Consider the following 70030-nt stretch of genomic DNA (forward strand, 5'->3'; position numbering starts at 1 on the left):
AGATGTGAAGTCCAGGGTCATTGTTTCAAATAGAAGATCTGAAAACATCCGTGGTTTCTGAAGTGGGATTTTCAGGTTAGGGCTCATTGTTCTTCAAATGTTTTGTGTTCTGTAAGACAAAGCATCTCAGAAATGCAGAAAATCTCAAAGGTCCACGTAGTGTCCAATGTTATTCTAAATCTAAGACCAACAAGTGGATTACTCTAGCAAACTGCTCTGCTTGTGGTTTCTCTCTGCCTCCAACTGAAAAAAAGCCATCTTTAGAGAACAAGGCCAAGATGTGGCCCAAGTGAGTCTGCCTGCCATGTGCTGGTCTTTCACTGGCGCAACAAGAAATTGCAGTCCAGCAGATGGAGCCATATCTGCAGATACTTTGACAACCTCGACCACATGGGCACCTGTCACACCCCTCATCTCGCCAGAACTTGTGCATTTACATGTGTTTGCTACGTCTGAGATATTTTTGGGATTGTCTCATGAAGTTAGAAGCATCATGAATTCATAAAGACCTGGGTTGGGGTTGCTTCACCCCCCTGTGAAATAAAAGCTATTTACTTTTGTAGCCAAGGTTTTGAACAAGCTGTGCATTTACATTGTATGAATTGCTTGTATGTTGGTTGCTCCTGCTGTGTCACTCTAGGGAATGTATTAGGGGAACAAGCTGAAAAGCTAAGGAAAAGGTGACGTTCAGGGAATTGTTTGTGCCACTGCTTCTGCCATGTTGGTCATCTGTTAATAAAGAGATTGAAGAGATGCCCACTTATAACCCAGTTGTGTACCCTGCCCGACAGACTAGGAAATATAAACAGGCACCACTAACACTGAAGTTTCCACTGCTGTTTTTGCTCAAAGTGTGACAAAGTGTGAATACTGTCAGAGTTAGTTTTGTGGTTAACAATGCTTCAACGTTACTTCTGCCAGTCACACCAGTCACACCAGGTCTGTTCATACACTGCTGGTGTCTGTTTCTGTAACATGGGACTGCTCCCCTCCTACACAGGTCCTCTGGGCTCAGTCTTCCTCTTCCTCTGTGAGTAATAATTACCAGATGTACAATATGTGTGTTTATGTACAATGTGGACAGTACTACAAATGTGTAGGGGATTGTTCATCTAACTGTCATATTATCTAGGTGCTGTTTGCTGTCAAAGAGCCCAAGGTTAGTATCAATTAAAATCTTAGTTTAAGTATATACAACTATAGACTTACACTACTTTACAATTACATACAAGATTTGGCCATATAACTACATAGCAATGCATATAATAAAAACATTGTAGGTACATTTTGAAATGCTGGGGAATTCAATTGTATTAAATGTTAGAGTGGGTTATTACAAGAGTGTAAGAAGAAAGATTATGGGTAGGGGTTTAAGAGGTAAGTGGATACGGTTCAGTGCCCAAATCTTCAGACATTGTAGTCGTTTTAATAGCCTGCCAACATATTTGTAAATGTTTATGCTTCTAAAAGGTTTATTGTCACATGCACATTAACAGAATTATTGGGAAGGAAATGTTATACTTTAAAGAATACAAGACACAAAAGAAAATGGTTTCCAACTTAGAACACTATAAAAAGTAACAATACTTTATAAAAATAGAACAATAAGTTACGAAATTAATAACAGTCCTGGTGCTGTACATCAAGTAGAATATTTTTTTTACATTTGTTTTAACCAGTAGTTGACCTCAAGAGGCAATGAATTTGTGATAAACAAAGAATATTCCTCTCCTGATCCCACAGAATCTCTTAAGCCCAGACTGACAATGAGTCCTGCAGTCATCGGAGAGACAGACTCTGTTTTGCTAAGCTGTGAGACGCCTCCATTTCTCCCTGTGTCTCAGTGTTACATTGACATAGGGCAACAGAATCCTCTCCGTGCCTGTCATGAAACACTGACAGGGACTACCATCCTCACAATGACAGGTCAAAGGTCACCCGCTGAGGTCACAGTGACATGTTACTACTATGCTACATGGAGCTCTACCCAATCCCCTCTCAGTGATCCTGTTACAGTAACTATTCAGGGTAAGGAAGGGGTTATTTACCATAAGTGTTTATGTTTTTTACAACAATGATCACAATAATACACAATAATCTCTCCTCACCAACAGAGACTCACAGGGACAGAACGTCTGTTGTGGATGGGTGGCTGAAGTTGACCTAATGAGGCCATAGTGATGTGCAACTTACATAATTACGCAGTTTGGAAATGCGTCCATGTTTTCTCCTCAGATCATTTGAAGAGACCTGAGACTGGTGTAAATGATGAGTCAGTGAACGTGCCAGTGCTGACTGTCCATCGTGCTGAGAACATCATCATCATCACCTGTTCATTTCCTGGATCTGCCACTACTGACACCAAGTGTGACCTCTACATTGGAGAGGAGAAAAAGACTTTCATAACAACAAAAACATCAAATCAGCAGTGGTTCTGCCAGTTCTTTGTCTCTGAAAATGATCTGCTCAGACGTCTTCAGCATGTGTTGCTTAAGGAGGTGAGCTGTGACTACAGGGTAGGTCCAAAACTAAACTTACTGTCTCCACGCAGTGATGGATACAGCTTAAGAGGTAAGTCATTATGGATATAATCTTCTGACTCATGCTCCATATTCCCATTGTGTCACATTGTGGGCTGAAATACTCTCAATGTAACACTCCTAATCCATTCTGGTTTCAGGTATGATTATCGCTGACTCTGGTGATGCAGCTACAATTCAGACCCCCACAGAAACCTCAGGTAGGACTCATTTTTTAGCACAACTTTGAATGTCAATATTAGATGAAGCACTTTCTTATGTACAATATAATGAATCTTATGATTATGCTCAATTCTTCTAAGGCTCAACTACTACCTTTACTCAGCCCTCAGAGCGTCACACTTTTAGTAAGAATGAGAACAACCAACACAAACCATGTTCATGAACACACACGGCCTGTTAACCTGTCGACTCTGAGTTTTCAGTTCTGATTATCCTACCTCTGGTGTTCAGGTTTGACTGATGGTACTACTACACCCTCTGATACTACTAAGAGTTCTGCTGTTGGTGAGTAGGTTCTCCATCCTATGGACCGCCAGGAACACAATTTGCGGTGGAGGTTTTACAAATTGAACTTGGTTTTAAAATTGTTTTGGACTGATATATTAAAGTCAAAGTCACATATTCAAGTCATCTGTACAACAAAGAGAAGTATTGTCATTACACACAGAACCCATCAATATTTTGACTTTAAAGAGATTTATAGCATGGTTACTTTTCAGTTACTAGTTCAACTCCTAATCCATTCTGGTTTTAGATATGATGGTAGCTGACTCTGGTGATTCAGCAACAGTTACAACCCCCACAGCATTCTCAGGTAGGACTCATTTTTTAGCACAACTTTGAATGTCAATATTAGCTGAAGCACTTGCTTATGTACAATATAATTAATTTTATGATTATGCTCAATTCTTCTAAGGCTCAACTACTACCTTTACTCAGCCCTCAGACCGTCACATTTTTAGTAAGAATGATAACAACCAACACAAACCATGTTCATGAACACACACGGCCTGTTCACCTGTCGACTCTGAGTTTTCAGTTCTGATTATCCTACCTCTGGTGTTCAGGTTTGACTGATGGTACTACTACACCCTCTGATACTACTAAGAGTTCTGCTGTTGGTGAGTAGGTTCTCCATCCTATGGACCGCCAGGAACACAATTTGCGGTGGAGGTTTTACAAATTGAACTTGGTTTTAAAATTGTTTTGGACTGATATATTAAAGTCAAAGTCACATATTCAAGTCATCTGTACAACAAAGAGAAGTATTGTCATTACACACAGAACCCATCAATATTTTGACTTTAAAGAGATTTATAGCATGGTTACTTTTCAGTTACTAGTTCAACTCCTAATCCATTCTGGTTTTAGATATGATGGTAGCTGACTCTGGTGATTCAGCAACAGTTAAAACCCCCACAGCATTCTCAGGTAGGACTCATTTTTTAGCACAACTTTGAATGTCAATATTAGCTGAAGCACTTGCTTATGTACAATATAATTAATTTTATGATTATGCTCAATTCTTCTAAGGCTCAACTACTACCTTTACTCAGCCCTCAGAGCGTCACACTTTTAGTAAGAATGAGAACAACCAACACAAACCATGTTCATGAACACACACGGCCTGTTAACCTGTCGACTCTGAGTTTTCAGTTCTGATTATCCTACCTCTGGTGTTCAGGTTTGACTGATGGTACTACTACACCCTCTGATACTACTAAGAGTTCTGCTGTTGGTGAGTAGGTTCTCCATCCTATGGACCGCCAGGAACACAATTTGCGGTGGAGGTTTTACAAATTGAACTTGGTTTTAAAATTGTTTTGGACTGATATATTAAAGTCAAAGTCACATATTCAAGTCATCTGTACAACAAAGAGAAGTATTGTCATTACACACAGAACCCATCAATATTTTGACTTTAAAGAGATTTATAGCATGGTTACTTTTCAGTTACTAGTTCAACTCCTAATCCATTCTGGTTTTAGATATGATGGTAGCTGACTCTGGTGATTCAGCAACAGTTAAAACCCCCACAGCATTCTCAGGTAGGACTCATTTTTTAGCACAACTTTGAATGTCAATATTAGCTGAAGCACTTGCTTATGTACAATATAATTAATTTTATGATTATGCTCAATTCTTCTAAGGCTCAACTACTACCTTTACTCAGCCCTCAGACCGTCACATTTTTAGTAAGAATGAGAACAACCAACACAAACCATGTTCATGAACACACACGGCCTGTTAACCTGTCGCATCTGAGTTTTCAGTTCTGATTATCCTACCTCTGATCCTCTGTACAACAAAGAGAAGTATTGTCATTACACACATCACCCATTAAAATTATAACCTTAATGAGATTTATACCATGGTTACTTTTCAGTTACTAGTTCAACTGCAAGTGAGTTGGTCAAATGAATATAAATATGTCTATGATTTATTGGGTGTTTTACTGCTCTACATTCTATAATGCAAAAGCCATTTAAAAAAGCAGTTTTAAGCATAGTCATTCTTCCATGTTGTTCATGTACTTGGCTGCCAACAGTTTTTGGTCTAATCTCACATCCAGAATCACAGCAGTCTATAAGCGTACAAAAAAACACTTTATGACAAATGGCCTATCCTCATGTCAACATACAGGATCACAGATGTGGTTGGTGGTGGTGGTGGTGTGTGTGGCTGGTGCTGCTGTTGGTTTGACCCTGGGGGGACTGACGGCTGTCTGCGTCCGCTGGGGAAGCAGTGAGTACATCTGACAGTCTACTTTCTGTTGGAGGAAGATTGTCCAGCTGCTGCTGCCCTCTCTAAACGACAAAGCAATTCACAAAACTGACCTTTGATGAAAAGAAGCCTTTTGCACAACTCTATACACAGTGTGTTCTGTATGTTCAGGGATTCATTCATTTGGTTGTATTTTACAGGGGGAAATCACATCAAAAGGTATGAAAGGTCCTTGGTATCTTGAGAGATCTCTGTTTTCTGTTTATGATCAAATGTTCACAGTACAGATTTATATGTTGTCTTTTTTACTTTCTCCTATATGTGCGGCCACCCCTGTCTACAGCAGTCAAGGTATGGTCCAAAGAAAGAAACTATTCATGCTGCTAAAAGTACAGTTCTACTTCCTCTTCAAGCACCTCAGATCCACTTTTGCTTAAGGGAAAAGTATGAGTGCTATTGGTTTATGTGGTTTATGGCCTTAAACACTGTTCATTGTGTGAGTGTACAAAGTGTGACGATGTTGTCTCTGTTGTAGATAAAATGTCTATGGGCCCTGTGAGCAGTCACGACCATGTGAGTGTGTTACTATGGCTACTTTAATATACTGTACATTTGTGTTGTCAGTTGTTTAATCGTGCAGTTGTTAAACTGAATACTGAATTAATTTACCTCAAAATTATTGTTTAAATTGCTGTTATAAAATGTAGGTTATTTATTGCAAGTCTCTCATTATGTTAGTGTCAAATACAGATGAAATCTTTCCCCAGGTGGATGCAGGGAATACTGTGCCCGACAGTCTGTACAGGAATGGGAAGACCTCAGACAATGATGAAGTATATGTATAATCATGTCTCAATTCTTCATGTGCCTTTTAATCAATCAGTTTATATGTACAGCTCTGTCATATCGTGTCTAATATTATAAATCTGTTTTTTCCTCTAGTCTGACACGTACCATGTGTACTGCTCCATCCCTGACAGCCCCACCGCTGCAGCCCAGGCAGACACGCTCTACAGTTTTCTGCAGCCACATCATTGAAATCACAGGGTATAGAAGGACCTGTCAGACCATTAGAAACTCATTTTTCGATTTCCAATTTGAGAATGACCTCACCAAACCTTTGTTCGATTGCAGAGTAGGCTGTTAGCCTTGCCTTTCTACAAACTGTACAGAACTATGATGAACAAGCCATGTCACCTGATGGAATAGTATTTGTGTGGAGGTATTTGTAATGTTTTAAGTATTAAGATTTAATTGCCTGTGTGGTTTGCGGGTGGGTGTTGTACAGACTGCCTCTGATAATAAAGTTCCTGACAATTTCAACAATAGGGAGTGGTCACCACCTCTGGGGGTAAAGGTGGTGACCAGAACCCATCTATATCCCCTTACTTATAGCAACAAGGAGGGGTCCCACACACAGACTGTGGTCCAACACACAGACTGTGGTCCCACACAAATCTAGTATGTCAAGGTTCTCAGCTGTCTCTCAGGAAAATGATTGGTCTAGTATGATGGGTGCTGATGACATCACAGACCTGTAAGCTGTAGAAGCTTCAAACAAAACCATCTCTTTTCAATGTTTATTTGTCTTTTCACCATTTATTTGTCTGCAGTCATGGCTTAAACCTCTACCACTCCATTACAGGGTTGACTAAGGCACAGCACCACTTATCAATATATAGAGATTGTATTTGAATAAAGTCATGCATGTTATTTGTGCTATATCAATTTGAAAAATATGATCTGGTGCTTAGTTTTTTCAGCTTAGCTTCAAGTGTGCACAGATCTGTTTACTTGTAATGTATGATCATATTTACAAAGTACAGAAAGTAACTAGCAAGAAACACAAGATGTATGACGTAGGCCAATGGAATCTTACAGATAACTCCTCAATTACTACTGACTGTTTCATTAAAATATGCATGCTTAAACCTCTTTCTTTTGGCTACTGTCTTTGAGTTATTCTTTTACTTTTTTTGCTAAGCACTGATGATTCTATATTTTGAATAAACTTTAGAAAAATCTTATGAATGCCTATGCCTACATATTTGTCTATTTTATTTTTCGACAAAAGCACTAGCAATTTCATCCCATTCATCGAGTTGGTAACTAATACATAATTTTCACATGCCGACGTAAAAGCACATGTAGGCTTCATACCAAAGTTCATTGAACTATCCACTAGCTAGTAGTCTACATGTCAAACAACAGCCTGCTTTACTGGGTTATCCGTCGCAATATCCACAGTTTATACACGTGAATGCATTACTTACTATATTCACGAAACGTCTTACTGTGATTCAACTGCACTTCAGGTGCATTTGAATGATTACTCTCACTAACTCAATTTCGATTGGTTGTCCGATTTAAGCGAGTAGTTTAAAGATGTGTAAAACCTATGCCCGCTTGTGGTATGTTGCAAATCGAAAGAGTCTTCCAACATGGTGTCAGGGATCAATCCCTTTTTGTGCTCCTTGGTACTGGTGACTTTAACGTCTTTTGTAGCAGTTTCTTATGGGAGTATAAGTGATATGAGCACATTAAGGCTTAACAATGAAGATACCGATTCGACCAAAATTGGGACAAAGTTTAGACGAGACGGTCGTAATTATGCAAATGAGCCTGGAACCTCAACTGGCGTAATAACTCGAAATGGATCTCTTGCCTTTGATTCCGATTATGAGACTAACTCAGCGGATGTGGATTGTGAGTTGACAAATGTCTCAATTTAACGTGTGCTTCGTGGTCCCTCAATTATTTATTTGGGCTTTACCTTTTGTTTTCAGCTCGGCACCTGTTGATGAATGCCAAACTCAAACGCATCGGGCCTTCGGTGCATTGCTCTGATGACGCAATGACCTTGCGAGTGAATGGAGAGAGGATTCCCCGTTTTCTGGTTGACAATGGTGAGGTCTGATGTATTACTGTGGCTTTCCAGTGAAATTGGCTGGTAGCATGATCTGAGCTTCTGCTTTCTGCAGGTGAAGGGTCTCTCATTCCGTTGAATCGGATGCCTTCTCATTGTGGGTTCTCTGTGAGGCGGTCCCGCAGAGACGTGCTTTTTGTAGCTCCATACAAAGGCTGCCATGTAACTGAACAGGTAGATTTTTATGATTTTATAAGGGATGCCGCTGTCATGACTGCTATTCAAACATATCCTCCAATCATTGAATGAGAAGTGAATTCAAGTACTCTTTCAACAGGGTGGTGATCATGTACTGCATCTAAGACTATGGGGGGAATCCATGACAATGTCTTGTCCCGTTTTGCCCTCTCCACTTTCTGTAACCTGCTTCACTTACGGAATGTTGTTAAATATGGGTAATATTGGAGCAGATGCACTCAAGGTGAAAGGTAAATTGTACTTCATTTGAAAAGTCCATCTAATCTACTGCATTTAGTTCGCACAACCATTCTTGTTAGAGTCCTTGAACAATTCAATTTTTTCAAATGAGAATTTACTTTTAGTCTATGATGTATGGAAACCTGTGCTGTCATCTGGAGAACTTTGTGGATTTGCTATGGTGTCACACTCCAGAGAAACGGTGATTACTGCTCCTTACAAAGAACCCTGCATCAAGATAAAGGTACGGTCCATTACTAACTTCTGCTTACAAATGTATAAATTGTCTTTAGGTCATCTACTTACAACATCTTTTGTTTTATAGGATAATAAGCATGTTCTTGTCCTGCATGCTAATGGTCAAGAGGTTTCGGTATCCTGCCCATCTCAAACTAGCCCTGTGGATCCTCTGATGCCCTCCACCACCACGGCTACACCAACTACTGGGGGCTCCTCAGACACTCAGTCCACAGAGCTGCCTTCTTACCGTGGGTACCAACGGTTTCCAGGGTCTCGTTCATTCCCTGGACCTTTCCCGACAACTGACACTACTAGGGCTGCCCCCACAAAGCTTCCTCAATACCCTAGGTTCCCCACACCATTCTCAACGACTGCCTCAACGAGAGCTGCACCCACGGATCCTCAGATGCCTGCGTTGCCTCAATACCCCGCGTTGCCTCAATACCCCGTGTTGCCTCAATACCCCGCGTTGCCTCAATACCCCGCGTTGCCTCAATACCCCGCGTTGCCTCAATACCCCGCGTTGCCTCAATACCCCGCGTTGCCTCAATACCCTAGGTTCCCTACACCATTCTCAATGAGTGCTGCACCCACAGATCCTCAGATGCCTGGGTTACCTCAATATCCCAGGTTCCCTCAATACCCTAGGTTCCCCACACCATTCTCAACGACGAGAGCCGTACCGGCTGATTCACACATGCCAGAGCTCTTTCAATACCCCGGATTCCCACAATACCTTAGTTCCCCACCCTACCCCGGATTCCCTGGGTTTCCTGTACCATTCCCATCGACTGCAACTATGAGACCTGCACCTGCTGATCCCCAGATGCTATCCATGATGACAGCTGCACCAACTAGTGCAGACTCATCTGATACTGGGGGCTCCTCAGACGCTCAGTTGGCAGAGTTACCTCAATACCCTGGGTTACCTCAATACCCTGGGTTACCTCAATACCCTGGGTTACCTCAATACCCTGGGTTACCTCAATACCCTGGGTTTCCCGGACAGTTCCCATGGATTACAACTACGAGAGCTGCGCCTTTTGATCCCCAGATGCCAGAACTTCCTCCCTACCCCCTATTCCCAGGGTTCCCTCCCTACCCTGGGTTCCCCCGATCCACTTCTGCAGCCTCTGGGTACAAGAAGGCAGCCCTTTACAATCCTTGGAAACTTAAGGGGGGACATCATATAGTCATGTACCAGGATGATCCTTCCCCTCAGTCGAGTGTTACACTGGCTCCAGCAGGGACCCCCAGGTCTTCCACTACTGCTGGTGTCGAGGACCAGAGGAGGATTCCAGGTTTTGGTTCTCGCCGCAGTGGTGCACTCCCTCCTTCACCTGCTCCTGAGGACTCGTCCGTAAACACCCTCACCCTGTTAAGTGACTTTTCAAACGATTCCTCTTGATGTCTGTAACCGTTTCATCTGTCAGTGAGACGTGCACTTTAAAAATAATTATTTAACTTTACACTTGTGTCGGGTGTCATTCTCTATGGCTTGTTGGTGATTGCAACTAACGTATGCTTTGTCTGAGCGTTGTTCAACTTGCATGGTGAGCCAGCTGAACTTAGTCAGGACTCCATTAATGTAACTTCTCACTCTGGATTAGTCCATAAGTAGTTGCTTCCCTTTTGGCCTCCCAACTTCCTGAAAGGAAGCAGCTGAAGAGCCCACAGTTGAAGTATTAATGGAGAACAGAAATTGGGTTGGAGTGCATTTATTTCTCAAGGTTTTTTTTAACTGTTTTGGCTGAGACTAGTGCTAAAACGGTTATTGGCTGGAGTGTAAATGTGTACACATGCTGGTTTTAAAGATTCATTCTCATTTAAATCATGACAACTTGAAATAAGGCTTATTCATTCCCTCCCTATATGCAAAGAGGGTTATGTCTCAGGTTATTGGCAAGATTTTGTTAGGCACTTGAGTCTTGGGCGTTGAGTAGGTGTTGGACGACACTGCTCCAGCTCTACCATACTCATCAATGTCTAAAACAATAGGTAGCACACACAGCAATATTATAAAAATGCATGGAAAGATGTTTTACTCTTTTCAAATTACCTTTCAACACGTACACACACAGACCTCGCTCAGTGTTTTGAAGGGTCCAACCTGCTGTACACTCCACACATGATGTACTGGTCCTTGGCCTGTGTCAGAACAACCCTGCACCTGACACAACTGAGTACAGCCCTACTAATCAGCAGGAGGCACTAGCGAGCCAACATCTCACACACTCACTCTCGCCCTGCCACTCTACTGTAATACTAGTGCAATACGGTAAAGACTTCTAAAGGCTTTTTTTGTGTCTATTATTCTCACTTAATATCAAATGAGAACCTGCTGCTTTTGTAATCATTGCGTGGTATAATCACTGCAGGAAAAAGGGTAAATCTCAGATTGACTTGGTTGACAGGACCTGCTGTAGAGGCCCAGCCTCTTGGGTTTTAATCACATCAGAATAAACCCACTGATATGGCTTCCCACTCTGTGAGTCTCTCCTATAGGCTTGAAGCCAGTCCGCCCTTCAGCCGCTCAGTCCACCTCCATCTCACCCCTCGCCTACCCCCAGACAGTGCCGAAAGAAGCCCCTGACTCTGGGAGGGCAGGTGGAACCAGGGCAGCCCCTGGAGCAGCTCTGGGAGACCTTGCTTGCTCCCTGTGGCAGGGTGGGATTCAAAGGTCACCAGGGTAAAACGCTCTCCTACGCAACCCTGCTGGCGGTCTGCATGGATGCAGCTCAGGCAAGCTGAGAAGACGTCCGTGTACGGGGATGAGCCCCTGTCCTCTCCACTTCCCTCTGCGCGAGTGTCCCCGGCCTGGGCAAAGGGGCCCTGTTGTTGAGGGTCCTGACCCCAATGTTGGGCCCTCTCCCAAGCAGAGCGGGTCAAGACCACCAGGACCCGGCCCCCCTGGGTGTCCAGGAGGTGTAGCTGGGAGTGCAGCCATGGCAGGGGGCCAAGAGAGCCCAGCTGGGCCCGGCTCCACAAATCCACACATACCCTGAAGCCCTGGGCTACAAGGAGGGAGCCCAACTCACACACCTGCTCAGACACGGGCCCTTCTGCATCTGGGGGGCTCAGCAGCATGATGTTACCCTCCCCACCAGCTTCTAGTTAGAGGGGAGAGAAGGGGGTTACAGACCCTCAGCTGATTTTTTAGATATACAGTATGTCACATTAAAGGGAAATGGCATTATGGTACAATTATTTATTTGTATAGTCCCTATACAAAAGCCCATCAGTGAGTAACATGAAAGTAGTCATTGATAGCTGTGTCCAACTGTCTCATGAAAAGTAAGGGACGGGGACGGGGGGGGTGGGGGGTGGGGGGTGGGGTCAGATCTTTCTGATCATACTCACGTTTCACTGTGCTATGCAGGAAACAGACTCCGAGAACAGCTATGCAGATTAGCAGCACAATAACAAGAACCAATAGACTCATCCGCCACCTACTGGCTGAAAGAGAGAGACACTGTGTACAGCACATGACTGATGGTTTGAGTCCTTTGTCTAACTGCATGTTTGATGAAAGCACATTAGTATACTGAGTTGGTTTCCCTCAGTTAATAACCGAGCCAGCTAGCTTATTTATGTTCATTGTTGTGACTGCCTTAACCATCATGTATGACCTAATTACATAATCTATTGTTCTTTATTGGGATCAGTCTATCAGTCGTTATTGAGATTACATGCTCAGAGTTGATGACATAAATCTATGTTTGTAAATTTGGTCAATGTAAGGAAAAAATATATTTAAAATCTTCTACAACAGACGGTACTTTTGTGTCAGAATACAGTTGAATTCCAGCACATCAATTAGGCCTTCATTGGGGCTTATGCAACAAAAGATATTTTTTAATGATTAATACAATGAGGTTACAATTCAAAAACTTACCATATACATTAGGACAAAAGGGGCCAATATTTTTGTCCATTCCTTGTATCTTTACCTGTAGAGACAAACACACACACACATGTTTTAATACATTTAGCTTCCTTTCGCTGATTGGTTTTGCTTTGCAAATATGTAAGGCAAATATGACCCATGACACAATTAAATCTCTCCTATTTGATTATGTAAAAAAACAAATAGCTCTGTCAGCTAGTGTTACAGGCAAAACAAATAGTAGTATTGTACCATCATGCACAGGTCCACACAAGACTCTATGTCTTCAAACGCTCCCTGCACCTGCTGTGATAAGAGACACACTACACCATCAAAACACAGAACACATACTAGCCTGAACAGTATCCCATAGAGGAACAACATGTCAACAATACAAATGGCTACTGTTCAACAAAAAAGAACTACGAAACTACTGTTGTCACTGGTTACCCAAAGTCCTTTGCGGTTTTCCATCCATGGGCCGTTGGCCAGAGGCTGCCTGGAGCTCCTCTGCTCCCTGCACCCACCCACACCTGCGTCCCTCTGACACAGCCACACCTCAGCTTCCAGCCTGCAGGGGGTCGACACGTTCCAGGAAAGCATGCTACCGCCACTGTTCATCTGGCCTTGGACCACGGATACGGACACGTTCGCCCACACATTACTTTGAAAAGCTTCTTGAACAACAACAAAAATAGTTAGAATTGATCTTGTTTTTTCCACATCGACTTGTAAGACAGCAGACCAGAGTACTTTTGATATGAAGATACGCAGAAGACCTGTATTCTTGTGAAAAGGGCTACACAAATAAAGTTTAAAGTTTGATTTGAAGACACACTGCCTCTTACCGGTGTTCTTGAATGGACAACTTTCAGATCGGTGTGACCTTTCATCTACTTTATCCCACCACATCTGCATACACATGCACAGACACGCACACATACACACAAAATCCCCCAAAAAGATTCCGATCATTTCTATGATGCTGTAATGTCCCGCAATGTGTTATTAACGCTTAAAATATCGTAAAATAAAATGAATATCAGGAGGCCTACCTGAATGCACATACAAGGGCTGACAGAGTGCAGTGGAATGGCTTTTTCTGTCCACTTCTACAGACACAAAATAAGTGTTTACTTCAAAGACAAGCAATGAGAAGAACTATGCAATAACAACTTTCAGGTATAAATGTCTATAAATTCAGCTGTAAATTATCTTGACACCTTTGCACCACATTAACCTTGCAAGTTCCATTTCTCTCCTGCTTAAGGCACATCTTTAGTGGGAAGAGGTTGTCACTCTTGTGTTCAGCACTCAGATTCACCACACCCCTTATCTGGTCAATATCTGCACCTATTCTAGGGACTGACAAACACAAGCCAATTACACAAGAGAAAAGTCAAGTTGAATAAATGTAGCTAGACTAAACTGTCAGACAGACAAACAGTCTCCAATGGGCAGCACCAAAGCAACACAAATAAGCATACATGGTTTCAGGTGTATATTTTCAGGACAGGTAACATCAGTTGCTCAAACAGAAAGCTTTGCAAATGTAAATAACAGAATATACAGTAATTCTGAGAATAGATCAAATATGAACTTCACTCACCATCACAAGCCTCTACAAGTCCCTGATGTTCTGTGGAACACACTAAGGGCATAGGATGAGAATCAGTCATAATCATTACACAGTAGGAGGAAAGGGTAGAGCCCTTCAAAGAATGTCTGGAAAACACCACTGGTCTCAGTACCTTCATCTACTGACGGCACTTTCACCATGTGATGCAGTGAGCCCACATTCACGCTCACGTCACTGCTGAAAAGCACACTCTTTGGTTCACACACCACCAGGGACAGCTGCGCGTGCTAGATGATGAAGTTGGATAAAAAACATTGGCTAAAGCACATCAGACTCTACGCTTGTACTATACGCACGTATGCCATTATTGATGGTAAATTTACGTACAATAGCCTCCGGTGCAGTTGCTGCCGTTATGTTGAAATGGATGTTTTTACACGCTGGCATGAAGGCTACTGGACTGTAGCACACCATAATGTTCGCTGCAAAACACGCAGACGTGAGCAAGAGCAACATGTGTTGCAATTTGTTTGCAGTTTGCAATTTTTGGTTTCCCGGATTTCGCTACCATTATCATCTTGACCCCGAACTTGATCCAAACTGCGGTTCAGCTGGATGCTGATGAAGATGCAGGGTGAGCATGCATCCCATGTGCAGCAGAGCTTAGCTTGTACCTCTAGGTTCCAGATAGCTTCAGAACCAAACACCTTGTCCATTGGGAGAAAGATATCTGACACAAAGAGAAAAGATTGGAAAAAATATAAGAGGGGGGGGGGGGGGGGGTGTTCTTTGTGTGCGAGTGCATGAGAAAGATAAGGGACTGAAAGATCAATGGTTCAAGTAAGTGTATGGAATGTGACCCAGCAGTGTACTCTGGAATGTGTGGCTCAGACTGCAATTTCACTTGAGGTGACATGGAAAGGGATTTTGTGAAACAAAAGTGCTCACCTTCAACAGTGCAGGTAGAATTACCCTGATTATAACAAAGTAGAGGTTAGAGTTTGCTACTCAAGTCACAGCCTACACTATTCACGTGCCTGTTTATCATTATGATTCATAGCATACGCGGTGCATAATAATGTTGCCGTTTAGCCTAAGTTGTAAAACAAGCAAATAGGCATATAAGAAAAACTTAAATACACACGTAAATAGAAAACTTTGGCGGGAAGCACCCCTTTAAAAGGACAATGAATAAAAAATGTTTGATGCCCAATTTCGACAAAAGATCTACAGCGATTACCTGTGAACATGTGACTCGTCCACATTGAGGGACCATTATCATGTCCAGCGCGAGAGTTGAAAACCCTGACAACAGGACTGCGTATAACAACCAAGATACAGTAGATTTCATTTCAAAAGTCCGCCCACCATTTCTTGACGGAAGCTTTACTTTTAAAGCTGTGTTCTCCGTGTAGCTCTGTTGTGGAACTGATTGAAGATTGGAACAACGGTGACGGGGGAAAGGAGGGGACATGTCATTTAATTAATTATTTAGAAATATTACTTTACAGTAATGTATCAGTATTGAAAAGTTTAAGAGAGGTCAATTCCACTTGTTTCTAACATAACATATCAATTCAATTGAAATTTTAGTTTCAGATACTTACATTTTTGAATTGGATCCAAAATCCAGGTTTTAACAAAGTAAATAAATGAGCATAACAATAAATGAGCGCAATGACTCGTTTTACCTTACCAAGCTCACATCTTAGGATAAATATTAAGCCTATCATGAACAATATCCGATGTTCTGGGAAGTTCTGGATAGAGTCAACAAACAGGTATTACTTGGGATTTAACCCCACCCCACATACTCTCTCACTCTCACTCTCACTCTCACTCTCACTCTCACTCTCTTTCTCTTTCTCTTTCGCTTGCTCTCTCTCTCTCTCTCTCTCTCTCTCTCTCTCTCTCTCTCTCTCTCTCTCTCTCTCTCTCTCTCTCTCTCTCTCTCTCTCTCTCTCTCACACACACACACACACACACACACACACACACAGATCTGCATATCAGCCATAGCCTACATCTTTCAGATGTCAAGGTCCAGCAGGTCATTGAAATCAATCTGTTTATTCAAACAACAATAAAGCTGGTAGTTCCGATAATGATGTCTTTGTTTCACATTTTTAAACCTTAATTAACAATAGATGTAAAACTTTGAATGGGCGTCGAGGCGTCTAGGTGACCAAAGTCCTTTCTCTGTAGCTGTGGGTATTTAAAGAAAGGCTGTGCCATGTATACTCAGAATTATAAGTACTTCAGTAATGAATGTGTGCTTTATCCAAAGAAAGATTGATTGCCTTGGGAGTCAGGTGGCTGAGCGGTGAGGGAATCGGGCTAGTAATCCAAAGGTTGCCAGTTCGATTCCCGGTCATGCCAACTGACGTTGTGTCCTTGGGCAAGGCACTTCACCCTACTTGCCTCGGGGGAATGTCCCTGTACTTACTGTAAGTCGCTCTGGATAAGAGCGTCTGCTAAATGACTAAATGTAAATGTAAATGTAATGCCTTGCATCCTGTTACAGTTCACTTCAGCAGTAGGATTTAGATTGCCCTGTTGAACCAGTTTTGTACTCAGTTTTGTACAGTTTTAGTACAGTTCCTTAGCTGCCTACTTGGGAACTGTATAGTGATATAACTTGACTGATCACATGGTTGTGCTACTAACATGGGACAGGTGCATAACATTGTCAGCATTTTAAGACAATTATTATGATTATTAAAGACCTTTATTTTAAGTTTGAACAGATTTTTTTTTTTTTACTTTAGTCAAGGCTTATCAATGTTGTAGTAGCAAAGCATGCTGTTATACCAGTACACAACCAACCCTGAAATTTAAGTATGAATTAACTGCATGGAGAATTTTGGGCACACCTACTCAAGAAAGCCTATGTTTCAACACCACCGTTGCTGGGTTACAAAGAGCTGACAAACACACCCAGTTCAAATAGCAATAACAGTGACTGTGTAAATCCAGATGTAGAAAAGATAAAGGTCAGTAAAGACAAGTAATTGCCTACACAAATACAAGCAAGATGTTTGGAAATTATTATTTTGTACTTTTATTCGAACTCTCCTGCTTGGTCTAGACAGGCAGCAAGATTTTACTAAATGAAAACATACTTGATATCTTAGTTCTAGAACCGTTCCCTCCATTACCCAGGCGATGTGCTGTGCTTAGTTATAGTGATCATAGTGGCCAGTTCCAGTTATGAGACAGAGAAGTCTGGGACTGCTCCAATATGCATGGCAGACAGAGGAGAAAGGTGCAAGCACGCAACATCAGGAGAGGAAGGCAGAAGTGTTCCTAGCAAAGGAACTGAAATAGAAACATACATTAGTCAACAAGCATGTATGATGTCTTAGGCTTGGAAACAGTTTTTTAGACTACAGTACAGTAGATGATTAAACCTTGTTTCTGGATATAACAAGCTAAAGAATGACTGACAGCCATGGGAGCTTAGATCTATCAGCGATCTCATTAGAAAGGGAGGCAGAGAGGCAGTTTTATGAGAAAAGGTTCGTCAGCAGAGGCGTTGTTAGACATAAAGCTCTACTGGGGCACAGGCCCCTATTCGTATCACTTTTTTTTCTTTCAAGCTTGCTGCGCACAATGCACTACTAGGCTATAGAAACTCCCATTGCTTAACCCACTATACAACAGTTCAGGGATGCAAGTTTGATATGAGCTTTGGCAGGGACATCAATAGTTAATGCGTGCGCATTTGAGCGCAAATACTGTTTTTTGAGCTTCATGTTATATTGTTTTTATGTTTTAGTCAAAATACGATGATAGGTAGGCCTATCATTTAGAAACTTTCTTTAGTTTTGTAATGTTTTCCTAGCCTACCTCATTTCTGACTTGTGTACAGAGTCCGACACCTGGACTTTGTGTGCGTGCTGCAGTGGCTATTTTTGGCACACTCAGAAGAGCGCGCTGACATGGAATTCTGTGGGTATCGGTTTGTGTTTGCGGTTAAACTGCTTTGATTTTACAAGCGTTGATTGGGATACTGCATTTTTTCTTCTGGGATTATCAATCTAAATTAATGCACTGATTAAGTAATTAAGTAAATTGTTAAAACTCAAACTTTAGATTTTACTGGGGCACAGCAGATTTATACTGGGGCACGTGCCCCAGTAAAAAGGGTCTAACGACGCCCCTGATCGTCAGTCAAATGTTCACAGTCCCTCTGTCATGGAACCTGTAAGGTCTGTCACAAGATGACAAAGTCAGACCAGATCATGGCCTCTGGAACTAGTGCTGCTGAGGGTGCTGCAGCACCCCCTGCTGACAGCACGAGAATTTTAAATGATATAACTTGAAAATCCACCACCTCGGCACCGCCCCTCAACATTAAAATATGAATATAAAATATGTTCCCGCAGTTATGGGCCAGATGACATCAGGGAACCTGTCAGGTCTGTCACAAGATGACCAAATCAGGCCATATGACATCAGAGAACCTTCAGGAAGACAGGGACTACATTCGTATGTGGTGAAGGGAATTGGCTATACCTCCTTTACAGTTCAGTGTCTTGCTCATTATCAATTTAAATAACCGACCATGAACTCCGACCACATTTTAGTATCTTGTCTTGTTCTTTATTGTCAGGGTACCATGACATGATCATAAGTGATTTATTGAACCACATGCCCACCCATACTTCTATACTAGGAGAGGACAGTACAGAGATTCTGCACAGTAACAGTACAGTGAGTTACGTTGACAGAAGTGTTATGTTGCCATCCACTGGCTAAAGAAGGAACATCTTGCGGTATTGTTACAATTAAACTTTTATTAACATTCACCTTCATGTTTTTGCTCATATTTCTTTACATTGTACTTTGTATCTTTGTTATAAAACATAACATATATTATATTGAGGTGGTCCACTGGCAGAAGCAGTGTTGTGTGCTAGTGTTTACATCCATGCTCCTCTGGCCAGCCTGATGGTGGGGCTCCGGGATGATTCTAATGGCTTCACCTCTACACTGTCCCACCTCTCCTCACTTCTAATATGACCCTTATACTCACCCCTCCCCGCACCCCTCCCCTCATCCCTAACCTCCCAGCTCTCACCCCTCCCTTGATCACAAACCTTCCTGCTCTCATCCCTTTCTTCACCTCTAAGAACCCTGCCCTTACGCTTCGCCTTACCGCTAACCTCTCTACCATAACTGGCTCCCCCCTCTCCCAACCCCTTTCCCCCCCTTTTCTCACCCTGGCCACCCCCCTTACCATCCATCCAGCTCACCCTCCATTCACTCCTCCCCGCCAATCTCCCCCCCTGCCTGCCCAACCGGCCCTCTCCCCTCCCATCCAGCCCCTCCACCTTTCCCTCCCCCATCCCGCTAAGCCCCTCCCCCCTCCCCTTACCCCCAAGGTGTGCCATGTATCTCTGGGCGTAGCTGCCACATCGCCAGGTCTTCAGGTGTGAGTTGTAGCGTTGGTGGTCGAACAGCTCCTCCTCGCCCAGGTGGGATTTGATCCGTACCGCAGCGGCGCGCTGCTGCCAGTTGAACAGGAAGATCTGGCGGGCGCTCTTCTTCTGGCCCCAGCCCTCTGCCAGGCTCAGGGCGGTCATGCCCTCGCAGTCCTCCATGTTAGGAGGTGCACCACCCAGCAGAAGGTCCTGGATCAACTGGACATGCCCCTGAGCGGCGGCGGCGTGCAGTGCCCCTCGACCACGAGGGGTCTGAGCCCCGACGTCAGCACCTGGAGGAGGAAGAGGGGGGGGGGGTCATTTGCAGTTAAAGTGGAAGACATGTGAGGGGATTTTTTTGTAGTAACAGTGGTGTTATGGAATAGTTACAGTGTTATGGAGCAGATGGTGTCTGGTACACCGCGCTGCAGTAGTAACAGTGTTATGGAGCAGATGGTGTCTGGTACACCCTGCTGCAGTAGTAACAGTGTTATGGAGCAGATGGTGTCTGGTACACCGCGCTGCAGTAGTAACAGTGTTATGGAGCAGATGGTGTCTGGTACACCCTGCTGCAGTAGTAACAGTGTTAAGGAGCAGATGATGTCTTGTACACCCTGCTGCAGTAGTAACAGTGTTAAGGAGCAGATGATGTCTTGTACACCCTGCTGCAGTAGTAACAGTGTTATGGAGCAGATGGTGTCTGGTACACCATGCTGCAGTAGTAACAGTGTTAAGGAGCAGATGATGTCTTGTACACCCTGCTGCAGTAGTAACAGTGTTAAGGAGCAGATGATGTCTTGTACACCCTGCTGCAGTAGTAACAGTGTTAAGGAGCAGATGATGTCTTGTACACCCTGCTGCAGTAGTAACAGTGTTATGGAGCAGATGGTGTCTGGTACACCATGCTGCAGTAGTAACAGTGTTAAGGAGCAGATGATGTCTTGTACACCCTGCTGCAGTAGTAACAGTGTTAAGGAGCAGATGATGTCTTGTACACCCTGCTGCAGTAGTAACAGTGTTAAGGAGCAGATGATGTCTTGTACACCCTGCTGCAGTAGTAACAGTGTTAAGGAGCAGATGGTGTCTGGTACACCCTGCTGCAGTAGTTACAGTGTTATGGAGCAGATGGTGTCTGGTACACCATGCTGCAGTAGTAACAGTGTTAAGGAGCAGATGGTGTCTGGTTTACCCTGCTGTAGGAGGAAGCGGGTGGCGGAGGCGTGTCCTCGTTGAGCAGTGATGAACAGGGCAGAGAAGAGGCGGTGAGGCAGCCAGGAGGATGCATAGGAGCACTGGGGAGCTGGTTTGGACATGACCTGCTTCAACTGAACATCACAGATAGATAGAAGAGGGAATACAATGTTGGAAAAGTTAGACACTGTTACAACCACCAGGGGACAGCAAACTGTCTCTAAATTTCCTTCAGGATCAATGAATTGAATTGAAATGAATCAAATTGAGTCCAATTAAGTTGAATAACAGCTGTGTAACTCAAGGAGGAGTCGTCCACCACTGCTCTTTGTTCATTAGCGGTCTCTGCTACTGGCCCAGTTAACAGACCAGCGGTTGTGATGTTGTTCGAGTCTGTCCTAAGCTGCACCTGACGTGCCTGCGGTGCCTCAGTGTTAACTCTGACCATGTAGGTGTTTCCGGAAGCAGCAGCAGTCACCAGCTCCGGCCAGCCATTGTAGGGCCACACCCCCACCGTCAGCACTGTGCCTGGGACAATGTCGTTGTAGTGCAAGGTGCTTTCCTCCATCAGGTCACCTGTAGGGTGGAGCACCGGAGGGCTGTAGGCTCACACTGCATGGTTGAACTACATCTGGGATATATTCCTCGCCTTCCTTCATTTTTTCTTTTTTCTTTAGTGTAGTGGTTTAATCATTCCTGTGGGAGGAGCCCTCCATTTTTCTGATTATTAGGTTACATCGACACACCTGCGTTTACTGTTATAGCTTTCAAAACACTTGTAAACAGTAAAACACTGAAACATAGGTGTAATGCTTCCCTGATTATAGTTTAGTATAGGCTAATCATATTTAAGAGAATCTACATGTACTTACACATCTTGATCATCACTAAGTTCGGTTGTGGTTTATTAATCGAGACTCGTCATGCTCTGAATGGAGCATTGTCCAATTCAATAGGCCTATCAGTCGAACAGAGATGGCAGAGAAACGACTAGCATAAAAGCTTAATTACCCTGGTCCAGGTAGCATAGTCTCTGGAAGTCCGAAGGAATTCCGACCGCCAGCTCCAATGCGCTCTTTAGTTCTCTGATCGTCATGTTATGGTGGCAGTTTTGCACGATGAACACCTCCCCTGTGTCGCGTACCCGCGCATTGAGGTTGAACCGAGCTGTCTTGGAGACGCGGTGTACAGAACTTGTCAAATTCGGTGAGGTCGAAGCGGACGGAGGCCTACTAAAATATGTATTTGACTTGCTCATTGATAAGCTCAGAATCATCTGAAGGCTACAAAATGAGTCAATCAGAAAACCCATAAAGTAGCCTACCCTTCTCTCAGACGGAATGTTGTGTGTCTTTTTCCCACTGTTACTAGGCGATGGGCGCATCAATTCAAGTCCCGTAAAATGCGCGTTAGAGACGCGCTGTTTGACCTGTGTTTTTGCATTTTGTAAGCCAACAAGAAGTGACAATAGTGGAATTCAACAACGCCTAGATGGTTTATTACTCATCTAAAGTTTATTGAAAACTGTTGTACTAAAGTCCCTTACATTTATATAAGGCAAGGCAACATTTTCGTTAAACACAATTCTTATTTCTTACATAGGCCTACTCAATATTCCTCAATATACTAGAGATGAGGTTTTGTAACTACAGAAAACAACAGTTGTACTTTACTTAAGAAACATGATCTTTTAATCTGATTTCTTTTGTGTAACTAGTTATTGTCTCCAGAAAAATTATCAGTGAGAGCTGAATCTGGAGTTGTCTCTTGTCTCTGTCGTCTTGATCAGTAGTTTGGGAGTTGGGGAGCTGCTATGGTAACCATTGGTTGCTTTGGAACCTGTAGAAAACAACAGGGTTTAAAGAGAAAATTGTGAGATAGTGACAGACAGACAGACAGACACTTTAATAAACGTCTGAACTATTGTGAACTGTTGTGAAGGAGGTGAAACGATAACACATAAAGTTCCCAATTGATGTAATAAACCTACAGCGGCTACTTACTGTGACTGGCCACAGCCTGAATGCTCAGGATGGACTGCTGGCCCAGCCTGGAGAGAGATACACAGTGTTATATCTGGGATGGAGAGAAATAGTCCAAGGGAATAAGGAGAAGAAGGAACAATGGAATCAGGGAACAAGTTTATCCTAATTCAGCCCTTTGATTAGCCTCTTCTCTGAGCCTCGCCTCTAAGCCTCACCTGTCCTCCTCTCCTTCCAGTAGCTTCCTGTAGGTGGCAATCTCAATGTCCAGGGCCAGCTTCACATTCATCAGCTCCTGGTACTCCCGAAGCTGACGAGCCATGTCCTGCTTGGCCCTCTGCAGGGCATCCTCCAGGTCCCGGGTCCGCACCCTGGCCTCCTTCACAGCCAGCTCCCCCCGCTCCTCAGCCTCAGCCAGCTGGTTCTCCAGGTTCCCTCGCTGGGGGCGGAGACAGCAGGCTAACGCTCACATCCTGGGAGGAATGTCTCTATAACTTAATTTACTATCCCAGCTGCAATCTCATCCTCTACCCCAACTTCTGCCTTCAGTCTCTGTCTCTGTATCTCAGGTATTGGCCTCTACCTCAGTCTTTATACTCTAATTTAGCCTTTGTCTCCTACCTGGGCCTTGACGGCCTCCATTTCAGACTGCAGTCGGCTGATCATGCGATTGAGATCAGCGATCTCTCCTTTGATGTTCTTCAGCTCGTCACCATACTGACTGGCCTGCATGGACATCTGTTCAAACTGCAGGAACACAGATACAAACAACTCAATAAACAAACCAATAAACAAATGAATAGGGCTAATGTCCTTTTTACATTGGAAGATAAGATAAGAATGTACATAAAATTGACATTTGCCTTTGTCATTCTTGCCAGTCCCTAAACGTATTTTTTACATTAGTCATCTTCTCCCGTACCTTGTTCTTGTACCATGACTCCGCCTCCTCACGGCTGTGGGCAGCAATATCCTCATATTGAGCCTTGACCTCTGCCACGATCTGGTCCATGTTGAGGTGCCGGGAGTTGTCCATCTGGACGATGACTGACGTGTCCCGCATGCTGGCCTGCAGCTCCCTCAACTCCTGGATGGAAGAGTAAGGACTACATTAGCTACATTACCTATAGGGCACTGGGAGTCAGGACTACATTACCTATAGGGCACTGGGAGTCAGGACTACATTACCTATAGGGCACTGGGAGTCAGGACTACATTACCTATAGGGCACTGGGAGTCAGGACTACATTACCTATAGGGCACTGGGAGTAAGGACCATTTAAGCCAGAGGGCAACAGGAGAAACAAAAGTACAAAATTCCCGCATTCAAATCTGATATGACATGACAGGATAGGTAACAGCTGTTTGATGAAGCTCATATTTTCTGTGCAGCCCTTTTAACAGATCCTGTCAAGGCAAGGAGTAAGGAAGGATGCATTCAGAACAATGTCTCTTGCATTTGATTTCTCCTCCTTGTCACTAACCTCTTCGTAGATGCTCCTCAGGAAATTGATCTCGTCTGTGAGCGCACCCACTTTGTCTTCCAGGTCAGCCTTGACCAGGTATGCAGAGTCCACATCCTGAAACAAACAATGGCTTCACCATTCACCACTACCGTCACCTGAAGAGACCAGGTGTCAGAGGTCACATGTAAAGGTTAGGTGTCAACGGTCACCTGTAAGAGGCTAGGTGTCGGAGGTCACCTCTACAGCTTAAGGGTTAGAGATTAAAGGTGACCTTTAGTAACATTTTTTTACAGCTCTGTCAGTATTCCAGATAATGAGATCATGTTTCAAGTGGAAAGACTAATGCTGTCCCCTGGCTGCTCTCACCCCTATTCTGTCTCCAGGGTGATATGATACCTGGCTAGCTGTTAGGTGGGGCATATTAGCTCATACACTGTCTATTGTTGACTCTAGTTGACTCTCTCTATTTCAGTCTCTCTTTCATTTAAAGTCGGATCTACTAACTTATCTCTGCCTGTGGCAGTGTTGTAGTGTTGTATCTAAACAATAAAAGGTGTGGAAGCCAAGAGACAAGCACTACTGTACTACAGATAATAGGATGTGACCTAAAGATGTTCATGTCTCACAGGAAGTGACCTGGTGTTCTACCTTCTTCAGGATCACAAAGTCATTCTCCAGGTTGTTCCTCTTGTTGATCTCGTCCTCGTATCTGGAATATAAATGGAGGGAGAGAGGGAGGGAGGGAGGGAGGGAGGGAGGGAGGGAGGGAGGGAGGGAGGGAGGGAGGGAGGGAGGGAGGGAGGGAGGGAGGGAAGAAAGAAGAGAGGACAGAGATGTAAGGTTTGGTGGAGGACAGGTAAGGATTCAGCCAGGTGTGACTGTTGCTGTCATGGGATGCACTCTAGAGTCCACATGCTAATGTCAGCTAAAAGTCAAATTGGGAGATACTGCTCCAATTAAAGATACAGTTGACCGCTTGTATTGCTGCATAATAAAGGTTTAGTCAGTATAATACACTATACTCCATGTTGATAATATATTACTTGTGCTTGAAGTCCTCCACCAGTCCCTGCATGTTTCTCAGCTCTCCGTCCAGCTTGGTTTTGTCATTGTTGACCACGTCCATCTGGCGCCGCAGGTTGGCCATGTAAGCGTCAAACATGGGCTCCACGCTGGAGTGAGCCAACCCCTGACCATGCAGCAGGTCAAACTTGGTCTCCAGCATCTTGTTCTGCTGCTCCAGGAAACGCACCTGGGAGGATGGATGGATAGATAGATAGATAGACAGACAGATGGATGGAGAAACAGATGGAGGGATAGATGAATTGATGGAGAAATGTGTTGTTGAATGGATGCAGGGATGGATGGACGGATGGAAAGATCTGGGCGACCCAGCAGCAAGAGCTGTCGTTTGCATTTCTATCTGGAGGGTAGAAAGTGTGCTGCCCTATGGTCTGCCAGCCTACGACACAAAAGAACAGTGAGAGACACGGGGGATTCATTCGATCACACAAGCTGACCTATTTCTCTCAGGTTACAAGCCAACAAACCAGCCAAGGGAGACCGAATGTGGGGCTTTAAATGTCTTTTAATGGCCTTGTTCACTGTTTGTCTAGAGAAAGGTTTTGCATGCACAGCCCCGGCATTAGTGCACGGCTTAGCTCAGAGTCTCCAGAGTTTTAAGAGAGGGTTGGATGAGGGCAAGGTAGCCAAGCAGGAGCAAAGGGGCTCTGCTGTTGATGTGTGGAGCGGCCGACAATAGCTCCATTGTAACCGTGTTACCTACTCCGTGAGAAAGAAGCTCTGTGTTTGTGTCGCTGTGAGCAGAGTATCAGTTTCACTGCTGTCAGAGGGCTACTCACTGGCTCTTCACAGGAAAGGCCTTTAGAAAACACAGCAGTCAGTTTGATAAGAAGGTAGGGGTACTTTTCGCAACATCCGCTCCTTTCCGATTATTATTATTATTTCAATTATGTAATTGTAAAAACAGCCGGCCAACTGATGATAGACTGATGAAAGACAGACAGACAGACAGACAGACAGACAGACAGACAAGACAGACAAGACAGACAAGACAGACAAGACAGACAAGACAGACAGACAAGACAGACAAGACAGACAGACAGACAGACAAGACAGACAAGACAGACAAGACAGACAAGACAGACAGACAAGACAGACAAGACAGACAGACAGACAGACAGACAGACAGACAGACAGACAGGCAGGCAGGCAGGCAGGCAGGCAGGCAGGCAGGTAGATGGACAGACAGACAGACCTTGTCAATGAAAGAGGCAAAGCGATTGTTGAGGCCTTTCATCTGATCCTTCTCCTGGGTCCTGGACAGCTGCAGGCTGGGGTCAATCTCCAGGTTGAGTGGCACCAGCAGGCTCCTGTTGACGGAGAGGGAGGACAGGGAGGGGCCCAGGTGACTGCTGGAGCCCCCGTACAGAGGGCTGCTGCTCAGTGACATCCCGCTGAAGCCCCCTAGAGCCCCGGGGCTCCCCAGCCTCCCGTTGCTGCTCCGCACTGAACTGCTGGAGCTGATCCGCTTGGTCCTCAGGCTCATGGTGCTGCCGCTCACAGAGGATTGATAGAGCGATGGGCAAGACGACAAGACGGATGGAGCGGAGGAAAGGGCGGAGGGTGAGAGTCTGCAAGACTGGAGTGTGAGAGAGAGATAGGAGTGACGGCTGTGGGTGTCAGGTGGGATACAGCTGGAACCTAGGACATACATGAGCACTTATACCCCGCCAAACAGGGGAGGGGCTATAGATCCTCTTAATCTCCTCCCACTAACTTTCCCCTCCTCCCCATCCTTATTCTCCTCATATTTCCGCACATCCCCTCTGCTCCAAGAACTGGAACAAGAGGGAGAGCTCTCTCTTGTGGACAGACAGCAAACTGACACCAAGAAGAAAAAAATCAGGCAGAGAAGGTTTGTCAGCTTTATTCAGAGAAACAACCATGATATCTTTTTACAGCTGATTGGTTTTTGCTATGTTCATTTTAGGTGAGTAGTATGTTCTGGAACATTTGCAACGGTTACTTTTTCCTCTTTGCTGCTCTCTGGGTCAGACTACAGGCACCCACTCTTTTCTTTTGTGGTTCCTGGACTTCTTCCTTCTTCTTTAGTCCTGCAACAATTTTCTTCTTCCATGTTTTTGAAACTGTCTTCTTTTGTGGTTTCTGGACATCCTCCTTCTTCTCTGGTCCTGCAACCATCTTTTTCTGGGCTTTTGGAACTGTCTTCTTTCTCTGAGGTGTCTGGGCTCTCTTTTTCTTAGCTTCTTGGCCACTCATTTGTTTCTTCTTCAGCTCAACCTCAACAGGGTAGTGGTCACTGATACTGAGAGCCTACACACATACAAAAACAGAGCCCCATCCACCCACCCCCACACACACACACACACACACACAAATGCCTCGTTAGAGAAGAGAGGTGTTAACAGGCCATTAGAATATTCAGAACGAAAGGGAAGGAGAGAATGATTGCATTAGAGACAAGACATGGATGGACAGAGAGTGAGGCAGAGAGTGGTGGTGAAGTGGTGGAGGAGACCCACGATATCTGTAGAAAGATGGAATTCTTGCTGGTAGTTGAAGGGCTTAGCTGAGTTAGGAACAATGGCCGCCATCATATTGTCTCCATACACCACAATCCTGTAGACACAATACAGTCACTTTCAACAACTAGCTTAGTTTACTCTATACACTTCTCTGTTACAGCTAGTATCAGATTATTGTGGATTTCTGAAACTGGTCAGTTTACTGTTGAAATGAAATGACTTGTTGTGGGTGTGTTTTCTGTTTCCTGCTTGTTGTCTAACCAGTTTACCTGTCGTAGGTGTGATCATTGGCAGTGCTGGCTGTTGTGTCCACATCATCTGCTATCAGCCAATGATAATTGGCGTCAGAGCGGATCCTGATGTCCCTCATGCCCGACCTGGAGACATAGCGACCATCTGCGTTGAAATCTCCCAGTATCAAGATGTTCTAGACACACACACACACAAACAAACACACACTCACACACGTCACAAAATCAACAACAAATGAATCCCCACAAAGACAAGGGGACAGTATGAAATGGTGGAATGAAAAGAAATGGCTGAACCACAACTGAGAATGTTTACACAGGGTGTTGCGCTTACATCAGTCTCCCACTTCTCCCTGACCACCTCGACCACATCGTACAGCTCATCCAACTCCTTCTGAGAGTCCGTAGGCTGGGTATGCACCGGGATCAGCACCAGGTCGCTGAGGACTGAGAAACACACACACACACGTCAACACACACTCATATGTGGACACGCATGTACACAAAAACATGTACGCACGCACCCACAGACATACACAAATACGCTTGAGCATAAAGCCATACAATATGTGAAATGTGAGTTTGAGCTTTTCTCCCAGAATGAGAGCTACCTGTGCTGAGACAGGTGAAGCGCAAGATGTAGGGTTCCCTCGCGAACGCATCCTCGTCCCCAGCCTGGTCGTCTTCATACTGGTAGCTGTCAGTCAGCCTCACCTGGTCCTCTCTGGCACACACATGATCTCAACGTCACTACCAGGGTTCATGTTTGGATTCATGACTTTAAGGTGTTTAAACGGAGAGATTGTGTGTGCAGACGGCTGCTGTGTTGTGAGACAGAATGTTTCTTTGTTGCTCTACCTGTAGAGGAACACAAACTGCTCTTTGTAGGAGTCTCGGCCTAACCTGCTGCTCTGTGCCATGGTGTAGGGGTGCTTCCTGTTATCCCTGACACATGACGTGACACGGGGTGTCAACACGTGATTTAGCACAGCATTGCCTAACATAGCATTACATGGCAAAAACACACGTTCATTTTGGATTTCTATTTTGGTCTGTGGTTACTGTGCCAGCTCACTGTTTGCTGTTGAGCTCCTCCAGGAAGGTCCTCATGGCCTTGCCAGACCTGTCCACAACCTCCAAGATTAGGATGACACTGTAACGAGACACAATCTGCAGGGACACCAGGACACAGATGACACACTGCTCCTACACTTCCCACTCTTTACACCTCACACGCCCGTTCCATGTCTGACACACTTTTCTCACTCACTGTACCTCACACAAATACAAGTAACAGGAAGATGTGAAAACTCTGGGGATGAGAAAGCAATTTACCTTGATGATGTAGGACAGGACATCCTTATTGGCCACTTTATTCAAGCCCAACTTCTGGATGTTGAAGGAAGCTATCTTCATGATGCCTGCACTGTGTCTAGGGAGCCACGGTTATGTTTTCTATTTCAGAAGCGGAGTTGACAAGAGGAACCGTGTTCTCAAGAGTTGAGAAAACTGTTTTTTCTGTCTGACCTCAAAGGAAACAAAAGCAGAAAGAGGTTTGACGCACACATACACACAAGCACATACACAAATGTTCATAACACACACACTCTCGCCTGTTGTGCTGTGGTAATGTCACTTCCTGTATCTCCAAATGCACACAAACACACAAGATGGCTCATTAACATACAGTATGTCTTTTTCTATTGATTGCGTGACCTTACCCACACCAAGCGATCATCTGAGGGTTGATGTTCGACACCTGACAGATCTCAACAACTCCTGCCAACCTCCAGCCAACAGGAATAACTATCCACATCTACCCTACAGGCACCCAACTCGGATGGAGCTGAGGGGTGGGAACGTACAGACTTACTCTTCTGGATGAGCAGCTGGTGGTTGTGACAGCTATATCACAGTTATATCACAGTTTGCATGTTCTTTCACACCTGTATGATGGTACAGAGGCTCACTGTGACCGTGTGGGTCCTGGCTTAATGAAGCAGCAGGTCAGTCTGCTCTGGGAGGGAGGGATTGACAAACTCCACATTGAACATGACTAATAACTAGTAAAGTAACGGTAGGGTGTATGTATTTTTCTTATGTAAAGGTTTTATATTCCAAAAAGTTCAAGCCTTGAGTGTCACACATGTGCATGTGTGACACTCTTGGAAGATGCTTTGACAGAGCAGCTTTAGTTTGATAATACATAGACCTGTGTTGATACAGAATCTGTCAAAGAGCCAGTGTTGATTCACAAGTCATTGAGCAGGCATGCGGCATTCCCCTTAACTGAACACTGATATAATCAATGGTTCATAGTAGTTAACATTTAATTGTACTAGTGAAGGCCACAACAGAAAGGTAAGTCATGCCCAAGTTAAACCTGAAGCACCATGTGATAATGATCCCGGCAGCAGCATGGAGGGAGAGGGGGAGTTACCTGTGGCTTGTATGCAAACATCAGGCTTAACTCCACCCCTCTATTCCTATAAAGAGACAACAAACAACACAGAACACATTTTCCTGGTGTTTTCATATCCAAGATTCACTGTAACTGAACTCAATTACAGTTTTTTCAAATGCTTACACACATTTATTTTACTTGTCCTCTTTCTTTCAAAACTTAACACACAAATCCAACAATTGCACACACAAAATGCAAAATGCCTCGCTTCTCTTGCAAAATGAAGCACTGCATTCAAAATATCACACTTTTATTCAAAACCTAAAGCTCTTCTTTCATGAGCTCCTATGTACATTTCTGTACAAGATTGAAAGTAAATGGCAGAGATGCTGAAAAATTGGTAAACACGAAAATAAGATTGAAACCAAACTAGTTTTTTTACTGTAAGCATTTGTGGTTGTGAATACAGTGTTACACAATACAAAAGAAAGAGTGTAGTAGGACAGCAACCAAACCTAATTTTGAAAAAGGTGATTATGGAATGGTGTGTGTGTGTGTGCCATGAACTGTAGCATACAGTACTATTTTCGACAATATTATCAGAATGTCTTCTTACAGTCACTGTACTGTTGCACAGTATGATACAGTAATCCACCAGACTGTGACCAATCATGCAGTGCACTGCAATGGATGTATGGGTGCTAAAATATATGTTTGTGTGTAGTATACCGTGTGTTGTGCTGAAACAGCTGATATGTGTACATTACATATCAGTACATATGTATACCCACCACTGTAAATTAGGCTATTTATAAGCCTATTCTAAAGCCATGATCGGTTGGTGTTGAGTAAAGCAATGAGTGTTTGCACATGTAAGGAGTTAGTGTAAGGCACTGATGATTTAGTGTGATTTAGCATTTTGATCGGTTGTGTTTGAAAAAGGAAATCAAGATGCTTCCTGTTAAAATTGTGTGTGTTAGGTGGAGAATTGTGTGTTGTGTTTTGCAAAAAGTGTTTTATGAAATTGAAAATTGAGTCAAAGGGCCAAAATGTGCGTATGGTTTTTCAGATTTGAGGTGTGGTTCTGGTGTTTGAGTGTCAGGTTTCAGAAATGGTGTGAAAAGTAAGGAATTTGTGTGTAAGCATTTGAAAAAAACTATAATTAACTCCATCACCATTCCTGATGGTTTTACCCTGTTAACTCATCCAGGTTAGCCTCACATAGATAAGAAATACTCTAATGCACAAGATATCTCAGGCTGTACAACTGTAAAACAAGCCTTTGGGGCATGTGAGTATTGTTGCTCGGGAGCTGGGAGGAACATAAGTAGATGGCTAAGCCGCCAGTCAGTTTTGACGAGGAAATAATGCTGAAATAATGGGTGAAATAGTGTGTGTGTGTGTGTGTGAGTTTCGGTGTGGGGGATTGGGTGTGTTACAGCCACATTTGATCTTATCATGGGGTTGTTGATGTTATGATGTCCTGTATGTTGGGCTGGGCTTCACTCACGTTTCAGCCAATCAGATTGCAGGTGCGCCATATAGAAAGCCAGACTCCTGTCAAGTCACAAAGACACCACAGACACACGCACACACACGTAGCTTCAGTTGAAGACCTTGGTTAACCTTCTACTTTGTGTTCATCCCTTTGTTCTATTCCTCAAGGTAAGTGAACTCTGTGATTTTTCTGTGTGCTTATTTAACAGCAGACAGTTAATGTAACATTTGTAACATTACTCAGATGACATGGTTATCTAATGAAAACACATGGAGACAATGTTTTGTTTGAATTATGCCCAGGCTGTTAGAAGTTTGTGTTGGAGATATTTTCGGGTAATAGATACTGAAAGAAGAACCTGTTTGTGAACTGAAAGGAGGGTGGTTGGATGAGGTAGTGAGGCAATTTAAGGGGCTGGTAGACAAGTAGAGAGGGAGTGGTCTCTGACATTTCTAAATACTAAAAGGAAAGAATGTTCCATGATGTAAGCATGTTTGTGTGTGGTGTGGAGGAAACAAAGTGGACAGTGAACATGTCTCAGCATGATCTGAGTCTGACTGATGGTAAAACCTTAAAACATGTAGTTCATGACACACGTACGGGGACAGAGGTAGCGTTGAGGATGAGTGTCTGTGTGTGTGTGGGCGGAGGGGTGGGGAGCCACTTCTATGGAATCACCCATCACTATTCCACTTTTTTGAGCTGCCATCCTGAGCAAGCAGTTGAGGATCCTGCATGTGTGCACATGTGTGTGTTTTTGTAGTTTGTGTGTGATGGGGGCAGGTACATGTACAGGCTTGCAACAGACATATTTGAGTAACCATCGAGGGGTACTAAGTTAAACCTCCTATGGAGACACATTTACAAGATCCTCACAGCTTGAGGAGAATATTTGTCGAGTTTTTCTGTGTGTGGCCAGGAAAGGATTTTTAACAAGTTTCCTGTAAATGTAAAGGGTCTCATAAACATTTTCCTGACGACAGGATAACATGCTGTCTCCACATGGCTGCAACATGATAGTTACACTCTCTTTTTCCTCACCATTAACTCTCTGTCTCTTGTCTCACACACATTCTCTGTCTCTCCATTCCTCTCCGCCTCTCTCTCTCTCATCTTGCAGCAATCATGAAGGTGGCAGCTTTCAACATCCAGAAGTTTGGGACGAATAAGGTCTCAGACCCCCAAATCCTTCCCATACTTATCAAGGTACACGTTCTTGGTCATTGTCTTGTGATATGTTGTCTTTCAGTTGTGTTTACAGTTTACAGTTGTGTTGTGTTTAGTCTTTTTAAATAGCATGATTTTTTGTGTGAAATGTGATATAGCATGGCTGCCTGCATCATTTAGTACACAAGCATCATGGTTTCACGGAGAGAACAGACCAGTGACATGGAGACTCTGCTGCCCCCTACAGATAGTGTCTCGCTACGACATCATAGTCATCTTGGAGGTTGTGGATGCCAAGGGGAAATCAGTGAAAACCTTCTTGCAGGAACTCAACAAGTGAGTTGTTGTGGTTGTGAATGTTTTGGACCTCCAGATTGTGTGAGCATTCTTTAACATCAGTAAATGCAGACATACTGTATTACATGTGTTTATTTGTCATGGTCAACCTGTTCCTGCAGAGCCAACAAGGAGCATCGCTACACCATGGAGATCAGCACTCGTCTGGGCAGAACTAGATACAAGGAACAGTACCTGTTTCTCTACAGGTGAACGCTGACCTCTGGATCTATACCTGTTGGCCTACCAGTAGATGGAAGGATACTTTCCTTTGTTTAAAATTTGAACAATTCTTTTTTATTTACCCCAAACAATTAAGAAATTACATTTGTCAGATCAAATGTGTAACATAATGGACTATTGACAGTACATGGGAGCCACTTCTATGGAAGTCAGACATTAGTTTCAAGCACAGAATAACAGTTATTCTATGACCTGTATCTGAAACCTTCCTTGCCAACGTGCCTCTCCATTTGAAGGGATGATGTGGTGGATCTGATAGGCACCTACCAGTTTGCAGACAAACAAGCAGGTCAGGAGGATGCGTTTGCCAGGGAACCATATGTCCTCCGCTTCAAGTGCCACAACACTGGTAAGCAGCAACAACACAGGCCTCACTTACTACACAGTATATGGGATCAATTTTAAACAAACAAATGTGTGCGTGTGTTTCTCAGTGATGAATGACCTTGTGCTGATGCCAGTGCACACAAAGCCTGTTGAAGCAGAAAAGGAGCTGGACGAGCTGTACGACGTCTTCCTAGACGTGAAGCGCAAGTGGGGGACTGACGTAGGTGTCACCGGACCCTCATTACAATACAGTACTGTACATGGAACAGGCCTAAAGTACTTTCTTTTAGAAAAGAAAATTGTCTTTTTGCTTGTCATGTTTTCTCTGTCCACGAATATTTCAAGGTATTGTATGGGGTGTGTGTGTGTTCCAGAACATTATGATCCTCGGGGACTTCAATGCAGATGGCTCCTATGTCTCCAAGAAAGAAATGAAGCTGATCCGTATCCGCAGCGACAAGAACTTTCATTGGCTGATCAGTGATGATGTTGACACCACTGCAAATCATAAAAACGACCACACTTACGACAGGTGAGACACACCTATCCCAAATATTATTTTCAAATACTGCCAGATACTTGGAGCGTACTAGGAAAGTCCTAAACAGCCCCGCCTGGGGATTAATATACCCATGTACAACAAAACTGAATACAGAAGGTATAAACTCTGCTGTAAATAAAACCATACCTCTATGATCTGATAACTATAGATAGATCCAAAAACTCTTCTCTGCAACATGTGAAGATGTGTATATCACTTCAAACTGCTCTAACGTCCATCATCTTTTCACATCTTGCAGGATAGTGGTCTATGGAGATGACATGCTGGCTGCCGTTGTTCCAAACTCAGCCAAACCTTTCAACTTCCAGCAGGAATATGGACTGACTAATGCGCAGGTAGAGAAATACCACAAACCTGTCCAATCAACAAATGCTTGACAATGTTCTCAATCTTGGTGTGGTTTTTTATTCCTATGCTGAAGAGGTGACGCTCCATAGTTGAAGTGTCCCTGAAAGCGTCCTTAACAATATCATGTCATAAGAGCACCGTTTGGTCTATAAATTCACAAACCTGTTTTTTTCAGACCCTAGATGTGAGTGACCACTACCCTGTAGAGGTTGAGCTGAAGAAAAGCAAAAAGTCAAAGCGGTGAGAAGCAGCAATTCTATTTTTATTTGTCAATCTCCCACACTTTGATCAGGAAAATAAAAAATTAAACTGTACAAAAAGGAACAATTAACACGGAATTCTCCATTCACACACACTCTCACTGTTAGGCAAAATAATTTAGCCTGAAATTAACCTTTTAATGAATGCCTAACCTAAATGAATGCCTAACCACTATTAACATGTGGCCCAACCTAGAGGTACTAAGGGAGGGTGTCAGGAACCTGAAGACCAGAAATGAGAGACAGTAGAGATCATGGGGCAGACAAGAGGATGAAGACAGCCTAGATGGAAAAAAAAAAAAAAAAAAAAACCTGCGATGCATGTTTGAACAGTATAGGAATTATTTAGCTCATATACGCTTGTAGATTAGAAGACTTATTAAAAACAAGTAAGATTGAAAACTGATAATGAAAATGCGGTTACAAAACTTTATTTCAGAAGACCTGCTTTTCAAGGGGAAAGATTAAGGGTTATTTCATTTGATAAGTGTGCCTGGACCCAGGGGCAGCTGACAGGAGTGGGGCTGTGATTATCTGGGTAGAGACTGCTCTGGCACTACGTAGCCAGCCAAGGGTGTCTTTCACTTCACTTCTTCCCAGACTTCTTGATTCCTCCACCAGCTGTAAAACAAAACCCATACACAATTAGTAAGGTGAAACAGACACTTAGCCTGTAAACACTACATAGGCATCTGTAACTGGCAGCGCTGTCTTTCAAAACGGTTGGGAAAGTAGTGACAAATATTTAATTACATGGATCACATGACTTGGCACAAACACAACTGATAGGCTTTCATCGGCATTGTATAAAAAGGATGTATAAAAAGGCTGGCCACCTTTATTTTTGGTATGGCAGGGGCCTGTACTACGAATCAAGATCAACATGCTCTGGATTACTTTCAGTTACCCGGCTACACAAAGCCTAACAATCGCAATCAAGATAAGTTGTATCACTACGGCGGTTATCAACTCTCTAACTCAACCCAGATATTTCCAATCTAGAGACGCGTGCGCGTTCACATAAAGGGGCGGTGTTTGCACCGTATGTCCAATCGTAAACATGGACAAAATAAGAGTCGCACATTTCACGCAGGAGGAGCCGACAATAATCTTAGAAACTTTGTCTACTCCTCCTGCGTGAAATATTGTAATACAAACATATCAGGAATACAGACATATAATACAGACAAAAAGCAAGACAGTCGCTGTAAATGCGTAAAATACATGACTTATTGATATCCCTGCCCCAGGCACGAGATGTGACCATAATTACACTTGTGCATTCCATAATGTTAAACTTTTGTTGCTGTATTATTTTAGTTGAAAACCTGGCAGTGGCAAACTATCGTGGGCAAATAACAAATAAATATAAAAACATAAATCAAACCGGTAAGTAGCAGTAGGCTATACTTGCACATATTTTAAGGCCAACAAGTACAAGGCTTAATTGCCTGAGTCAGTCCCTTTTGTAGGCTATTGGTATACAAAGGGCCTATAGAACAATGAAATTGCTTGCAGCCAACAGGAAGACAAATTAGGCCAAGAAAACTGGAAGGGGCCCTCCTCCACAGGACTGGCCCTCTCCAGCAATCAGGGTCACCGCCTGATGGAAGGAGTAGAAGGGGGCTTTTCTTCAGACCCTGGTGGCAGCAGCTCGGACACCCAGGCATATGGACAGGGTATGTTTCAAGTAATCTACGTGACCGTGTTCATTCAACAATTATTTATGAATATTGTAGGAGTGAAATGTATTGCTGTTCCTATGACAGGAAATACAGTGGTGTTGCTGCCACCACCCACTGTCATCCCACTGTGCCATACAGAGGTAACAGTGAAACTAATAGTCATACGCCAGTATGTATGCCATATGCGGTTGCTGAATATTGATCAAATAGGCCATTTACTTTCTCAGGTGGAGGTCGTAGATGATCAGGAAACTGTGTCTGCCTGCTCAGAGAGCGCTTTGGGGGTACACTTTTGATTTTTTTTTTACCACTTGCAACACAGTGGGTGAGAGTGTGTGAACGTGTGGCTGTGATTGTCGTGTCTGTAATGACTTGCTAATGGTGGTGGTCTGAAGATGAGACACAAGTCCTTAAAGTGCTCATTTCAAATATGACTCAATTGATTAAACTTATGGTGTTAAACTCAGCAGGAAGAGGAACTTCTTCCTCTCCCTGAGCCTTGGGCCTCCACCTCAAGGCCAAGACAAAGACACGAGGTATAAGCAATGAACCTTGAAACACAGTAGTCAAATGGACACCTTCAACTTTCTACAAGTGTGCCTTGCAAAGGGACAATGTTCTTTATTTGTTTCAGGTTGGAGCAGACAATGTGAGGGCCCTGTATAAAAAAAACCTGGAGCTCGATATAGAGTACAAGAGGCTTTTAATTGAAAAAACAAGGCTGGAGATAGAAAAACTGGAATATGAGAAGAAGGTAGTACATGACTGAATGTATTAATGAATGACACTAAACTTACAGTTACACTGACATTTTTTTTCTGTGTTCCTAGGAAAGAGAGAACACATGAGGATGTATTTGTTTTGGTCTTTTTATACTTTTTTTTTAAATACTTTTTTGTGGCTCTTTGTCCCAAAGATTATTTTGTTGTGCCTTTGAGTCTTTTGTGGGGGTTTTCATTTTTATTTTAATGTCCTATTTATTGTTTTGGAAAAATGCTATACAAGTTAATAAAACATAAAAATTCAATGAAAGTCGTGAAATGATCATTTATTTAACTTGTTAAGAGCATTGCATGGTACCATACACGTTCTTTTTGGTTTGAAATGTTTTGGTCTAAAGAAACCCAAATTTCGGATATGGAAATGATTACAAAATGGGTCAAAGCAACCCAAGGACAACAGAAGGGGTTAAGGGGAGACACCCCAGTGAATAGGGATAACATATCAACATGATACCTCCCAGGGTTGATAACTAATATTAGGTCAAATATTGTTTTCATTACTAGTTTCCTGTAAATGTATGTTTAAATGAGCAAATGATGCATTAAGTTGTAAAATATTATATCATTTGCATACATGAACATAAATCAGAACATTGAATGAAGACAGAATGAAAATCCTTGTTTCATTTTGTCAACCTATTAGAGTCCAAAGTTTTTACAAAGGGCACTTTGGATATCTCTTTTTCATCACTCCATTAATCAGAATATGGTGGCAACAGCCATTAAAGAAAATCCGTTGCAAATTGCACAGCAGACCATGTTCTTGCTCAGGTTCTCCGCATCACTCACACTAAATGCTATGTATACAGTCTGGGACTGTGAGCGCACGGCTTCAATGTGTCGCATTGGCAACATACGGCTCAAGAAGCTGGCATAGATATGTAATTCCCTCTGCTGAGAATCTATATCTTTCATAAAGATACTCATGAGGGAATGCGAAAAGGTTTTGTCGGTCTCTAAATGTTCTGGCTCTTCTGAGCGCACCTCTCTCTCACTATCCGCGCACCAAGCTCCACAGGATCTTCTATGAACGGTGACGCCATTATCCTCAAGAATGAGTTAGTGGGCGGGGCTTTTATACCAGTTGATCTCTGATCTCCAACTTAACCTGCTCCCGACCAGGTTAGGCCTTCAGCATGTGTTACCATAGTGATCTACCCCGGTAACAAGTGATCCACCGTGGTGATACAGAAAACCCTGGGTTGAACCTGAAGTTACCTTGCTAACGCCAAATCTTGATTCGTAGTACAGGCCCCAGGAATTTAAGCAATCCTCATAATAATAACTGTCTCTGTCTCTTACTTAGTGGTCCTTTTCCTGCAGCTTTGGCCTTCAGTGCATCCATGGCTTTCTGATCCTCCTTCTGCTTCTGCTTGAAAGCTGCATCATCCTAGAGACATGGAGCAGGTAGGAAAGGTTACATTGGCATGCCTTGGGAGATTGACATGCTCGCCACTGCCAAGGACAAGAGCAGACTGCAGCATATCATTTGCACTGCTGAGAAGGTGATCGGCTGAAGCTACTGGAAAAAACAATGATTTGACATTCTTAGCATTACCTGCTATGCTTAGCATCCAATAGCCATGGAATTTAAATCAAACGTGTTTCATGTTGCCCATCTTACAATGACAGGACCTCATTTATAACATCCCTATGCAGGGTACTGATATGAACACTGGTTTCGGTGCTGTGTGGTATGGGGGATACGTACATCATCCACGTCCTTGTTCTGTTTCTTGGGCGCCTTCAGGGGCTTCTTTTTACCTCCTGCCAAACAATAATCATGAAAAATTACAGTCGCGACTTACACTGCAAGACAGTTAGGCTACTTTGCTTGATAACTAGCGAGTTAGCTAAGCAAATTACAACATTTTTCTCGCTATTCAATAAAATAGCAATTCGCGGTGTGAAACCCGATTAACTAGCCATAATGTCTTCATAATTAATTGGTTTGTCTCTTAAGTCAGCAGACACTTAATAATAGCTATCTAACCAGAGAGATTGTCATGCTTGATACAGAAAGATAGAGCGAGCCTGTTGTCAGTGGCAGCTGATTTAGTCAGCTTAGTCACTCAGTAACACTAGCTAGAGCTAGTGTGAGTTAGCAGTGTGGCTTGACAAGTCTCGGTTTAGCACTAGGCTAGCTCACTGATATTTCCATCTCAACGCGGGAATCCAATAACTATTAAACTATTCATATAGAATAACTCAAGTAGTCCACTCCTCACCTTCTCTACCAGACATATTTTCGATTGATTCCGGAGATAAAACCCACAAATTAAAGGGCTATTGTAGCCTACAACTTAGCAGAAGCTGCAGCGTGAGAGACACTAGACAGAGCAGGGTGAAAATATGACCCGGATACCTTCCCTTAATGCCATTAATAATGTTTGTTGAAACGACCTCATCACAGCAACACCCTTTGCGATCAACTACACACTACTTCACAATTATTTTGTTTATAGTATTAATATTCTAATAAAAAATGACTAAACATGTTACAATTTGTGGCGTGCAGTTAAAAAAAAATCTGAAATAAATAGCGTAGCTAACATTGACTCGGATGTTATTCCGTTGGGTTGGCGAAACGTAGGCTGCGCGCCAAAATCATTGTACTTTCCTGGCAGTAGTTGCTACATATTAGTTTGCATATCTATCTCCAATAGATGATTTATAAAATGACCTATTTTTCATAGTCTATTAACAGGGGGGTTTAAGCCAACGGTTTCATTTACAATGTAAAAGGCAAACATATTTTCCAGTGATATTGTAATACCACACAAATCCCTTCGCCCATGATTTACGCTACCAGAGCTCGGTCCAACCAAAGCCATCCGTGCCATTCGTCAGAATAACGCGAAAAAAACTCCAGGGAAACACTTCACGACACATCCTGTTTAAAAATGGCTGCGCCCTGATAAATGTGACTTGGGCAACATCAGTGCAAAGCATTAATGCAAACGGTTTTTAACTGAAGTAATTTTTTGAGCGTACAGGTATTTTGATATTTTACATTCTTGTAGCAATGAGATCTGATTTGACAGTGAATGGTGTATTCACAGATCTCGTTGCATTTCAATTGCAAGCTATGTACTGTGACAAGCTAGCCAGCTATTGAGAGAAGGTTAACTCTAACGATAGCTAATCCTACTGTTTGTGTATGTAATGCATAGAGTAATTGTAATATTCACAAACTTGCTTTTTTGTTGCAGGAATAAATTCCAACATGGTTCATCTATGTGAGTATTTTCGCAACAATTTAGACGAAGTAGGCGAATTGGTGTTTGTTGGCTACTACCAGTCGGGTAAATAGTATATGCTTTTTTTATAGACCGTACCCTGATTATGTGTATTTTCTCTAAACAGCATCACTTTTACTGAAAAAGTATCATGGTGGACATGTCGCAATTAGGCTGGCACTGGCTGGGCACAAACAGGTCAACCGACCGTTTTACCGCATCGTGGCTGCTTACAACAAGCGGGCACGTGACAGCAAGTACATAGAACAGTTGGGCACTTACGACCCCCTTCCGAACATATACAACGAGAAACTGGTCAGTTTCAACTTTGACAGAATCAAGTACTGGATTGGGTGTGGTGCACATCCATCAAAGCCTGTGGCGAAACTGCTTGGTGAGTACATTTTTCAGAATGTCCCCATGCCTTTCCCATAAATCTAATAGGTCTATGTGTATTAACATTATTTACATTTAGTCATTTAGCAGACGCTTTTATCCAGAGCAACTTTACAGTAAGTACATGGACATTCCCCCGAGGCAAGTAGGGTGAAGTGCCTTGCCCAAGGACAATGTAATTTTGCACAGCCGGGAATCGAATTGTCAACCTTCTGATTACTAGCCTGATTCCTTAACCGCTCAGCCACCTGACTCCCCCACATTATACATAATAACAAAACTCAACTCCTATAAACTTTCTAAGCTTTGGTAAATTCTATAGTATTAATACTTCTAGAGGATTAATGGTGTATTTGACAAGACTCATAATAAATTGAAGGATACAGTAAATTGTGGCCTTTAATTCTCTTCTAATTTGACCTGGGTAAAAACCTAGAATTTTACTTGGGTAAATGCCAAGAATATTATCTAAGTAATTACCTGAGTATGTGTATGGGTCATGTTGGGGTCTTTCACCTTCTCCTTTCTATCTGCAGGGCTGGCAGGGTTTTTCCCTCTGCACCCCATGACCGTGACTGAGGCAGAGCGCCGCCTGGCCCAGGCCCAGCTCACAGAGACCAGAGATGCGGCTGAGGGAGCAGAGAAGCAGCTGGAGCTCTGAGAGCCATGTGGAGGATGTGTGACTGACTGACCAACTATCAGGTGGGGATCAGGAACATTAAGACATTGATGATTTAGCCTCCCCTGCAACCTTAGACTGACTGGCTTCTTATATCAGCAACACGGAAAACAAGATATCTCTCATATTCCATCAGAATTGGTTGTGTGAAAACCCATTGGCAAATATTTGTGTAAGGTACTCTATTTGGTTTTATTAAACAAGCAAACTGAAAAGATGTAATTGTACAGTATGTTAATTTCAGCAATGTTTCATTGGGATAAAGGCATCTGCAAAATTAACACTATTTTTTTATTTGATTTATTTAATGAAATGGTAATTTCCTTGTTAGATCAACAAATTAAGCTTAACAAATCTCTCTCTTTCATCAGTGTCTGAAGAGAATCCTGGTCACGATGAACACTTCAAATTCAAATCTGAAAACTTGCAGTTGTGTCTCCTAAAGGCCAGGTTTCTGAAGTAGTATTTTGCTTTACTGCAAAAGATTAAGGAAATGATCTTGTACGAGTTGCTCAAAAAAAGGATATAAAGTTGATACAAAAAATATAGATAGGTTATCTGTTGGCTATACCTGACATGCAAACGTGGAACATTTTGAAATGTTTGTTTGTATTGACCTAACATAAAAGGTCATCACAGAGAAATTATTAAACCTATTGACTAAGCCATGTTCGTCAAACACGGTTGAATTATGAAGGAGAAAGGAATTTTAAGAGGGTGGTTTGACAGGGTGGGTTGAAATGCCTATTCATAGACTTAGACTTTGTATTTGAACATTGTGAACATGATAAAACGTTAACAAAGCAACCAATATGTATGTATATAAAACAACTTATTTGTGGGCTTTACCTGTTCGTGAGCAATGCTCTTCAGAAAATAATGCTTTTGTGACAACACTCAAGCATGGATTATTGTACCAGTCCTTTGCTTCTTCTTCATGTATTAGCTCTTCTGGACCTTTGTTATATCTCATCATTAAAAGACAAGCCTTGTGTTCCATGAAAATATATACAGTTACTGAGGGTGTTGTGTTTACCGTGGCATGTACATGTGTTAGAGGTTGAGACCTATGTTTCAAATCAGTAGGTATGGTGAAGCAGTTGTGTCGACCAATACACTTAATAACAGTTGCATAGGAGGAGACCAACAAGAGGAAAGTATGTGTGTGTTGGGGGGGGGGGGGGTATATTGAAGGAATCACAGAAATCATCATAAGTCATATATGGGTCCCATGAACAGGAATTAACATTAGTGTTGTTCATAATTGCTGTAGGGTTATATGATTAACAACGGCCTGGAGTATCTCAGGCCATTGCCATGGTTGTATTCACCTTCAACATATGTGTTGCTGCTTTTACGTGTGTGGTCTCGCTCTTAAGTACAAACAAAGTTCAAGTCCAAAGTTTGTGAATACAAAAAGTTAATCCATGTTTGATCCTTAAAGTCATCACAATATAAAAATTAAAAAAAAGAAAGAAGAAAAAGGTTTTAAGAGAGACTTTATTTAATCTTTTTTTTTTTTACAAACTTTTGTTAAAGCAAACATAGGTGGGGATTTCTGTTTAATGAAGACTTTATTTCATCTTGCCTCATCTTACTTCCTTTAACTGTAAAAGAAAAGTCAAAAGTTTTTACGGGCCAGTGCAACAACTAGAAAGAGTTCCTAGTAGTAAACTTTGTTACTATTGTTATTATTGGTATGTTAAGGGCTCTCACATGGAATTACATTAATGCATGTAAAAAGACATTTAACTCAGATTAACACAAGTTCATTAAGGAGGTATGTGAGGTATGTAAATAGGCTTAAATAAAATCCTTTTTTATGATAAATTCACAAGACAAAAAAAAAACACTTTACAAAAACATAATAAAACTATGAATGCATGGAACAACACTTATTTTTATTTTTTACTTAAAAGTACTTTTATTCGAGATCTGAAGACGATGCATTTTGACTGTCTAACTACATGGGTCACATTGAGATATTAACACAATAAACATAGTTTCATGGAGAGGAATGCTGCAACACAGTCAGTTACAGTCAATTGATGGTGTGTTCTCCTCCTTGAGTACACTCACAATAGCACCCTTAATAAAGGTAATCAGTTACTCACTATGCACCTTCATGTTGTATTAATAGTATGTACTGTAAATATGTTGATACTACCTAAATATAGTTTGAATGTTATTTGACTATTGAGAGATTGTTTGTGTGCTTATGCTGTACCATAAGTTGTATGGTACATGATTGTAACAGCAAAGTAACAATTATGTTCAACAAGCTTTTTGACATGAATTGTGAGCTGGATAAAATCAGACTGCGATATGTGTCAATAATCTTGACACACATAAATCCTCCCTATATTTACACTGTATAGATGCCGTAATTAAACACCAGGGTGTATACAGATACTGTTTGTATGTTGGTTTTGAATCACACATCAATATCGTTGATAAATTAACGTCCCTTAATCTATTTGACTCTCTGAAAGTCAGTTGTTCATAACACTGAGTATATACTGAATACAAGAATCACAGTGTTCTGAATGCCAAATCATGAACTTCAGTTGCTGTATTGCATATGCTAATCCCTGATCAAAAAGGATAACATGTATTGCTGTCCAAGCAAACTGATTACATCTGGATGTAGAACATGGTCAACATGTTAGGGCAATCCATGACTTGACAAATGCAACTTCTAACATTATCACCTGCAGATATTACAAGACAAACAACTTTTGAATGCCTATTCACAAAAACAGACCACTAGAGTGACTGTTTTGGTGTGCCTATTCAACTTATATTTAGACTTAGTATTTTTTGTTACAATCAACAGTCTATTATTTATTTTTCAATGTTTTCTGTGAATTCTAAAATAATTAGATTAAGTGCCATGCTTGATTGTATAACAATAAAAGATGGGCATTAAGTTAAATATATTTGATATTGGGTATTACATTTTGGATATGTGAACCAAGATACATAAGACATTTAATTTTTGTTTTAATAAATACAATTTCCCTGAGGAAATGCTTAAGCTAAATCAGAAATTGATAGATTTACAAGTTCAACATAATATATATTCAAAGTAAGAATGTATTTTTATTTTTACTATTTACAAATCTTTCCTTTACTCATTGACCATAAATCATGATGTAATATGTGTAACAACAGGCATATGACATATACAGTATTTGTCCAACTGGTTCCACTTTAGAAATCGGTCTCTTTCACTCTGACGTCAGTTTGTTCTGATCTTCAGTAAAGAAAAATATGAGAAGGGTGTGAGTAGATTACAAATTCCAGTAAACAGGAGTACAGCACCAACCCAGAACAAAAGTTTACCAAGGGTGCGCTACATCATTGCCAATCCTTCTTCCTCTTAATTTTATCACTGATGAAACATGGAATAATAACGCAATGCTGGTCTCCAAATAGGTCAAACAAAACACTGCACACATTCACAGAGGATAACAGCAAAGTGACAGTTGTGGAAACATATGGAAAGAATTGTCATAAGAAGAACAAAAAGACACAGCTGTACTTCTTGCCCTTTTTTGCCCTTGAATTTAAACTTAGTGCAAGAAGACACAGACATTGTCCTCTGAAACTGCAAGGTAGATATTCAACATCTAAACAGTTTGAAAGTACAATAAAACCAACATGAGGACCTTCAAAGGATACTGGAACTGGAGAAGATGGCTAACATACTTTATAATCGTCATGATTGTGATTGTGATCCCAGTATCTGTATTTGTTGCTCTAAAATTGGGTAAGTTTAACCTTTTAAAAGTTAAAAGTCTAAAAGAAATCAGTTAATTCTGTTGTTTTAATATAAAAGGCAGCCCAATAATGATCACTGTTAAAGAAAAAAATGCCAACTATCAGGTTTCAATCAAAAGATTTAGACAATTGATTTGAATATTGAAATGAAAGCTGTTGGTAAACTTATCTAACTGGGTCATTGCGATAATAACTACTAAAAGATCATTAATTTCTGTAACATTCATTATAAGCCAACGTTCAGAGCAGACAACATAAAGCTATTGTGTGGAGATATACCTCATTATTTCCTGTTATGAAGTCAGTATAAATGCAATAATACTATATGCCCATGCCACATTATTGTCTGTTTACACACAGTGATGCCAAACAGCACTGGAAAAAAGTACAAATGTCAATGTTTAGTGATAACAATATAAAAAAGGCAAATGTTTTCAATACACTTTGGGATGACTGTATTTGAGAAATTATAGCAAGACTTACTTCTGCAATTTAATAGAATACGATAGGAGTTTACATAAACACATTTTTTAATTAGTTCATTTAAATTAACAGGAAATCACAAGACACAAAGACAATCTGATGATGAATGGAAAAGCTTTGGGAACCTAAAGAATGATCAAAATCGAAAAGAAGACAATGTGGTGTTCAAAGAAAATAATCTGTTGAAAAGATCAAGACTTTTAGAATCAGTTTTTTGGGAGAATGTAACTTTAAACAATGCTTCTAAAATGTCACCTTCCAGTGTCAAGGCAAACTCTGACAATTTAAGCACTCCCTTACTGACTTCTACGAATCTTGAATCCGACTCCACCAGAGAGACTGAAGCATTGATTATAATTCCTTCCCAAAGCACACCAAACCTCACGACAACAGAGCCCGCAATGACTCCAGACACCACTCCATCCACCATGGTAACAAGATCGGATGAGTCACAAGTGACAACTAAAGTACTGACTTCCACTGAAATGACTGCAGAATCCAAACCACCTACGACAACCTCATCCTCTGTCACCTCAGCATTCACTACAAATGCAAGCATAGCCAACGAGACATCAAGTCCAGAACACACTTCAACCGACATGACTGCCCATACAACAGAAAGCACTGAGCTAACCCCCATCACCACATCTACCACATTCACACCAACCCTGTCTTCAGCAATGTCACCTGAGAGCAAAGTGACCACCTCAGATATCTTCAGCACTCAAGTAATGTCTACAGCTTCAACAAACCCCCAATCTGGCTCAACCACAGGGGATGGAAGATCAACTGAAATGCCAACCGATGGCACTTCCACTCTTACCTCAGAAGAACCTCAATCAACTCAAAATACCAGTCTAACTACCTTAGTGACAGTCTCAGACAGCTCGCAAGTCACAGCTGTTGTAACTGCTTTTACAATGTCACCTTCCAGTGTCAAGGCCACATCTGACAATTTAAGCACTCCCTCACTGACTTCTACGAATCTTGAATCCGACTCCACCAGAGAGACTGAAGCATCGACTGTAATTCCTTCCCAAAGCACACCAAACCTCGCGACAACAGATGCCGCAATGACTCCAGACACCCCTCCATCTACCATGGTAACAAGATCGGATGAGTCACAAGTGACAACTGAAGGACTGACTTCCACTGAAATGACTGCTGAATCCGAACCACCTACGACAACCTCATCCTCTGTCACCTCAGCATTCACTACAAACGCAAGCATAGCCAACGAGACATCAAGTCCAGAACACACTTCAACCCACATGACTGCCCATACAACAGAAAGCACTGAGCTAACCCCCATCACCACATCTACCACATTCACACCAACCCTGTCTTCAGCAATGTCACCTGAGAGCAAAGTGACCACCTCAGATATCTTCAGCACTCAAGTAATGTCTACAGCTTCAACAAACCCCCAATCTGGCTCAACCACAGGGGATGGAAGATCAACTGAAATGCCAACCGATGGCACTTCCACTCTCACCTCAGAAGAACCTCAATCAACTCAAAATACCAGTCTAACTACCTTAGTGACAGTCTCAGACAGCTCGCAAGTCACAGCTGTTGTAACTGCTTCTACAATGTCACCTTCCAGTGTCAAGGCCACGTCTGACAATTTAAGCACTCCCTCACTGACTTCTACGAATCTTGAATCCGACTCCACCAGAGAGACTGAAGCATCGACTGTAATTCCTTCCCAAAGCACACCAAACCTCGCGACAACAGATGCCGCAATGACTCCAGACACCCCTCCATCTACCATGGTAACGAGATCGGATGAGTCACAAGTGACAACTGAAGGACTGACTTCCACTGAAATGACTGCTGAATCCGAACCACCTACGACAACCTCATCCTCTGTCACCTCAGCATTCACTACAAATGCAAGCATAGCCAACGAGACATCAAGTCCAGAACACACTTCAACCGACATGACTGCCCATACAACAGAAAGCACTGAGCTAACCCCCATCACCACATCTACCACATTCACACCAACCCTGTCTTCAGCAATGTCACCTGAGAGCAAAGTGACCACCTCAGATATCTTCAGCACTCAAGTAATGTCTACAGCTTCAACAAACCCCCAATCTGGCTCAACCACAGGGGATGGAAGATCAACTGAAATGCCAACCGATGGCACTTCCACTCTTACCTCAGAAGAACCTCAATCAACTCAAAATACCAGTCTAACTACCTTAGTGACAGTCTCAGACAGCTCGCAAGTCACAGCTGTTGTAACTGCTTCTACAATGTCACCTTCCAGTGTCAAGGCCACGTCTGACAATTTAAGCACTCCCTCACTGACTTCTACGAATCTTGAATCCGACTCCACCAGAGAGACTGAAGCATCGACTGTAATTCCTTCCCAAAGCACACCAAACCTCGCGACAACAGATGCCGCAATGACTCCAGACACCCCTCCATCTACCATGGTAACGAGATCGGATGAGTCACAAGTGACAACTGAAGGACTGACTTCCACTGAAATGACTGCTGAATCCGAACCACCTACGACAACCTCATCCTCTGTCACCTCAGCATTCACTACAAATGCAAGCATAGCCAACGAGACATCAAGTCCAGAACACACTTCAACCCACATGACTGCCCATACAACAGAAAGCACTGAGCTAACCCCCATCACCAAAACTACCATATTCACACCAACCCTGTCTTCAGCAATGTCACCTGAGAGCAAAGTGACCACCTCAGATATCTTCAGCACTCAAGTAATGTCTACAGCTTCAACAAACCCCCAATCTGGCTCAACCACAGGGGATGGAAGATCAACTGAAATGCCAACCGATGGCACTTCCACTCTTACCTCAGAAGAACCTCAATCAACTCAAAATACCAGTCTAACTACCTTAGTGACAGTCTCAGACAGCTCGCAAGTCACAGCTGTTGTAACTGCTTCTACAATGTCACCTTCCAGTGTCAAGGCAACGTCTGACAATTTAAGCACTCCCTCACTGACTTCTACGAATCTTGAATCCGACTCCACCAGAGAGACTGAAGCATCGACTGTAATTCCTTCCCAAAGCACACCAAACCTCGCGACAACAGATGCCGCAATGACTCCAGACACCCCTCCATCTACCATGGTAACGAGATCGGATGAGTCACAAGTGACAACTGAAGGACTGACTTCCACTGAAATGACTGCTGAATCCGAACCACCTACGACAACCTCATCCTCTGTCACCTCAGCATTCACTACAAATGCAAGCATAGCCAACGAGACATCAAGTCCAGAACACACTTCAACCGACATGACTGCCCATACAACAGAAAGCACTGAGCTAACCCCCATCACCACATCTACCACATTCACGCCAACCCTGTCTTCAGCAATGTCACCTGAGAGCAAAGTGACCACCTCAGATATCTTCAGCACTCAAGTAATGTCTACAGCTTCAACAAACCCCCAATCTGGCTCAACCACAGGGGATGGAAGATCAACTGAAATGCCAACCGATGGCACTTCCACTCTTACCTCAGAAGAACCTCAATCAACTCAAAATACCAGTCTAACTACCTTAGTGACAGTCTCAGACAGCTCGCAAGTCACAGCTGTTGTAACTGCTTCTACAATGTCACCTTCCAGTGTCAAGGCCACGTCTGACAATTTAAGCACTCCCTCACTGACTTCTACGAATCTTGAATCCGACTCCACCAGAGAGACTGAAGCATCGACTGTAATTCCTTCCCAAAGCACACCAAACCTCGCGACAACAGATGCCGCAATGACTCCAGACACCCCTCCATCTACCATGGTAACAAGATCGGATGAGTCACAAGTGACAACTGAAGGGCTGACTTCCACTGAAATGACTGCTGAATCCGAACCACCTACGACAACCTCATCCTCTGTCACCTCAGCATTCACTACAAATGCAAGCATAGCCAACGAGACATCAAGTCCAGAACACACTTCAACCCACATGACCGCCCATACAACAGAAAGCACTGAGCTAACCCCCATCACCACATCTACCACATTCACACCAACCCTGTCTTCAGCAATGTCACCTGAGAGCAAAGTGACCACCTCAGATATCTTCAGCACTCAAGTAATGTCTACAGCTTCAACAAACCCCCAATCTGGCTCAACCACAGGGGATGGAAGATCAACTGAAATGCCAACCGATGGCACTTCCACTCTTACCTCAGAAGAACCTCAATCAACTCAAAATACCAGTCTAACTACCTTAGTGACAGTCTCAGACAGCTCGCAAGTCACAGCTGTTGTAACTGCTTCTACAATGTCACCTTCCAGTGTCAAGGCAACGTCTGACAATTTAAGCACTCCCTCACTGACTTCTACGAATCTTGAATCCGACTCCACCAGAGAGACTGAAGCATCGACTGTAATTCCTTCCCAAAGCACACCAAACCTCGCGACAACAGATGCCGCAATGACTCCAGACACCCCTCCATCTACCATGGTAACGAGATCGGATGAGTCACAAGTGACAACTGAAGGACTGACTTCCACTGAAATGACTGCTGAATCCGAACCACCTACGACAACCTCATCCTCTGTCACCTCAGCATTCACTACAAATGCAAGCATAGCCAACGAGACATCAAGTCCAGAACACACTTCAACCGACATGACTGCCCATACAACAGAAAGCACTGAGCTAACCCCCATCACCACATCTACCACATTCACGCCAACCCTGTCTTCAGCAATGTCACCTGAGAGCAAAGTGACCACCTCAGATATCTTCAGCACTCAAGTAATGTCTACAGCTTCAACAAACCCCCAATCTGGCTCAACCACAGGGGATGGAAGATCAACTGAAATGCCAACCGATGGCACTTCCACTCTTACCTCAGAAGAACCTCAATCAACTCAAAATACCAGTCTAACTACCTTAGTGACAGTCTCAGACAGCTCGCAAGTCACAGCTGTTGTAACTGCTTCTACAATGTCACCTTCCAGTGTCAAGGCAACGTCTGACAATTTAAGCACTCCCTCACTGACTTCTACGAATCTTGAATCCGACTCCACCAGAGAGACTGAAGCATCGACTGTAATTCCTTCCCAAAGCACACCAAACCTCGCGACAACAGATGCCGCAATGACTCCAGACACCCCTCCATCTACCATGGTAACGAGATCGGATGAGTCACAAGTGACAACTGAAGGACTGACTTCCACTGAAATGACTGCTGAATCCGAACCACCTACGACAACCTCATCCTCTGTCACCTCAGCATTCACTACAAATGCAAGCATAGCCAACGAGACATCAAGTCCAGAACACACTTCAACCGACATGACTGCCCATACAACAGAAAGCACTGAGCTAACCCCCATCACCACATCTACCACATTCACACCAACCCTGTCTTCAGCAATGTCACCTGAGAGCAAAGTGACCACCTCAGATATCTTCAGCACTCAAGTAATGTCTACAGCTTCAACAAACCCCCAATCTGGCTCAACCACAGGGGATGGAAGATCAACTGAAATGCCAACCGATGGCACTTCCACTCTTACCTCAGAAGAACCTCAATCAACTCAAAATACCAGTCTAACTACCTTGGTGACAGTCTCAGACAGCTCGCAAGTCACAGCTGTTGTAACTGCTTCTACAATGTCACCTTCCAGTGTCAAGGCAACGTCTGACAATTTAAGCACTCCCTCACTGACTTCTACGAATCTTGAATCCGACTCCACCAGAGAGACTGAAGCATCGACTGTAATTCCTTCCCAAAGCACACCAAACCTCGCGACAACAGATGCCGCAATGACTCCAGACACCCCTCCATCTACCATGGTAACGAGATCGGATGAGTCACAAGTGACAACTGAAGGACTGACTTCCACTGAAATGACTGCTGAATCCGAACCACCTACGACAACCTCATCCTCTGTCACCTCAGCATTCACTACAAATGCAAGCATAGCCAACGAGACATCAAGTCCAGAACACACTTCAACCGACATGACTGCCCATACAACAGAAAGCACTGAGCTAACCCCCATCACCACATCTACCACATTCACACCAACCCTGTCTTCAGCAATGTCACCTGAGAGCAAAGTGACCACCTCAGATATCTTCAGCACTCAAGTAATGTCTACAGCTTCAACAAACCCCCAATCTGGCTCAACCACAGGGGATAGAAGATCAACTGAAATGCCAACCGATGGCACTTCCACTCTTACCTCAGAAGAACCTCAATCAACTCAAAATACCAGTCTAACTACCTTAGTGACAGTCTCAGACAGCTCGCAAGTCACAGCTGTTGTAACTGCTTCTACAATGTCACCTTCCAGTGTCAAGGCAACGTCTGACAATTTAAGCACTCCCTCACTGACTTCTACGAATCTTGAATCCGACTCCACCAGAGAGACTGAAGCATCGACTGTAATTCCTTCCCAAAGCACACCAAACCTCGCGACAACAGATGCCGCAATGACTCCAGACACCCCTCCATCTACCATGGTAACAAGATCGGATGAGTCACAAGTGACAACTGAAGGACTGACTTCCACTGAAATGACTGCTGAATCCGAACCACCTACGACAACTTCATCCTCTGTCACCTCAGCATTCACTACAAATGCAAGCATAGCCAACGAGACATCAAGTCCAGAACACACTTCAACCGACATGACTGCCCATACAACAGAAAGCACTGAGCTAACCCCCATCACCACATCTACCACATTCACACCAACCCTGTCTTCAGCAATGTCACCTGAGAGCAAAGTGACCACCTCAGATATCTTCAGCACTCAAGTAATGTCTACAGCTTCAACAAACCCCCAATCTGGCTCAACCACAGGGGATAGAAGATCAACTGAAATGCCAACCGATGGCACTTCCACTCTTACCTCAGAAGAACCTCAATCAACTCAAAATACCAGTCTAACTACCTTAGTGACAGTCTCAGACAGCTCGCAAGTCACAGCTGTTGTAACTGCTTCTACAATGTCACCTTCCAGTGTCAAGGCAACGTCTGACAATTTAAGCACTCCCTCACTGACTTCTACGAATCTTGAATCCGACTCCACCAGAGAGACTGAAGCATCGACTGTAATTCCTTCCCAAAGCACACCAAACCTCGCGACAACAGATGCCGCAATGACTCCAGACACCCCTCCATCTACCATGGTAACGAGATCGGATGAGTCACAAGTGACAACTGAAGGACTGACTTCCACTGAAATGACTGCTGAATCCGAACCACCTACGACAACCTCATCCTCTGTCACCTCAGCATTCACTACAAATGCAAGCATAGCCAACGAGACATCAAGTCCAGAACACACTTCAACCGACATGACTGCCCATACAACAGAAAGCACTGAGCTAACCCCCATCACCACATCTACCACATTCACACCAACCCTGTCTTCAGCAATGTCACCTGAGAGCAAAGTGACCACCTCAGATATCTTCAGCACTCAAGTAATGTCTACAGCTTCAACAAACCCCCAATCTGGCTCAACCACAGGGGATAGAAGATCAACTGAAATGCCAACCGATGGCACTTCCACTCTTACCTCAGAAGAACCTCAATCAACTCAAAATACCAGTCTAACTACCTTAGTGACAGTCTCAGACAGCTCGCAAGTCACAGCTGTTGTAACTGCTTCTACAATGTCACCTTCCAGTGTCAAGGCAACGTCTGACAATTTAAGCACTCCCTCACTGACTTCTACGAATCTTGAATCCGACTCCACCAGAGAGACTGAAGCATCGACTGTAATTCCTTCCCAAAGCACACCAAACCTCGCGACAACAGATGCCGCAATGACTCCAGACACCCCTCCATCTACCATGGTAACGAGATCGGATGAGTCACAAGTGACAACTGAAGGACTGACTTCCACTGAAATGACTGCTGAATCCGAACCACCTACGACAACCTCATCCTCTGTCACCTCAGCATTCACTACAAATGCAAGCATAGCCAACGAGACATCAAGTCCAGAACACACTTCAACCGACATGACTGCCCATACAACAGAAAGCACTGAGCTAACCCCCATCACCACATCTACCACATTCACACCAACCCTGTCTTCAGCAATGTCACCTGAGAGCAAAGGGACCACCTCAGATATCTTCAGCACTCAAGTAATGTCTACAGCTTCAACAAACCCCCAATCTGGCTCAACCACAGGGGATGGAAGATCAACTGAAATGCCAACCGATGGCACTTCCACTCTTACCTCAGAAGAACCTCAATCAACTCAAAATACCAGTCTAACTACCTTAGTGACAGTCTCAGACAGCTCGCAAGTCACAGCTGTTGTAACTGCTTCTACAATGTCACCTTCCAGTGTCAAGGCCACGTCTGACAATTTAAGCACTCCCTCACTGACTTCTACGAATCTTGAATCCGACTCCACCAGAGAGACTGAAGCATCGACTGTAATTCCTTCCCAAAGCACACCAAACCTCGCGACAACAGATGCCGCAATGACTCCAGACACCCCTCCATCTACCATGGTAACAAGATCGGATGAGTCACAAGTGACAACTGAAGGACTGACTTCCACTGAAATGACTGCTGAATCCGAACCACCTACGACAACCTCATCCTCTGTCACCTCAGCATTCACTGCAAATGCAAGCATAGCCAACGAGACATCAAGTCCAGAACACACTTCAACCCACATGACTGCCCATACAACAGAAAGCACTGAGCTAACCCCCATCACCAAAACTACCATATTCACACCAACCCTGTCTTCAGCAATGTCACCTGAGAGCAAAGTGACCACCTCAGATATCTTCAGCACTCAAGTAATGTCTACAGCTTCAACAAACCCCCAATCTGGCTCAACCACAGGGGATGGAAGATCAACTGAAATGCCAACCGATGGCACTTCCACTCTTACCTCAGAAGAACCTCAATCAACTCAAAATACCAGTCTAACTACCTTAGTGACAGTCTCAGACAGCTCGCAAGTCACAGCTGTTGTAACTGCTTCTACAATGTCACCTTCCAGTGTCAAGGCAACGTCTGACAATTTAAGCACTCCCTCACTGACTTCTACGAATCTTGAATCCGACTCCACCAGAGAGACTGAAGCATCGACTGTAATTCCTTCCCAAAGCACACCAAACCTCGCGACAACAGATGCCGCAATGACTCCAGACACCCCTCCATCTACCATGGTAACAAGATCGGATGAGTCACAAGTGACAACTGAAGGACTGACTTCCACTGAAATGACTGCTGAATCCGAACCACCTACGACAACCTCATCCTCTGTCACCTCAGCATTCACTACAAATGCAAGCATAGCCAACGAGACATCAAGTCCAGAACACACTTCAACCCACATGACTGCCCATACAACAGAAAGCACTGAGCTAACCCCCATCACCAAAACTACCATATTCACACCAACCCTGTCTTCAGCAATGTCACCTGAGAGCAAAGTGACCACCTCAGATATCTTCAGCACTCAAGTAATGTCTACAGCTTCAACAAACCCCCAATCTGGCTCAACCACAGGGGATGGAAGATCAACTGAAATGCCAACCGATGGCACTTCCACTCTTACCTCAGAAGAACCTCAATCAACTCAAAATACCAGTCTAACTACCTTAGTGACAGTCTCAGACAGCTCGCAAGTCACAGCTGTTGTAACTGCTTCTACAATGTCACCTTCCAGTGTCAAGGCAACGTCTGACAATTTAAGCACTCCCTCACTGACTTCTACGAATCTTGAATCCGACTCCACCAGAGAGACTGAAGCATCGACTGTAATTCCTTCCCAAAGCACACCAAACCTCGCGACAACAGATGCCGCAATGACTCCAGACACCCCTCCATCTACCATGGTAACGAGATCGGATGAGTCACAAGTGACAACTGAAGGACTGACTTCCACTGAAATGACTGCTGAATCCGAACCACCTACGACAACCTCATCCTCTGTCACCTCAGCATTCACTACAAATGCAAGCATAGCCAACGAGACATCAAGTCCAGAACACACTTCAACCCACATGACTGCCCATACAACAGAAAGCACTGAGCTAACCCCCATCACCAAAACTACCATATTCACACCAACCCTGTCTTCAGCAATGTCACCTGAGAGCAAAGTGACCACCTCAGATATCTTCAGCACTCAAGTAATGTCTACAGCTTCAACAAACCCCCAATCTGGCTCAACCACAGGGGATGGAAGATCAACTGAAATGCCAACCGATGGCACTTCCACTCTTACCTCAGAAGAACCTCAATCAACTCAAAATACCAGTCTAACTACCTTAGTGACAGTCTCAGACAGCTCGCAAGTCACAGCTGTTGTAACTGCTTCTACAATGTCACCTTCCAGTGTCAAGGCCACGTCTGACAATTTAAGCACTCCCTCACTGACTTCTACGAATCTTGAATCCGACTCCACCAGAGAGACTGAAGCATCGACTGTAATTCCTTCCCAAAGCACACCAAACCTCGCGACAACAGATGCCGCAATGACTCCAGACACCCCTCCATCTACCATGGTAACAAGATCGGATGAGTCACAAGTGACAACTGAAGGACTGACTTCCACTGAAATGACTGCTGAATCCGAACCACCTACGACAACCTCATCCTCTGTCACCTCAGCATTCACTACAAATGCAAGCATAGCCAACGAGACATCAAGTCCAGAACACACTTCAACCCACATGACTGCCCATACAACAGAAAGCACTGAGCTAACCCCCATCACCAAAACTACCATATTCACACCAACCCTGTCTTCAGCAATGTCACCTGAGAGCAAAGTGACCACCTCAGATATCTTCAGCACTCAAGTAATGTCTACAGCTTCAACAAACCCCCAATCTGGCTCAACCACAGGGGATGGAAGATCAACTGAAATGCCAACCGATGGCACTTCCACTCTTACCTCAGAAGAACCTCAATCAACTCAAAATACCAGTCTAACTACCTTAGTGACAGTCTCAGACAGCTCGCAAGTCACAGCTGTTGTAACTGCTTCTACAATGTCACCTTCCAGTGTCAAGGCAACGTCTGACAATTTAAGCACTCCCTCACTGACTTCTACGAATCTTGAATCCGACTCCACCAGAGAGACTGAAGCATCGACTGTAATTCCTTCCCAAAGCACACCAAACCTCGCGACAACAGATGCCGCAATGACTCCAGACACCCCTCCATCTACCATGGTAACGAGATCGGAAGAGTCACAAGTGACAACTGAAGGACTGACTTCCACTGAAATGACTGCTGAATCCGAACCACCTACGACAACCTCATCCTCTGTCACCTCAGCATTCACTACAAATGCAAGCATAGCCAACGAGACATCAAGTCCAGAACACACTTCAACCCACATGACCGCCCATACAACAGAAAGCACTGAGCTAACCCCCATCACCACATCTACCACATTCACACCAACCCTGTCTTCAGCAATGTCACCTGAGAGCAAAGTGACCACCTCAGATATCTTCAGCACTCAAGTAATGTCTACAGCTTCAACAAACCCCCAATCTGGCTCAACCACAGGGGATGGAAGATCAACTGAAATGCCAACCGATGGCACTTCCACTCTTACCTCAGAAGAACCTCAATCAACTCAAAATACCAGTCTAACTACCTTAGTGACAGTCTCAGACAGCTCGCAAGTCACAGCTGTTGTAACTGCTTCTACAATGTCACCTTCCAGTGTCAAGGCCACGTCTGACAATTTAAGCACTCCCTCACTGACTTCTACGAATCTTGAATCCGACTCCACCAGAGAGACTGAAGCATCGACTGTAATTCCTTCCCAAAGCACACCAAACCTCGCGACAACAGATGCCGCAATGACTCCAGACACCCCTCCATCTACCATGGTAACAAGATCGGATGAGTCACAAGTGACAACTGAAGGGCTGACTTCCACTGAAATGACTGCTGAATCCGAACCACCTACGACAACCTCATCCTCTGTCACCTCAGCATTCACTACAAATGCAAGCATAGCCAACGAGACATCAAGTCCAGAACACACTTCAACCCACATGACCGCCCATACAACAGAAAGCACTGAGCTAACCCCCATCACCACATCTACCACATTCACACCAACCCTGTCTTCAGCAATGTCACCTGAGAGCAAAGTGACCACCTCAGATATCTTCAGCACTCAAGTAATGTCTACAGCTTCAACAAACCCCCAATCTGGCTCAACCACAGGGGATGGAAGATCAACTGAAATGCCAACCGATGGCACTTCCACTCTTACCTCAGAAGAACCTCAATCAACTCAAAATACCAGTCTAACTACCTTAGTGACAGTCTCAGACAGCTCGCAAGTCACAGCTGTTGTAACTGCTTCTACAATGTCACCTTCCAGTGTCAAGGCAACGTCTGACAATTTAAGCACTCCCTCACTGACTTCTACGAATCTTGAATCCGACTCCACCAGAGAGACTGAAGCATCGACTGTAATTCCTTCCCAAAGCACACCAAACCTCGCGACAACAGATGCCGCAATGACTCCAGACACCCCTCCATCTACCATGGTAACGAGATCGGATGAGTCACAAGTGACAACTGAAGGACTGACTTCCACTGAAATGACTGCTGAATCCGAACCACCTACGACAACCTCATCCTCTGTCACCTCAGCATTCACTACAAATGCAAGCATAGCCAACGAGACATCAAGTCCAGAACACACTTCAACCGACATGACTGCCCATACAACAGAAAGCACTGAGCTAACCCCCATCACCACATCTACCACATTCACGCCAACCCTGTCTTCAGCAATGTCACCTGAGAGCAAAGTGACCACCTCAGATATCTTCAGCACTCAAGTAATGTCTACAGCTTCAACAAACCCCCAATCTGGCTCAACCACAGGGGATGGAAGATCAACTGAAATGCCAACCGATGGCACTTCCACTCTTACCTCAGAAGAACCTCAATCAACTCAAAATACCAGTCTAACTACCTTAGTGACAGTCTCAGACAGCTCGCAAGTCACAGCTGTTGTAACTGCTTCTACAATGTCACCTTCCAGTGTCAAGGCAACGTCTGACAATTTAAGCACTCCCTCACTGACTTCTACGAATCTTGAATCCGACTCCACCAGAGAGACTGAAGCATCGACTGTAATTCCTTCCCAAAGCACACCAAACCTCGCGACAACAGATGCCGCAATGACTCCAGACACCCCTCCATCTACCATGGTAACGAGATCGGATGAGTCACAAGTGACAACTGAAGGACTGACTTCCACTGAAATGACTGCTGAATCCGAACCACCTACGACAACCTCATCCTCTGTCACCTCAGCATTCACTACAAATGCAAGCATAGCCAACGAGACATCAAGTCCAGAACACACTTCAACCGACATGACTGCCCATACAACAGAAAGCACTGAGCTAACCCCCATCACCACATCTACCACATTCACACCAACCCTGTCTTCAGCAATGTCACCTGAGAGCAAAGTGACCACCTCAGATATCTTCAGCACTCAAGTAATGTCTACAGCTTCAACAAACCCCCAATCTGGCTCAACCACAGGGGATGGAAGATCAACTGAAATGCCAACCGATGGCACTTCCACTCTTACCTCAGAAGAACCTCAATCAACTCAAAATACCAGTCTAACTACCTTGGTGACAGTCTCAGACAGCTCGCAAGTCACAGCTGTTGTAACTGCTTCTACAATGTCACCTTCCAGTGTCAAGGCAACGTCTGACAATTTAAGCACTCCCTCACTGACTTCTACGAATCTTGAATCCGACTCCACCAGAGAGACTGAAGCATCGACTGTAATTCCTTCCCAAAGCACACCAAACCTCGCGACAACAGATGCCGCAATGACTCCAGACACCCCTCCATCTACCATGGTAACGAGATCGGATGAGTCACAAGTGACAACTGAAGGACTGACTTCCACTGAAATGACTGCTGAATCCGAACCACCTACGACAACCTCATCCTCTGTCACCTCAGCATTCACTACAAATGCAAGCATAGCCAACGAGACATCAAGTCCAGAACACACTTCAACCGACATGACTGCCCATACAACAGAAAGCACTGAGCTAACCCCCATCACCACATCTACCACATTCACACCAACCCTGTCTTCAGCAATGTCACCTGAGAGCAAAGTGACCACCTCAGATATCTTCAGCACTCAAGTAATGTCTACAGCTTCAACAAACCCCCAATCTGGCTCAACCACAGGGGATAGAAGATCAACTGAAATGCCAACCGATGGCACTTCCACTCTTACCTCAGAAGAACCTCAATCAACTCAAAATACCAGTCTAACTACCTTAGTGACAGTCTCAGACAGCTCGCAAGTCACAGCTGTTGTAACTGCTTCTACAATGTCACCTTCCAGTGTCAAGGCAACGTCTGACAATTTAAGCACTCCCTCACTGACTTCTACGAATCTTGAATCCGACTCCACCAGAGAGACTGAAGCATCGACTGTAATTCCTTCCCAAAGCACACCAAACCTCGCGACAACAGATGCCGCAATGACTCCAGACACCCCTCCATCTACCATGGTAACAAGATCGGATGAGTCACAAGTGACAACTGAAGGACTGACTTCCACTGAAATGACTGCTGAATCCGAACCACCTACGACAACTTCATCCTCTGTCACCTCAGCATTCACTACAAATGCAAGCATAGCCAACGAGACATCAAGTCCAGAACACACTTCAACCGACATGACTGCCCATACAACAGAAAGCACTGAGCTAACCCCCATCACCACATCTACCACATTCACACCAACCCTGTCTTCAGCAATGTCACCTGAGAGCAAAGTGACCACCTCAGATATCTTCAGCACTCAAGTAATGTCTACAGCTTCAACAAACCCCCAATCTGGCTCAACCACAGGGGATAGAAGATCAACTGAAATGCCAACCGATGGCACTTCCACTCTTACCTCAGAAGAACCTCAATCAACTCAAAATACCAGTCTAACTACCTTAGTGACAGTCTCAGACAGCTCGCAAGTCACAGCTGTTGTAACTGCTTCTACAATGTCACCTTCCAGTGTCAAGGCAACGTCTGACAATTTAAGCACTCCCTCACTGACTTCTACGAATCTTGAATCCGACTCCACCAGAGAGACTGAAGCATCGACTGTAATTCCTTCCCAAAGCACACCAAACCTCGCGACAACAGATGCCGCAATGACTCCAGACACCCCTCCATCTACCATGGTAACGAGATCGGATGAGTCACAAGTGACAACTGAAGGACTGACTTCCACTGAAATGACTGCTGAATCCGAACCACCTACGACAACCTCATCCTCTGTCACCTCAGCATTCACTACAAATGCAAGCATAGCCAACGAGACATCAAGTCCAGAACACACTTCAACCGACATGACTGCCCATACAACAGAAAGCACTGAGCTAACCCCCATCACCACATCTACCACATTCACACCAACCCTGTCTTCAGCAATGTCACCTGAGAGCAAAGTGACCACCTCAGATATCTTCAGCACTCAAGTAATGTCTACAGCTTCAACAAACCCCCAATCTGGCTCAACCACAGGGGATAGAAGATCAACTGAAATGCCAACCGATGGCACTTCCACTCTTACCTCAGAAGAACCTCAATCAACTCAAAATACCAGTCTAACTACCTTAGTGACAGTCTCAGACAGCTCGCAAGTCACAGCTGTTGTAACTGCTTCTACAATGTCACCTTCCAGTGTCAAGGCAACGTCTGACAATTTAAGCACTCCCTCACTGACTTCTACGAATCTTGAATCCGACTCCACCAGAGAGACTGAAGCATCGACTGTAATTCCTTCCCAAAGCACACCAAACCTCGCGACAACAGATGCCGCAATGACTCCAGACACCCCTCCATCTACCATGGTAACGAGATCGGATGAGTCACAAGTGACAACTGAAGGACTGACTTCCACTGAAATGACTGCTGAATCCGAACCACCTACGACAACCTCATCCTCTGTCACCTCAGCATTCACTACAAATGCAAGCATAGCCAACGAGACATCAAGTCCAGAACACACTTCAACCGACATGACTGCCCATACAACAGAAAGCACTGAGCTAACCCCCATCACCACATCTACCACATTCACACCAACCCTGTCTTCAGCAATGTCACCTGAGAGCAAAGGGACCACCTCAGATATCTTCAGCACTCAAGTAATGTCTACAGCTTCAACAAACCCCCAATCTGGCTCAACCACAGGGGATGGAAGATCAACTGAAATGCCAACCGATGGCACTTCCACTCTTACCTCAGAAGAACCTCAATCAACTCAAAATACCAGTCTAACTACCTTAGTGACAGTCTCAGACAGCTCGCAAGTCACAGCTGTTGTAACTGCTTCTACAATGTCACCTTCCAGTGTCAAGGCCACGTCTGACAATTTAAGCACTCCCTCACTGACTTCTACGAATCTTGAATCCGACTCCACCAGAGAGACTGAAGCATCGACTGTAATTCCTTCCCAAAGCACACCAAACCTCGCGACAACAGATGCCGCAATGACTCCAGACACCCCTCCATCTACCATGGTAACAAGATCGGATGAGTCACAAGTGACAACTGAAGGACTGACTTCCACTGAAATGACTGCTGAATCCGAACCACCTACGACAACCTCATCCTCTGTCACCTCAGCATTCACTGCAAATGCAAGCATAGCCAACGAGACATCAAGTCCAGAACACACTTCAACCCACATGACTGCCCATACAACAGAAAGCACTGAGCTAACCCCCATCACCAAAACTACCATATTCACACCAACCCTGTCTTCAGCAATGTCACCTGAGAGCAAAGTGACCACCTCAGATATCTTCAGCACTCAAGTAATGTCTACAGCTTCAACAAACCCCCAATCTGGCTCAACCACAGGGGATGGAAGATCAACTGAAATGCCAACCGATGGCACTTCCACTCTTACCTCAGAAGAACCTCAATCAACTCAAAATACCAGTCTAACTACCTTAGTGACAGTCTCAGACAGCTCGCAAGTCACAGCTGTTGTAACTGCTTCTACAATGTCACCTTCCAGTGTCAAGGCAACGTCTGACAATTTAAGCACTCCCTCACTGACTTCTACGAATCTTGAATCCGACTCCACCAGAGAGACTGAAGCATCGACTGTAATTCCTTCCCAAAGCACACCAAACCTCGCGACAACAGATGCCGCAATGACTCCAGACACCCCTCCATCTACCATGGTAACAAGATCGGATGAGTCACAAGTGACAACTGAAGGACTGACTTCCACTGAAATGACTGCTGAATCCGAACCACCTACGACAACCTCATCCTCTGTCACCTCAGCATTCACTACAAATGCAAGCATAGCCAACGAGACATCAAGTCCAGAACACACTTCAACCCACATGACTGCCCATACAACAGAAAGCACTGAGCTAACCCCCATCACCAAAACTACCATATTCACACCAACCCTGTCTTCAGCAATGTCACCTGAGAGCAAAGTGACCACCTCAGATATCTTCAGCACTCAAGTAATGTCTACAGCTTCAACAAACCCCCAATCTGGCTCAACCACAGGGGATGGAAGATCAACTGAAATGCCAACCGATGGCACTTCCACTCTTACCTCAGAAGAACCTCAATCAACTCAAAATACCAGTCTAACTACCTTAGTGACAGTCTCAGACAGCTCGCAAGTCACAGCTGTTGTAACTGCTTCTACAATGTCACCTTCCAGTGTCAAGGCAACGTCTGACAATTTAAGCACTCCCTCACTGACTTCTACGAATCTTGAATCCGACTCCACCAGAGAGACTGAAGCATCGACTGTAATTCCTTCCCAAAGCACACCAAACCTCGCGACAACAGATGCCGCAATGACTCCAGACACCCCTCCATCTACCATGGTAACGAGATCGGATGAGTCACAAGTGACAACTGAAGGACTGACTTCCACTGAAATGACTGCTGAATCCGAACCACCTACGACAACCTCATCCTCTGTCACCTCAGCATTCACTACAAATGCAAGCATAGCCAACGAGACATCAAGTCCAGAACACACTTCAACCCACATGACTGCCCATACAACAGAAAGCACTGAGCTAACCCCCATCACCAAAACTACCATATTCACACCAACCCTGTCTTCAGCAATGTCACCTGAGAGCAAAGTGACCACCTCAGATATCTTCAGCACTCAAGTAATGTCTACAGCTTCAACAAACCCCCAATCTGGCTCAACCACAGGGGATGGAAGATCAACTGAAATGCCAACCGATGGCACTTCCACTCTTACCTCAGAAGAACCTCAATCAACTCAAAATACCAGTCTAACTACCTTAGTGACAGTCTCAGACAGCTCGCAAGTCACAGCTGTTGTAACTGCTTCTACAATGTCACCTTCCAGTGTCAAGGCCACGTCTGACAATTTAAGCACTCCCTCACTGACTTCTACGAATCTTGAATCCGACTCCACCAGAGAGACTGAAGCATCGACTGTAATTCCTTCCCAAAGCACACCAAACCTCGCGACAACAGATGCCGCAATGACTCCAGACACCCCTCCATCTACCATGGTAACAAGATCGGATGAGTCACAAGTGACAACTGAAGGACTGACTTCCACTGAAATGACTGCTGAATCCGAACCACCTACGACAACCTCATCCTCTGTCACCTCAGCATTCACTACAAATGCAAGCATAGCCAACGAGACATCAAGTCCAGAACACACTTCAACCCACATGACTGCCCATACAACAGAAAGCACTGAGCTAACCCCCATCACCAAAACTACCATATTCACACCAACCCTGTCTTCAGCAATGTCACCTGAGAGCAAAGTGACCACCTCAGATATCTTCAGCACTCAAGTAATGTCTACAGCTTCAACAAACCCCCAATCTGGCTCAACCACAGGGGATGGAAGATCAACTGAAATGCCAACCGATGGCACTTCCACTCTTACCTCAGAAGAACCTCAATCAACTCAAAATACCAGTCTAACTACCTTAGTGACAGTCTCAGACAGCTCGCAAGTCACAGCTGTTGTAACTGCTTCTACAATGTCACCTTCCAGTGTCAAGGCAACGTCTGACAATTTAAGCACTCCCTCACTGACTTCTACGAATCTTGAATCCGACTCCACCAGAGAGACTGAAGCATCGACTGTAATTCCTTCCCAAAGCACACCAAACCTCGCGACAACAGATGCCGCAATGACTCCAGACACCCCTCCATCTACCATGGTAACGAGATCGGATGAGTCACAAGTGACAACTGAAGGACTGACTTCCACTGAAATGACTGCTGAATCCGAACCACCTACGACAACCTCATCCTCTGTCACCTCAGCATTCACTACAAATGCAAGCATAGCCAACGAGACATCAAGTCCAGAACACACTTCAACCCACATGACCGCCCATACAACAGAAAGCACTGAGCTAACCCCCATCACCACATCTACCACATTCACACCAACCCTGTCTTCAGCAATGTCACCTGAGAGCAAAGTGACCACCTCAGATATCTTCAGCACTCAAGTAATGTCTACAGCTTCAACAAACCCCCAATCTGGCTCAACCACAGGGGATGGAAGATCAACTGAAATGCCAACCGATGGCACTTCCACTCTTACCTCAGAAGAACCTCAATCAACTCAAAATACCAGTCTAACTACCTTAGTGACAGTCTCAGACAGCTCGCAAGTCACAGCTGTTGTAACTGCTTCTACAATGTCACCTTCCAGTGTCAAGGCAACGTCTGACAATTTAAGCACTCCCTCACTGACTTCTACGAATCTTGAATCCGACTCCACCAGAGAGACTGAAGCATCGACTGTAATTCCTTCCCAAAGCACACCAAACCTCGCGACAACAGATGCCGCAATGACTCCAGACACCCCTCCATCTACCATGGTAACGAGATCGGATGAGTCACAAGTGACAACTGAAGGACTGACTTCCACTGAAATGACTGCTGAATCCGAACCACCTACGACAACCTCATCCTCTGTCACCTCAGCATTCACTACAAATGCAAGCATAGCCAACGAGACATCAAGTCCAGAACACACTTCAACCCACATGACCGCCCATACAACAGAAAGCACTGAGCTAACCCCCATCACCACATCTACCACATTCACACCAACCCTGTCTTCAGCAATGTCACCTGAGAGCAAAGTGACCACCTCAGATATCTTCAGCACTCAAGTAATGTCTACAGCTTCAACAAACCCCCAATCTGGCTCAACCACAGGGGATGGAAGATCAACTGAAATGCCAACCGATGGCACTTCCACTCTTACCTCAGAAGAACCTCAATCAACTCAAAATACCAGTCTAACTACCTTAGTGACAGTCTCAGACAGCTCGCAAGTCACAGCTGTTGTAACTGCTTCTACAATGTCACCTTCCAGTGTCAAGGCAACGTCTGACAATTTAAGCACTCCCTCACTGACTTCTACGAATCTTGAATCCGACTCCACCAGAGAGACTGAAGCATCGACTGTAATTCCTTCCCAAAGCACACCAAACCTCGCGACAACAGATGCCGCAATGACTCCAGACACCCCTCCATCTACCATGGTAACGAGATCGGATGAGTCACAAGTGACAACTGAAGGACTGACTTCCACTGAAATGACTGCTGAATCCGAACCACCTACGACAACCTCATCCTCTGTCACCTCAGCATTCACTACAAATGCAAGCATAGCCAACGAGACATCAAGTCCAGAACACACTTCAACCCACATGACCGCCCATACAACAGAAAGCACTGAGCTAACCCCCATCACCACATCTACCACATTCACACCAACCCTGTCTTCAGCAATGTCACCTGAGAGCAAAGTGACCACCTCAGATATCTTCAGCACTCAAGTAATGTCTACAGCTTCAACAAACCCCCAATCTGGCTCAACCACAGGGGATGGAAGATCAACTGAAATGCCAACCGATGGCACTTCCACTCTTACCTCAGAAGAACCTCAATCAACTCAAAATACCAGTCTAACTACCTTAGTGACAGTCTCAGACAGCTCGCAAGTCACAGCTGTTGTAACTGCTTCTACAATGTCACCTTCCAGTGTCAAGGCAACGTCTGACAATTTAAGCACTCCCTCACTGACTTCTACGAATCTTGAATCCGACTCCACCAGAGAGACTGAAGCATCGACTGTAATTCCTTCCCAAAGCACACCAAACCTCGCGACAACAGATGCCGCAATGACTCCAGACACCCCTCCATCTACCATGGTAACAAGATCGGATGAGTCACAAGTGACAACTGAAGGGCTGACTTCCACTGAAATGACTGCTGAATCCGAACCACCTACGACAACCTCATCCTCTGTCACCTCAGCATTCACTACAAATGCAAGCATAGCCAACGAGACATCAAGTCCAGAACACACTTCAACCCACATGACCGCCCATACAACAGAAAGCACTGAGCTAACCCCCATCACCACATCTACCACATTCACACCAACCCTGTCTTCAGCAATGTCACCTGAGAGCAAAGTGACCACCTCAGATATCTTCAGCACTCAAGTAATGTCTACAGCTTCAACAAACCCCCAATCTGGCTCAACCACAGGGGATGGAAGATCAACTGAAATGCCAACCGATGGCACTTCCACTCTTACCTCAGAAGAACCTCAATCAACTCAAAATACCAGTCTAACTACCTTAGTGACAGTCTCAGACAGCTCGCAAGTCACAGCTGTTGTAACTGCTTCTACAATGTCACCTTCCAGTGTCAAGGCAACGTCTGACAATTTAAGCACTCCCTCACTGACTTCTACGAATCTTGAATCCGACTCCACCAGAGAGACTGAAGCATCGACTGTAATTCCTTCCCAAAGCACACCAAACCTCGCGACAACAGATGCCGCAATGACTCCAGACACCCCTCCATCTACCATGGTAACGAGATCGGATGAGTCACAAGTGACAACTGAAGGACTGACTTCCACTGAAATGACTGCTGAATCCGAACCACCTACGACAACCTCATCCTCTGTCACCTCAGCATTCACTACAAATGCAAGCATAGCCAACGAGACATCAAGTCCAGAACACACTTCAACCGACATGACTGCCCATACAACAGAAAGCACTGAGCTAACCCCCATCACCACATCTACCACATTCACACCAACCCTGTCTTCAGCAATGTCACCTGAGAGCAAAGTGACCACCTCAGATATCTTCAGCACTCAAGTAATGTCTACAGCTTCAACAAACCCCCAATCTGGCTCAACCACAGGGGATGGAAGATCAACTGAAATGCCAACCGATGGCACTTCCACTCTTACCTCAGAAGAACCTCAATCAACTCAAAATACCAGTCTAACTACCTTAGTGACAGTCTCAGACAGCTCGCAAGTCACAGCTGTTGTAACTGCTTCTACAATGTCACCTTCCAGTGTCAAGGCAACGTCTGACAATTTAAGCACTCTCTCACTGACTTCTACGAATCTTGAATCCGACTCCACCAGAGAGACTGAAGCATCGACTGTAATTCCTTCCCAAAGCACACCAAACCTCGCGACAACAGATGCCGCAATGACTCCAGACACCCCTCCATCTACCATGGTAACAAGATCGGATGAGTCACAAGTGACAACTGAAGGACTGACTTCCACTGAAATGACTGCTGAATCCGAACCACCTACGACAACCTCATCCTCTGTCACCTCAGCATTCACTACAAATGCAAGCATAGCCAACGAGACATCAAGTCCAGAACACACTTCAACCGACATGACTGCCCATACAACAGAAAGCACTGAGCTAACCCCCATCACCACATCTACCACATTCACACCAACCCTGTCTTCAGCAATGTCACCTGAGAGCAAAGTGACCACCTCAGATATCTTCAGCACTCAAGTAATGTCTACAGCTTCAACAAACCCCCAATCTGGCTCAACCACAGGGGATGGAAGATCAACTGAAATGCCAACCGATGGCACTTCCACTCTTACCTCAGAAGAACCTCAATCAACTCAAAATACCAGTCTAACTACCTTAGTGACAGTCTCAGACAGCTCGCAAGTCACAGCTGTTGTAACTGCTTCTACAATGTCACCTTCCAGTGTCAAGGCAACGTCTGACAATTTAAGCACTCCCTCACTGACTTCTACGAATCTTGAATCCGACTCCACCAGAGAGACTGAAGCATCGACTGTAATTCCTTCCCAAAGCACACCAAACCTCGCGACAACAGATGCCGCAATGACTCCAGACACCCCTCCATCTACCATGGTAACGAGATCGGATGAGTCACAAGTGACAACTGAAGGACTGACTTCCACTGAAATGACTGCTGAATCCGAACCACCTACGACAACCTCATCCTCTGTCACCTCAGCATTCACTACAAATGCAAGCATAGCCAACGAGACATCAAGTCCAGAACACACTTCAACCGACATGACTGCCCATACAACAGAAAGCACTGAGCTAACCCCCATCACCACATCTACCACATTCACACCAACCCTGTCTTCAGCAATGTCACCTGAGAGCAAAGTGACCACCTCAGATATCTTCAGCACTCAAGTAATGTCTACAGCTTCAACAAACCCCCAATCTGGCTCAACCACAGGGGATGGAAGATCAAC

General features: G+C 44.1%; 7 protein-coding genes across 22 annotated transcripts; 2 read left to right on the plus strand and 5 right to left on the minus strand.

The window, feature by feature from the left end:
* Window positions 1–10560: 10560 nt before the first annotated feature.
* On the minus strand, window positions 10561–16048 carry LOC136944642 (interleukin-17 receptor C-like). Of its 5 annotated transcripts, none has more exons than XM_067238520.1 (15): window positions 15923–16048; window positions 15556–15743; window positions 15264–15288; window positions 14884–15045; window positions 14703–14797; window positions 14488–14602; window positions 14346–14387; window positions 13977–14101; window positions 13792–13848; window positions 13585–13648; window positions 13187–13410; window positions 12989–13042; window positions 12746–12800; window positions 12211–12306; window positions 10561–11960 (listed from the first exon to the last, which is right to left on the minus strand). In XM_067238520.1, the coding sequence occupies exons 2-15, from the start codon at window positions 15664–15666 to the stop codon at window positions 11350–11352; spliced, it is 1836 nt and encodes a 611-aa protein (XP_067094621.1). In that variant the 5' UTR covers window positions 15667–15743; window positions 15923–16048; the 3' UTR covers window positions 10561–11349. The 5 variants fall into 5 exon arrangements, with proteins under 5 accessions (XP_067094621.1, XP_067094614.1, XP_067094606.1 ...); XM_067238513.1 differs by having other exon boundaries at window positions 13187–13413; XM_067238505.1 differs by having other exon boundaries at window positions 13187–13648; window positions 15684–15743.
* A 2483-nt stretch (window positions 16049–18531) lies between these two features.
* On the minus strand, window positions 18532–22066 carry LOC136951386 (ankyrin repeat domain-containing protein 60-like). The gene is made up of 5 exons (XM_067245747.1): window positions 21944–22066; window positions 21378–21508; window positions 20931–21066; window positions 19696–20034; window positions 18532–18605 (listed from the first exon to the last, which is right to left on the minus strand). Exons 1-5 carry the CDS (start codon window positions 22026–22028, stop codon window positions 18532–18534), a joined length of 765 nt encoding a protein of 254 aa, XP_067101848.1. The 5' UTR covers window positions 22029–22066.
* A 399-nt stretch (window positions 22067–22465) lies between these two features.
* Window positions 22466–26958, minus strand: si:dkey-222f2.1 (intermediate filament protein ON3). The gene is made up of 9 exons (XM_067243280.1): window positions 26659–26958; window positions 25424–25632; window positions 25029–25089; window positions 24399–24494; window positions 23837–24001; window positions 23536–23661; window positions 23133–23353; window positions 22936–22982; window positions 22466–22771 (listed from the first exon to the last, which is right to left on the minus strand). The coding sequence occupies exons 1-9, from the start codon at window positions 26947–26949 to the stop codon at window positions 22671–22673; spliced, it is 1317 nt and encodes a 438-aa protein (XP_067099381.1). The 5' UTR covers window positions 26950–26958; the 3' UTR covers window positions 22466–22670.
* A 362-nt stretch (window positions 26959–27320) lies between these two features.
* On the minus strand, window positions 27321–30040 carry LOC136949083 (deoxyribonuclease-1-like). 2 transcript variants are annotated; one of them, XM_067243299.1, is made up of 9 exons: window positions 29922–30040; window positions 29536–29722; window positions 29276–29370; window positions 29059–29145; window positions 28812–28924; window positions 28535–28647; window positions 28219–28376; window positions 27947–28043; window positions 27321–27737 (listed from the first exon to the last, which is right to left on the minus strand). In XM_067243299.1, exons 2-9 carry the CDS (start codon window positions 29614–29616, stop codon window positions 27426–27428), a joined length of 1056 nt encoding a protein of 351 aa, XP_067099400.1. In that variant the 5' UTR covers window positions 29617–29722; window positions 29922–30040; the 3' UTR covers window positions 27321–27425. The 2 variants fall into 2 exon arrangements, with proteins under 2 accessions (XP_067099400.1, XP_067099392.1); XM_067243291.1 differs by having other exon boundaries at window positions 29536–29727; window positions 29922–30021.
* Window positions 30041–32181: 2141 nt separating this feature from the next.
* Window positions 32182–38543, plus strand: LOC136949006 (deoxyribonuclease-1-like). 11 transcript variants are annotated; one of them, XM_067243239.1, is made up of 15 exons: window positions 32182–32269; window positions 33223–33308; window positions 33517–33605; window positions 33728–33814; window positions 34085–34197; window positions 34283–34395; window positions 34550–34707; window positions 34976–35072; window positions 35261–35325; window positions 36864–37024; window positions 37115–37170; window positions 37258–37314; window positions 37498–37566; window positions 37665–37784; window positions 37861–38543. In XM_067243239.1, the coding sequence occupies exons 2-15, from the start codon at window positions 33228–33230 to the stop codon at window positions 37876–37878; spliced, it is 1284 nt and encodes a 427-aa protein (XP_067099340.1). In that variant the 5' UTR covers window positions 32182–32269; window positions 33223–33227; the 3' UTR covers window positions 37879–38543. The 11 variants fall into 11 exon arrangements, 9 of the variants coding, with proteins under 9 accessions (XP_067099340.1, XP_067099315.1, XP_067099323.1 ...); XM_067243214.1 differs by having other exon boundaries at window positions 36864–37170; XM_067243222.1 differs by having other exon boundaries at window positions 36864–37170; window positions 37501–37566.
* Window positions 35327–40169, minus strand: tma7 (translation machinery associated 7 homolog). The gene is made up of 4 exons (XM_067243310.1): window positions 40041–40169; window positions 39524–39579; window positions 39115–39202; window positions 35327–35966 (listed from the first exon to the last, which is right to left on the minus strand). Exons 1-4 carry the CDS (start codon window positions 40054–40056, stop codon window positions 35932–35934), a joined length of 195 nt encoding a protein of 64 aa, XP_067099411.1. The 5' UTR covers window positions 40057–40169; the 3' UTR covers window positions 35327–35931.
* Window positions 40170–40705: 536 nt separating this feature from the next.
* On the plus strand, window positions 40706–43133 carry mrps16 (mitochondrial ribosomal protein S16). The gene is made up of 5 exons (XM_067238785.1): window positions 40706–40808; window positions 41025–41051; window positions 41179–41445; window positions 41984–42149; window positions 42498–43133. Exons 2-4 carry the CDS (start codon window positions 41039–41041, stop codon window positions 42106–42108), a joined length of 405 nt encoding a protein of 134 aa, XP_067094886.1. The 5' UTR covers window positions 40706–40808; window positions 41025–41038; the 3' UTR covers window positions 42109–42149; window positions 42498–43133.
* Window positions 43134–70030: the final 26897 nt, after the last annotated feature.

This window comes from Osmerus mordax, chromosome 1 (assembly GCF_038355195.1).
Source record: "Osmerus mordax isolate fOsmMor3 chromosome 1, fOsmMor3.pri, whole genome shotgun sequence".
Classification (NCBI taxonomy): domain Eukaryota; kingdom Metazoa; phylum Chordata; class Actinopteri; order Osmeriformes; family Osmeridae; genus Osmerus; species Osmerus mordax.

Excerpts from the sequence above, each read along its gene's own strand:
- LOC136949083 (XM_067243299.1), bottom strand. The coding sequence starts at position 29,616 with ATGAAGATAGCTTCCTTCAACATCCAGAAGTTGGGCTTGAATAAAGTG. Across the intron at positions 29,371-29,535 it reads TCCTGTCCTACATCATCAAG|ATTGTGTCTCGTTACAGTGT; the intron begins GTAAATTGCTTT and ends GTGTCCCTGCAG. Across the intron at positions 28,044-28,218 it reads AATGATCACACCTACGACAG|GATTGTGGTGTATGGAGACA; the intron begins GTAAACTGGTTA and ends TTGTGTCTACAG.
- mrps16 (XM_067238785.1), top strand. Across the intron at positions 41,446-41,983 it reads GCCTGTGGCGAAACTGCTTG|GGCTGGCAGGGTTTTTCCCT; the intron begins GTGAGTACATTT and ends TTCTATCTGCAG.
- LOC136951386 (XM_067245747.1), bottom strand. The coding sequence starts at position 22,028 with ATGACGATCAGAGAACTAAAGAGCGCATTGGAGCTGGCGGTCGGAATT. Across the intron at positions 21,509-21,943 it reads ACTATGCTACCTGGACCAGG|GTGACCTGATGGAGGAAAGC; the intron begins GTAATTAAGCTT and ends TCCACCCTACAG. Across the intron at positions 21,067-21,377 it reads CTTCCGGAAACACCTACATG|TTGAAGCAGGTCATGTCCAA; the intron begins GTCAGAGTTAAC and ends TGTGATGTTCAG.
- si:dkey-222f2.1 (XM_067243280.1), bottom strand. The coding sequence starts at position 26,949 with ATGAGCCTGAGGACCAAGCGGATCAGCTCCAGCAGTTCAGTGCGGAGC. Across the intron at positions 24,002-24,398 it reads TGAGGAGCATCTACGAAGAG|GAGTTGAGGGAGCTGCAGGC; the intron begins GTTAGTGACAAG and ends TCTTCCATCCAG. Across the intron at positions 22,983-23,132 it reads CTGGAAGGAGAGGAGGACAG|GCTGGGCCAGCAGTCCATCC; the intron begins GTGAGGCTTAGA and ends ATCTCTCTCCAG.
- LOC136944642 (XM_067238489.1), bottom strand. The coding sequence starts at position 15,666 with ATGAAATCTACTGTATCTTGGTTGTTATACGCAGTCCTGTTGTCAGGG. Across the intron at positions 14,798-14,883 it reads TCGGGGTCAAGATGATAATG|CGAACATTATGGTGTGCTAC; the intron begins GTAGCGAAATCC and ends CGTGTTTTGCAG. Across the intron at positions 12,801-12,988 it reads GTGTGGACCTGTGCATGATG|GTAAAGATACAAGGAATGGA; the intron begins GTACAATACTAC and ends TTGTCTCTACAG.
- LOC136949006 (XM_067243198.1), top strand. The coding sequence starts at position 33,228 with ATGAAGGTGGCAGCTTTCAACATCCAGAAGTTTGGGACGAATAAGGTC. Across the intron at positions 33,815-34,084 it reads CAGTACCTGTTTCTCTACAG|GGATGATGTGGTGGATCTGA; the intron begins GTGAACGCTGAC and ends CTCCATTTGAAG. Across the intron at positions 35,326-36,863 it reads AAAAGCAAAAAGTCAAAGCG|CCAACAGGAAGACAAATTAG; the intron begins GTGAGAAGCAGC and ends AATTGCTTGCAG.
- tma7 (XM_067243310.1), bottom strand. Across the intron at positions 39,203-39,523 it reads AGAACAAGGACGTGGATGAT|GATGATGCAGCTTTCAAGCA; the intron begins GTACGTATCCCC and ends CCATGTCTCTAG. Across the intron at positions 35,967-39,114 it reads TGCAGGAAAAGGACCACTAA|CTGGTGGAGGAATCAAGAAG; the intron begins GTAAGAGACAGA and ends TTTGTTTTACAG.